Source organism: Girardinichthys multiradiatus, chromosome 2 (assembly GCF_021462225.1).
Source record: "Girardinichthys multiradiatus isolate DD_20200921_A chromosome 2, DD_fGirMul_XY1, whole genome shotgun sequence".
Taxonomy (NCBI): domain Eukaryota; kingdom Metazoa; phylum Chordata; class Actinopteri; order Cyprinodontiformes; family Goodeidae; genus Girardinichthys; species Girardinichthys multiradiatus.
In genome coordinates this window covers 35,656,731-35,724,686 of record NC_061795.1, presented here as the reverse complement: position 1 = coordinate 35,724,686, position 67,956 = coordinate 35,656,731, and the positions used below count along the sequence as shown (strand labels likewise).

Genomic DNA, 67,956 nt, shown 5'->3' with positions numbered 1-67,956 from the left:
CAATGTCCCTTTGCAACAGGATCTGCTTTCAAACTCATTTTTCTTTGTTAGTGTTATTAATATACAACACATTGTCCGGGTGTTGCAGGGTAACACATGTTGCATTTTCCCATTAGACCTTTTAAAGTTCATATTTAGAATTAATTACCCATGGAGGAAATGTGGTGTTTTGGATTCATAATGCGCAGAGTAAACCAATCATTCCCCATATGATGATTGATATGGGTGACTTTGTGTACAGATTGTTTTGAGGTAACAGTAGCAATAGTGAACCTATGAAAAAAAATATATAGACAAACAAGAGAAGTTTAAAAGTCATGTGCAGATATATATTTTAAATTTGAAGCTTTTTTATTTAATCAAATAAAAAGTTGTTAACCAGTGTGCTGCTTGAAAAAAGCCCCAATGCCGTTATCATTTGATAACACCTGAAACATAGTTACGATTTATGTAACCAATTTTTTTAATCCATGCTTTATAGACACAACACTCTATACAGTGATATCTTGTGTCTTTTCCTTCACTACTCCAACAGGCAGTGGGACAAATATCACATCATGGCTTTGTAAGCCTCTAATAGGTTAATTCTTAATGTCTGATTGAATGTAAGCAGACATGTAGTTGGATTTAAATGCAGGTGGGACTGTTACTCTTTTTAAAAGAGATAGAATCATGAGGAAAAATAATTTTCCACAAATATTTAAAAAAACATCTCAAGCAGGATGTTAGAGTTTGGGCGCAAATGGGTTTTCCAAATGGACAATAACCATAGGCCTACTCCCAAATTTGTTACAAAGTGGACTGCTTGCTTGCACACACCTTTTCAGCTCACAAGGAAAATTAGGAGCACAGCTGAAAAGGTATATGGGATCAAAGGGGCCCACAAACCTGACTTATTTATTCCAATTCTGTCTGGAGGAATAGCCCACAGGTTTAGCAAACTAGCAAATTTGCAAAGTGAGTTTCTGGAAACATCACAAAAACATTTTACCCAAGTCATACAATTTAAAGGCATTTCTAGCAAACCCTAAGGAAATGTACGTAAGCTTGTAAATTTAAAGAAAGTTTTAAACATTAAAAATATTTGTCTTTCATTCTTATTTAGAAAATTTAAGTCATTTGTGTCATCCTAACTGACATAAAACAGGAAAAGTTTAGTAAAATGTTTTTTATAGTTTTATTTCACTAGGCTCTTTAGTCATTTCACCCTCAATCTGGTGTAAATAAAACTTAAATTGCTTGTATTTTAATTTCATTCCTGCATGATCTTTTGTAAATAACTGTGTTTAAAACAAACAACACAATTAAGGATTTTATTTTTTTATTTTAACACTATAATTCATGTGACAAGGTAATAATATTTTAGGTTGGGATTTGTTGACCATATTTATGTAGGTAATCATGCAAGCCACTGCCCTTTCAATCACTTTTAATGGAACCCTGAAGCATGTCTCTAGTCTACAATTCCAGGTTTTGACAAGCCTTCGTATAAGGTAAAATATAGTCTATACAAAGTAGAGAAACTCTTCAAATAGAATTAATTCAGCATAATCACTTTCTCAAGACCACAGCACACCGAGAAAGATTAATTGTCTGGAAGAGCTGTGAGGGGGGGGGACATGTGCTTCACCTTCTAGCCCCCCTTGCTCGCCTCCTTTCAGCCCCCATTCCTTCTGAACAGCTGAAAAGTCTGAGATACATTATTGGAGCTAATCAGAGTCGAATGAGGAAAGCGCTGAGGTGAGACAGCAGAAATTACCTCCCTTCTCAGCCTGCCTTCGTGCCCTCTTTCACCGAGCTTCTGTCCACATGTTCTTTGATTGAGGTGGGGGGATAGAGGTGGTGAGAACTGTCAGTGGAGGGGGAGTGCAGCTGATGTGTGGAGCTGTGTGTGTTGCACACTGAAGTCAAGCACAGGAAAAAATGAGTATCTAATACAATGAGGCGAGAATAAAAAAAATATAATAATGCAAAAGGAGGTGATAAATATACAGCGGATTGTAAAAGTACTCATAACCTTAGCAATCACAAACGTCAAGGTGTTTTATTTGGGTTTTGTGTTTATTTGTTTCCTAAATAAAAATCGGAAAAGTTTAACTGGCATTTGTTTTCAGCCTTACTGAGGCAGAGCTCTGTAAAACCACATTTTGTTGCATTTACTGCTGCTAGCCCTTTAAGGTATGTCTGTATCAGTTTTGCACATCCAGAGACTTTTCTCGTTTTTGCAAAATACTTAATGCTCCAGTAGACCAGATGAGTTGTGTCTGTGAACAGATATTTACAAGACTTGTTACAGATTATTGGTTGGTTTTAGGTTATGACTTTGACTAGGACATCCTAACAAAGACATATAAATAAATCAGTATGTCAGCAGATAGATGTGATGGTCCATCTGCTGAAATGATGGATCTGTGTTGTGATGAAACTAAACAAATTGGAGTGCCAGGGATGAGGAGCTTCTCTCTGCAAGCCTCTGCTGTGGTCTGCAGTCAGCTTTAAAGATCCTGGGAGGAATGGTCAGGTGCTCCCAGTCAGGCTAAATGTCACTGCTCAGCAGGACCTGCATAGCTGCAGAAAAAGTATCAAGTAAAACAAACTCTGACCAGAGCAACTTTTTTTACATGCTTGATGTGTCCCCTGCATGGCTCACAACAAGTTGCTAACCATAAACAGGACTTCTTATAGCTTTGTTTGAACAGTGTCTTTCTTCTAGAGACTCCTCTATAATGGCCAGATGTGTGGAGTACACAACTAATAGCTGGTCTGTTGGCCCTGATTTGGAAGTTCTATAGCTTCTTTTTGATGCATATTCTGGGCAGAATCTTTTTCTCGTCTGATGTTCGAGAAATATGAAGGTGCTATGTTGCAGTGGGAGAGACCTATTAAGAATCCATAAGAGTTTAGCGCTTGAGTTCTTGTGAAATGTCCTATTGAGAAGCCTTGAGTAAAAAAAAAGCACATTTCTCAGTTGAATGTTTTGGTTGTTTTGCCATTATGCTATGAATGTTCCATTTTCAGATGATGGATTGGACAATACTCATAAGATGTTAAAGAGCAGGATAATATTTTATAACTGACCTCTGCTTTAAAGTTCTGCACAGGAAGCGAAGTCTGTAGGTAGTTTTTAGCCAAAGAGTCTTTTGAAGCAGTAAATCCAAGAGTCAAGGTTAGGATGTATGTGAAGAATAGCAGGTAGATGAAAGCGAACTGCAGAGGGACTGACTATGGTCTCTATTTCATAGGGTCCGATGAAGCGAGGCGACCGCTTTTGGGACATGGACTTCAGGGGAACATCACGGGCCGACAACCAGACTTTCTGTCCAGGTTGGTACTCAGGTGCAGGTTGGCGTTTCCGGTCTGCGAAACGCTTGTTTTGCTCGGCAGTACGCTGAAGAGCTTGGATGCTTGATGACCAGACAGATTTACAGCGACGGACATGCTGATGGACCGAGGAAACAGTGATGTCCTTCTCGTCGCCTGAAAACAAGAGAGGCTGGTAACCAAGGGCAACCTCAAATGGGGACTGACCCGTAGCAGAAGATACATGCGAGTTGAGTGCATATTCCACCCATGGTAAACGGGAGCACCAATCTGTGGGATTTGTAGATGTGATATATCGTAGTGTGGATTCCAATTGTAGATTTAATCGTTAGGTTTGGCCATTGGACTGAGTTTGGTAACCAGAAGTCAATGAAACCTTTGCTCCAAGAGATGAACAAAACTGTTTCCAAACCTGGGAGATGAACTGTGGACCTCAATTGGACAAAATGTCTTGGGGTGTAACATGTAAACGGAAGACATGCTTGGTGAGTAATTTGGCCATTTGCAGAGCCGATGGGCGTTTCCTGAGTGGGATGAGATGAGAAGACTTAGAAAACCAGTCTACAATCGTAAGAATAGTTGTCATACCTGATGAAACTGGTAGTCCGGTAAGAAAATCCAGTGCAATGTAGGACCAAGGCCCGCTAGGAATATTGAGGGGTTGGAGAAGACCTGCAGGTGGTTGGTTACTAGACTTGTTTCTAGCACATGTGGTACATGCCTGAACAAATTCCCTTACATCCTTATGTAGGGGTGGGCACCAAAACCTCCTCGGAACCAATGCAATGTTTCTGCTTACTCCTGGATGAGCCAAAAACCTGGCTGTATGAAGCCAGTCAATAAGCCTAAAATGGACTTGGGAGGGAACATAAATGCAGTTGGTGGGTCCAGTGCCAGGATCCGGCTCCTGTTGTTGAGCCCTAAGAATGGTGTCCTCCATCTCTCACCTGAGTGCCCCTATTGTCCAGCTGGGCGGCAGGATGGGAGCTGGCTCCTTCACCAAGTCATCAGTAGCAAACTGTCTAGAGAGGGTATCAGGTTTAGCGTTCTTCGATCCGGGTCTGAAAGAAATACATAAATCAAAATGAGAGAAGAATAAGGCCCATCGTGACTGATGTGGATTGAGTATTTTGGCAGATTGAAGGTAAGCCAGGTTCTTATGGTCAGTCCAGACTTGGATAGGATGCTCGGCCCCCTCTAGCCAATGGCGTCACGCCTCGAGAGCTAGTTTTATGCCAAGTAGTTCTCGGTACCCCACATCGTAATTTCTCTCGGCGCTGCTGAATCTGCGGGAAAAGAAAGCGCACGAATGTATTCTCCTATCCTCAGAGTTCTGGGACAGGACAGCACTCACACCGATGTCCAAAGTGTCCAAGATGAACTGTTTTGAGAAGTCTGGATGTAATAAAATGGGGGCTTGAGAGAACCTCTCCTTTAGAGCCTGAAAAGCTGCATCGGCTTCGGTTGTCCAGGAAAAGGTGACCTTGGAAGAAGTTAGTGCAGTGAGTGGAGCGGCAGTCAGGCTATAGTTTTTGATAAATCGTCTATAAAAGTTTGCAAATCCCAAGAAGCACTGTAAAGATTTGCGAGAGTCTGGCACAGGCCACTCCAGGACTCCTTTCATTTTCTTGGGGTCTGAACGTACCCGTCCACCCTCAAGGATGTATCCCAAAAACGTGATGGACAATTGGTGAAATTCGCATTTCTCGGCCTTCACAAACAGGCGGTTTTCCAGAAGGCGTTGAAGCACTTGGCGAACGTGTGTCTGATGCTCCTGTCTATTCCTTAAATAGATCCAAATGTCATCCACATATACAAAGACAAAAATGTTTAAAAAATCTCTGAGAACATCATTGATTAAGGCCTGAAAAACAGCAGGAGCATTACAAAGTCCAAAAGGCATGACCAAGTACTCAAAATGGCCCAACGGTGTCTTGAACGCCATCTTCCACTCATCCCCCTGGCGAATCCTGACAAGGTGATAAGCGTTTCTGAGATCTAACTTTGAAAAGATAGTGGCATTATAAACTGGTTCGAAAGCACATGTAGAGTGGAAGTGGGTATTTATTCTTTACTGTGATCTGATTTAAGCACCTGTAATCAATACAGGGGCGTAATGAACCATCTTTCTTCCCAACAAAGAAAAACCCTGCCCCGAGTGGTGAGGAGGAAGGCCTAATAATACCTGTAGATAATGAGTCACTGATGTAATCAGCCATTGATTTTTGTTCTGGACGGGAGATGTTGTAAAGTCTGCTAGAAGGCAGAGGGGCACCTGGAAGGAGATTGATTGTGCAGTCATAGGGTCTGTGAGGCGGAAGCGAAAGGGCAGTGTTTTTACTGAAAACTCTTCAGATCATGATATTCGGATGGCACATGAGACAAATCAATCTCTTCATCCTCTAAATCAGCCTGCAAGGGAGAGCTCGGAGAGAAGGCTGACTGGAGACAAGATGAATGACACTTAGTGGACCAAGGCTGTACACAACACCTGGACCAATCCAAATGAGGATTATGTTCCTGTAACTTGGAAAAACCTAGCACAATGGCACTTTGAGATACTGGAAACACAAAAAAAAGATATTTCCCTATGATTACCTGACAGCAGAAGATCTAGTGGCTTGGTGCGTTGAGTTATTTTCTGCAGTCCTCTCCCGTCCAAGGCTAAGACGGAACATGGTGAAGTGAGGGACTCTACCTCAGTCCCTGCCTGAGCTACCAGCTCGGAATCTATCAAGTTCTGCTCACATCCAGAATCAATTAAAGCAGATAAGGGCAAAGTATGTTGATCTACTATGATGGTAGCTGGTAAACTGAATCTGGGGGCCTTAATCTGTGAATGGTCCACCAATCCCCCCGTTACAGTTGGTGGACCCTGTCTTTTGACGACCTGGAAAACGTGGGGCAGTTAGCTACATAATGTTCTGGTGAGCCACAATAAAAACACCGTCTGGTTAGTTTATGTCTCTGTTTCTCCTCAAACAAAAGACGGGTTCATCCCAACAACATAGGCTCAGGATCAGAAGTGGATTGCTGAGATTGTGTTTTAACACAGGGTGAAAAATATGTTGTCCCTAAAGGTCTGGATCTCAAAGCTCTAGCTCTTCTTCTTTCTTCTTTCAACTCTAGTTGCCAAGGAAATCACTTCATCTAATGTGGGGGGGTTCATCCATGAAGGCTAATTCATCCTTGAGGGCATCGTCTAAGGCGTGAAAAAAGGTAGTCTTTAATGCATCATTATTTCAACCAGAGGCAACAGCTAGGGTACGAAATTCAATGGAAAACTCATTGAGTGGCCTTTTACGTTGCTTTAAAGCTCTCAACTGCCAATACTTGATTTATCTTCTACTGAAGAAAAAGTCTGTCTAAACTCCTTAACAAAATCCACAAAAGAACAACCAAAATCTCTGCAATCGGAGAAACGGGCTTCACCCCACTGTAAAGCCTTGCCTGATAGTTAACCAATAATGTACAAAACCTTTACGTCATCATGGGGAAAAGAACGGGGAGAACGGTTGAAAACTAGGTAACACTGTAGCAAGAACCCTTTACAATTACCCACCTCACCAGAAAACATCTCTGGGTTAGGGGAGGTGATGTCACGGGAATGCGGAAGTTGTTGAGACTCTGGCGGTGCGGCAGCGCCATCTACCTGTATGGCGGAATGAGGATTTAAAGTCTGTTATAACACGGCGGTCATCTGTTCTAACTGTTGGTTTGTTTGTCATTGTTGCTCTGAAAGGGAACGGAGAGAAGAGTCATAAAATTGGATCTGATTAGCATGTTCAGAAAGTGTTCTGCTGGGTCTGGTTGGCGAGAGTGTTCTGTCATTGTGTTCAAAACAGCTCTGACCCACATACAGAATGACACTCCAGAGAATGAAAATCAGTAAAATGATATTTATTGAGTGACTAACAATCAGGAACAAGAACGGGTAAATCTCCAACTGTATGGAAGGAAAGGGAAGAGAACTGGTGAGACAAGGGACTGAAATAAGATGAAAAAACTAGTGACAAAAACTCTGAGCTGGGATAGTGAACGGCTTGTTTGATGTAGTCAGGTCGCCAGGGGTTGAGGGATTTGGTGTTTAGGTCCATATAAGCAGTGTTTGTTTTGATGTTTTCTCCTGGTGCTGTTCTGAGGTGGAGCAAAAACCGTGAGGTAATCCACGTTGTAATGGCTTACGTAGAAGGGTGGACAGGATACGCTTAATGTCCAGATGCAGAGAAACGAAGGAATCAAGATGGCTGCCAGCCAGAGCGAAATCCAGTCGAAGACAATAATTCAGGAAGTGAAGTCTGTAGGTAGTTTTCAGCCACAGAGTCTTCTCAGGCAGTAAATCCAAGAGTCAGGTTCTCAGCCTGTGAAGGAGCATAAACAAGGTTACAAGGAACACAAAAAACAAAGCTTAGTCTAGAGGTGGCTGAGTTTGTTACCACTGTAGGCAAACACTCTCGCACTGAAGTGCTGGCAGCCTCCTGCTTAAATACTCCTCCAAACAATCAGCAGAACAAGACGCACCTGTCCACCAGTGCACCTGAGAACTCAGCACCATCTGGGAAACTGAACACAATGTTGGAAACACAAAAACACACACACACAAACCAAAACCCTGACAATACTGTTGTAATTGCTGTCAAATATCAACAAACTAGATACATTTGTAGAATTTACTTCAGTTCATTCTTTAATCTTCAGTGCAAGAACGATAAAACAAAACACAAATGACTGCACAGTAGCTTTAATCTTCAGTCAGAGTGCTCCACTTCTATCTTTGCACAGCTGAAAATGAATCACAGGCTTTTCTGGGCTGGGTTTGATGTCAGATACAGATAGTAAGAGGGATGACAGTTGGAAAATAGCTGAGCCTGTAATCAGGAACATGCAACAGGTTTGAGGCAGGCAGCATGAACAACCTCCCACATACTTACAGTAAAACCATTCATAGCTTTCCTTGAAAGAGGCATCATGTCAACATATTTTGGAAAAATCTCAACTTCCTCATTCTCTGCCCTGCTTTGTGTTTCCTCATACCTTTTGTTGCTTTGGGCTTCTTCTTGACACACAGCTTTCATCTGATGCTCAGAGCTTATTAAGTTTGCTCCTGAAGGTCTGAAAGCTAGAAGTGGATAAAGAGTTTTATTTGTAGACTGAAACTGATCACACATAGATTATTTAAGGGATGCTCATTAAGTTTGCAGATGTAATAGTGCTTCTTAACCCAGTGAAGGTTAATGATTTCTAGATGCCGTTTGTCATGCTTTCATTTTCTTAGATGGCTTTCATTTTACAATTTTGGAAGTGTATTAGAACCTACCCAAACACTGAGCCATTCTCACATAAACAAACTGGCTTTATGGTGTTTTACTTGGTCCAGTATACTATCACCTCTTCAGCATCTGTCACCACATAAGATGATCACCAGGTTTTACCAAGTAATGACACCCCCTTTGCTCACTCACGTTGTCACTGCTGGCAGACCATTTTTCCCCCTGTCCTCTTGCATTATCTCTTTGCACACAGAGCTCTTTGCCTAGGGATGGACAAGATGGCTTAAAAGGTTCATTAGGATTTATTTTTGTTCATTTTTATGGTGTGCCTATGCAGTGCACAGCTGGACTGACCCCATGGTTCAAGCGCTCTAACAGCCCATAAACACAGACAAGGCCTGCAGATGACAACCTGTCACTGCCCAGGCCCTGTCATCTCCAGCTCACCAGGGTCTTTAAATGGGTGTCTGGGGTGTCATTGTCTCTGAGGGCTGCCTTATGGGGAGATGCATAATAAAACTAAGACCATAAACCTGAGCGTAAGTGGCACAGCCTCGCCTGTGCCTCGAACTGCAACTTTTGAAGAGCAGCAGGTAGTGAAGTGGGGCGAGTGAGAGAAAGAACGTGAAAGGGAAGGGATTTGGAAGGTTGAGAAAAGGAGTAATGGGTGGCTTGTGTCATTAAGAAATTAAGGCAGTAAGTCAGCATTAATGACACACTGATACATTTTTTTATCCAATTTGTTTTAGCCATGCCAGTATTTTAGCATCACGACTGTCCACCTGTGACAATCTAATATTTTTATATTATAGATTATTGCTGTACTAACATCTACTGTGTGCATTTAAAGGACGTTTAAACACTTTGATTGCAATCCAAGTCAATTAAGTTTTAATAAAAGACTCTTTGAATCCAATTTATTTTTAAAGCTGAAGACCCCAAATTGATTTTGTCTGAGAATTTGCAGTAAGTCTCAAATCACAGAGCTATTTTCTTACTCTGAGGTTTACTTGGTTTGAGGTTGTGTTCCACAGCGGTTCCCACAGTATGGCCAATAAATGATGTTTGCTTTGTTCACAGGTTGGAAGAGAGATCATCTGTCTTATGCCTTAGCTTGGAAAAAACGATTTCCAGCAGCTTAAGTGAATCTAGCAGCAAGAACCAAGGAGAAAGATTGCTCTGAAGCATCTGTCTAAAACCTTGGACAGTTTAAACAGTGGGTGTTCTTTTATGGAAACAGATGTGTCTCAGTAAATTAAAATATGACTGGAAAGGTGATCTAATTTTGTAATTTCATTCAAAAAGTGCAACTCATGTTGTTTAGATCCATCAAACTCAGAGTGATACATTTAAATCATTTATTTCTGTTAATGTTGGTGATTATGGCGAATAAAAAGTAGTAGATTTTTTGTGGGGTTTAGGTTAGGCCAGTTTCCTGGCCAATCAAACACACATACCATGGCAATTAAATTTGGTATGGGTACTTTTGGCAGTATGGGCAGATGCTACTTCATGCTAGAAAAGGAAATCAGCATCTGCCTAAAGCTTCTCAGCATGAATTGCTTTTCCTGGTAGACAGCTGCATTGGCTTTGGACTTGATGAATACAGCAGACCAACATCAGCTAAAGATATGATTTCCCAAAATCATGACGCTGGACTCCAAGCAACATGGATTTTGTGCTTTTCCACTCTTGATCTAGACTCTGGAACTTGGAGTTTCCAAATAAAATGTCAAATTTATTTTCTTCTACTTCCATCTTAAAATACATCTTTGAACCACTGATCAAAACTCCACATCTTTTTTTTTTTGCTTAGAACTAGTAAAACCCTTCCGTCATTGTCTCTAGTTTGGAATGTGACTTTTGTAGCCCATGTCCTGCACATGATGTGGTACCTCTTAAAAGAATGACTCCAGCTGCAGTCAAAATCTAAAAACTTAATTTTGTTTTAAAACTGTCAAATGCTCGAAAAATATCGAAATCTATGTAGTATGAGTTACAAATTTTGAACTGAATTCCTGAAATAAATAAACGTTGATCTCAATTAATTATTCTAATATACTGAGATGCACCTGCATATTATCTGCAATATTTTGATCTTCGCATTTCAGATTAACTGTTTTATTCAGTGAAAACTTAAAGGCTACTGATCATTTATCCAATGATTCATAAATGCAAGCATTGAGACAGTAACACACTGCTGATTGTGAATGTGAAGCAATAGAATGAATGATGCAGTTATTTAACCATATGAATCCCTTTCCATAAGATGTAAAAGTGCTGGCAAGAGGTGAAAGGGTGAAGAATTGGCGCGCTGATGAATGGTGGCTGATACAGCTATCTTTCAGCAGACATATTCCAGTGTGATGTTAAACATCACATGGATGGATTGTATCAATGGCTCTCCCATCATATCTGTGTAATGAGCACCTTCTTGTAAAGAGTCCCCCTGAGAGTCATTATCCCTGATTCAATCAACGATGACTGGGAAAGGGACAGGAGAGGACAGCTACAAGGAAGATGACAGCCACTGGGCTTTCTAATGTCCTCCTGATGCTTTATGGGGGACGTATTCAGCCCCCACTCAGAAAATGAACACAGTGCAAAACTGAAAAAAAGTAATCAAGCCTCTTCAACATCAATCTCTGGGATTATGCTGTTTTTTCTGGGATGCAACTCATTGATGTGCTCCTTGAAGTGCAGCCGACCAGTTGTGTACAAGATAACATCCAGGTCACTGAGGTTTAGAAGGAAGTCTTTTTACACACCGCATGCTCCCTGACATGTGGGTACGATGTTTCTATTGTGAAAGGACTAAAGCTGTTATTTGACTGAAGGGCTGGGTGCAAGGTGCAATGTTTTATTGTAGCTCAGTAAGGATCAGCAGGCTTAGATTTGGTGAGAATAATATCCTTTTCTAATGACTTGAAAAATCAAAAAGAATTGAATAATTGATTTAAAGTAATGCTTTTGTTGTTTTATCTTAAACATGCTTTGTTTATTTAGCTTACATGTAAGGATTTTATACTAATAAATGTGTACATGTTCAATATAAATACACATTTACAAGAAAAAGAGTTGAGGCATCACTCCACACTTGAAAGTACAGGTGACATTGTTCGTGAATAACTCATATTGTTGTGACTGTCTAAAATTGAGAACATTATGTTCAATCCTCTTGTTGTGTCTTTTATTTTAGTTTTACAGCTGGCTGAGTGACTCTGCTGTAGGCAGCATGTTTTCTTGTATCACCTGGGCCAAGGCAAGAGTTGCCTGCTGACTTTGTGCTTTGTCAATGTTGTTCGGTATTTAATGCCATTCTCTATTGCAACGCAGTCTAGCACCCAGTCTATTTAGGGCCACAAAACACATTACGTATTATTTTATGTTTTTTTTTTTGTTGCCTTTAAATTAAATTTTAATGTTTGATTCAGGTGAGTTTTAATATCTGAGAGTCCAACTGATTTCAAAAGGTGTCTATCTATAAAGTCTGGTTGTGCCAAAGTAGAGGGCTTTTGTGGAGTTTTATACATAAAATGTGTCCATTTCATTCCAGTTGCCTCCATTCACTTTAGTTTCAGTCACTTTTCGCTATTCTTTTTTTATTTTAAATGTTGGGGCAAATTCACAAAGCAACTTGTTAAATGTGTTGCTTTTACTTGTAGGTCTGAAACTACAAACAAAGGATAACATGGTTTGCCAAAGAGTGAATGGCATGTCTCTGATGAACTGAAGCAGTCCGTCTGTCTACATCCAAATGAAAGTAGAAAGTGCATCAACCACTAACCTGTGGTAGAAACCAAAGAACCCCTTTTTGAAAATGATCACGGTCAAGGAACCAATTGTTTTTATTCTGACAATACATTATGTACATTTTTATACATGTCGTAATTCTACAATCTGATACATTTTTATATTGAATCAATGATTTTTATCTTTAAATTAATCATAGAAGGGATTAATTGTTTTATCGTTTTTCAATACCTGAAGCAAGGTACTGAAAACACCTGCATCTCTTAGTGATTTATAAATGTAATTCTGAACATGATTAATCTCTGGTGTTTTTCTTAAGGATTGAATCTCCTCAGCATGTACTGTGTTATAGCTGAAGAAAGAAAAACTGCAACCTAGGTACAATTTTCTAGAATCTGCTTCCAACTTGAGAGGTATATTTCCATTTATACCATTTAATGATACCTGCATTGTTAATGCAGTGCAGAAATAAAGCAGACAACGCATCTAAAAGCATTTGCAAAAATGAAGTAGATTGCACTGCTTTGCAAAATTCTCCATCTGTTTTTTTAATGTCTAGCTAGGTTTCTATGTTTACAACCAGTTGAATGAGACAAGGATTCAAAACAAATTGAACAGGTTAGATATTAAAAACATCTTGTGGTTAGGTTCAGAAACACATCTGGGGATGCCTTAAAACATCTATTACATGCAAATATCCCTTTTCTGCCCTACCAAATTCGAGTCTTCCCCCTTAACAAATGAAGCAAAACATGGCTTAGACAAAAAAACCTTGCAAAGAAATGTATTACTCTCAAAGAAGCATTGGTTTAACAAAAAATGCATTTTGTTCCCACCAGGCCTTTGTTTTGTGCCGATTTCACATTTTGCTTCAGGAATGCGTTGTTTAATGCCTTCCTTCAACATCTATTCAGCTTTTGCAGAACTAATTTGTTATTTGTCTCAAGAAAGACTGAATCTGAAGAGCATGTTGCCTGAAAATCTTACTTTCTTCATCTAAAGCTCATGTGCTATTTTCTTTCTCATTCTATCAAGCTACTTCTCAGGGGGCACTAGACTGCTGGCTGTGGCGCAAGCCATAGAGATTTGTGATTACAGTATGCTCATTCAGAAAAAGCTCAATTTCATATGACCACATATTCCAGGAGGAATTTGAATATAAATCACAAAGAATGACCTAAAAGTCCTCCTCCTCAGTCCCCCCACTACTGGATACTGCTTGTTAAATCTGAACTCAGTCCATTATAGACTGTGCAGATGGTGGCTGTTGTATGATTTGGCTATGATTTGAGATTTGAAGATTAAAATATTTTTTGTGCATCATTATTTATATGGGTTTCCCCTGTTACAGTAAAACTTTAACTTAGATTCTGCATCTACAGCCTATCCTAGTGGTATTTATACTGTAGGTGTATCTATTTGTGTAGCCATATTGTAACTTGGAATTTCATAGGTTTCAAGAAGAAATTGTTAAAATATTTTGGGAATCTTTAGAATCATAAAGAAAAAAGACATTACTGTAATTCTTTCTGACAGACCAAGTTAGATCAGCACATAATTTTAAAGAAAGGAAAATAATACAAGTCAAAGTTTTTTTAGAAGTAAATATCTGAAAAGTGCTTCTCCTATTAATGTTCTTCTCCCCAAAACCATCAGTTTAGGTCTGGCGTCAGCAACCATTTCAACGCAAAGAGACAATTTTGCCCCCTCTTCTAGTAAATTAATTTCTCTAGAGCCATCATCCCTTTAGGAAAATGATCACACTAAATATAAAAGTACTATATAAAATGTATGAGCTAAATGGTAAATTTGAAGAATCAGAGTTGTTTTTCTATTTTTCCTAAATTCAACTTTTAAAATAGGCATATCCACCAGACCTCAACAATGCACCTGCCTTAAGCTGTTAATAAGCTGAACTACTGTTAAGAGCTTGCTTTTATTATATTTAAGTTCACTGAAATCCAAGTTTCAAGTGAAACTACACTGTTTTTGTTGTTTAGCATGAAAATCTTAATCATTTGATTTGATTAAAACAAAACAAACACATCCATTGTATTGAATTGAAAATTATGTTTATTGAAAATGAAGAGAAGTGTCTATGGAGATATTGAACCAAACCAAATAGAATTACTGCTATAGTTCTGCTTTTAATAAAATATATATAACAATAAAACCCTGCTTGGTTCTACATAATCGTTGGTCAAAGCAGCCACTGTTGAGGGCGCAAAGAGCCACATGCAACTCTGGACCCACAGGTTGCAGACCCCTGGTTGAGGGGGACAGCTATGATTTCATAGGATTGCCGTTGTGCAATATCTTTTTATTTTCAGATCTTGGACTGAAAAGTGCTCTATGAGATAACTAAATTATTTTTGTTTGAAAATACCTTTTTTCTTTTTTTACCGTATTATGCTATAAAAGTCTTCTCAACTTTCCCCCTGACCTGTTTGTTGATCTCCTTGGTCTTCATGCTATTTGTTCATTAATGTTCTCTTAAATGGAAAATAATTTCAAATTTTCAAGACACTTCAGATTTCAGGTGGTGAAAATTTTTGAAAATCCATGTATACTTTTCCTTAAATGTTAGATTTATACAGTTTTGTGTTGCTCTATCATATACAGGTCCTTCTAAAAAAATTAGCATATTGTGATAAAGTTCATTATTTTCCATAATGTCATGATGAAAATTTAACATTCATATATTTTAGATTCATTGCACACTAACTGAAATATTTCAGGTCTTTTATTGTCTTAATACGGATGATTGTGGCATACAGCTCATGAAAACCCAAAATTCCTATCTCATAAAATTAGCATATCATTAAAAGGGTCTCTAAACGAGCTATGATCCTAATCATCTGAATCAACGAGTTAACTCTAAACACCTGCAAAAGATTCCTGAGGCCTTTAAAACTCCCAGCCTGGTTCATCACTCAAAACCCCAATCATGGGTAAGACTGCCGACCTGACTGCTGTCCAGAAGGCCACTATTGACACCCTCAAGCAAGAGGGTAAGACACAGAAAGAAATTTCTGAACGAATAGGCTGTTCCCAGAGTGCTGTATCAAGGCACCTCAGTGGGAAGTCTGAAGGGAAGGAAAAAGTGTGGCAGAAAACGCTGCACAACGAGAAGAGGTGACCTGACCCTGAGGAAGATTGTGGAGAAGGGCCGATTCTAGACCTTGGGGGACCTGCGGAAGCAGTGGACTGAGTCTGGAGTAGAAACATCCAGAGCCACCGTGCACAGGCGTGTGCAGGAAATGGGCTACAGGTGCCGCATTCCCCAGGTCAAGCCACTTTTGAACCAGAAATAGCGGCAGAAGCGCCTGACCTGGGCTACAGAGAAGCAGCACTGGACTATTGCTCAGTGGTCCAAAGTACTTTTTTTGGATGAAAGCAAATTTTGCATGTCATTCAGAAATCAAGGTGCCAGAGTCTGGAGGAAGACTGGGGAGAAGGAAATGCCAAAATGCCAGAAGTCCAGTGTCAAGTACCCACAGTCAGTGATGGTCTGGGGTGCTGTGTCAGCTGCTGGTGTTGGTCCACTGTGTTTTATCAAGGGCAGAGTCAATGCAGCTAGCTATCAGGAGATTTTGGAGCTCTTCATGTTTCCATCTGCTGAAAAGCTTTATGGAGATGAAGATTTCATTTTTCAGCACAACCTGGCACCTGCTCACAGTGCCACAACCACTGGTAAATGGTTTACTGACCATGGTATCACTGTGCTCAATTGGCCTGCCAACTCTCCTGACCTGAACCCCATAGAGAATCTGTGGGATATTGTGAAGAGAACGTTGAGAGACTCAAGACCCAACACTAGCTAAAGGCCGCTATCGATGCATCCTGGGCCTCCATAAGACCTCAGCAGTGCCACAGGCTGATTGCCTCCATGCCACGCCGCATTGAAGCAGTCATTTCTGCAAAAGGATTCCCGACCAAGTATTGAGTGCATAACTGTACATGATTATTTGAAGGTTGACGTTTTTTGTATTAAAAACACTTTTCTTTTATTGGTCGGATGAAATATGCTAATTTTGTGAGATAGGAATTTTGGGTTTTCATGAGCTGTATGCCAAAATCATCCGTATTAAGACAATAAAATACTTGAAATATTTCAGTTAGTGCGCAATGAATCTAAAATATATGAATGTTAATTTTCATCATTACATTATAGAAAATAATGAACTTTATCACAATATGCTAATTTTTTGAGAAGGACCTGTAAAATCCCATGTATGTTTTTGCAAAGTAACAAAATGTGGAACACTTAAAGTTGAATAAATTTGCTTGCTGTATGCAATGAAGAAAGTGGAATTTAGTAATCATAAAATAAATACTTTAGCCTAAGTGAAGGACTTTACACTGTAAACAAAGTATAACAAAACAATGCTCACACAATGACCTGAAAAGACTAAATTAGATGGCATTCCTTGTGTCATCATTTGCCTAATAGCAAACCATTATCATGGAGACTGTTAATATCTGGAAATCACAATAACATTTGAGTAATGGCAAAACTTTAATAATTAGTATTGTCGAGTTAGTGGCTGGAATTATATTTCTGCAGTCATTGTGGTCTTCATTAGACAGAGTACAAGTTGATGAAGAGAGCCTGAGTTGGGTTTAGCAACACTCATCTTATCTGATTTCCAAGGAGATGCTTTCTGTCAAAGGCACCAATCAGAAAGCTTCAACCTGCAGAAATCAATAAGATATGTGTGCTTGGTAGCATCTCCCCAGATTAGGGAGGCTGAATAACGAAGAAACTATCAAGCAGAGAGAACCGGTATGAGATATAAAGACACCCTGGAGGAACTTTTGCGCAAGCCTTGAAAACTTTCACACATATTTTAAATGAGACGCAATCACAGTCTCTATACATAAACAAAGACATACACATATATTCACAATAGCTGTTAGACGTAATTGAAGTTGGAGGGAGGATAAACAGGATGAAAATAGCTCTTTATAAAATTTAGCATCTGCGGCTTTGTTTGTGACCTTGACGGGGACGCTGCGGTTTCACTTGATTCCCTGCACGCATGCAGGCAAGGAGCACTGTAAAACCTCAATCCATCAAGATATATACCACAGATTTCTTGTACACTATTCCAAGGGTACATTTATTTCAAACATTAAACACCGCACAGCTAACGTTTGATCTCTATTTACCTGTACTTCAGAGTGACCCCAGTTACATTAGGTAAACTGCTGACACCCAATACAGACTGTTAACAGACTATTAGCACCGATGGTTATAACTCCGTTAGAGCCGAGAGACAAACTGCTGAAAGGTTTCTGCATGATTTTTATATGTGACCTTACAGCCCTCTGATGTAACATTGTTAAATCATGGCATCTTTGTATTTCTGTTGCTGTAGCAATGATGATCATTGACAGCTTTAGCAAGAACTCTAGCTTGAATAAACACGATGAGCTGGAAAAGGCATGTTAATGTAAGTAGTCTGAGCTGAATCAACCAGACATGGGATCGATTTTCATCCAGAGGATTTTGAGTCATACACCTTTGCTGGGTGAGTTCTAGCTGTGCTTATAAATGTGATTCTCAATTATTTAGCCAACCATTTCCTTCTTCTATATAACATTTGACAAAAAAACTTCCTTCAATTGTAAAACATTTTAGAACTGAAGAAGTGGTGCACAAACACACATTTAAGAGACCTTTATGTAAAAGGGTCACAAGTCTGGAATGATTTATTACCGTTTCCCACTCTCGTTGTGGCACTCATGACTGTGTGATGGATTGCATTTTATTCTCACTGTGAATTCCATTGTCTTCTAATGTGAATAGTTGTACATGGGTCGTAAGTACAGCAGAGGTTTCCATCTAGCTGTTCCTTCTTTCATTTATTAGGAGTTGCTATACCATATGTATGACATGGAAGCCTTTTGGATAGTTAACACATTCTAATGCTATTGTAAAGGCTCGTACATACTTGGCTACATATGAAACAGTGCTCTGCAAAATGCACCCGCTAAGGAATGTTGAAAACCTGAAAGCCAATCCCTGGGGGTTCAGACATCAATAACAGTTAAAATCCAATGAGACTAAAAGACAAGAAGAACTAATGACATCTAATAATGAAATCAGTCTCACTGGAAGAAAATAAAAATACTTTAAATCCAAAGTTTGATCAATGTTACTAAACTAATATATTAAAGCAACAACAGCTGGAATGGACATCACTACAACATGACACACATGCGTCATTACTATGCATTGAGTCAGGACTACTGCAGAAGCAGAAACAGCATCAGAAGTATACAAAACTGGTTATTTTCAAAGGCAAGGCAAGTTTATTTATATAGCACATTTCAGTAGCAAGACAACTGAAAGTGCTGTACATGAAAAAGACATAATAAGTACATTTTAGGTCAATAAAGTTCTATTAATGGCATAACATATTGTTTTGACAGTTTGACTTGAATCTAAGTGATGTATAATTGACATGAACTGTAATTTGTGAAAAAGTTCAGAAACAATAAATTATGTAAACACATATGCCATGAAAAGTAGTACAGTGTTGAAAATGCTAAAACAAAAACATTTGCCTCTTTAAATAAAGATTAAATAACATAAAATAATACAGGGATTTCAATAGTGGAGTTTAGGGTACACAAAATCTGAAATCCTGGACATTTTAGTAATAAACACGTTTATTTTTCCACATTCTGTTGGTTAACCATATTCTAAAACTTGCAATATCCTTTGTAAAAACTTAACATTTGTTTTATTAAGTTTGTTTTGCACCCTTTCCTCAAACTCAAAGTGGAAATAACCTTCTAATGAAGTTAGTTCTACTAGGGAGGCAATGCTAACATTTTCAGTCTGCACAACTAGCGTTTAAGTCTTACCTGCTCCCATATGAACAAAAATTAATTTACAGCAGCTTGCTGCATCGGCGGGGAGTGCTTTCTTATTTTTTATCCTCTCCATCTTTGCTCCTTTCCTCTTTGGCTGTCTCTGTGTGTGTCTTGGCACTGCTGTGAAAAAGAAAGGAGGGGGTGAGGGTATGTCTGTCTTCAGTCTGGGGGCTTCTGTCAGATACCCGATGAGCTGCACGAATGCCATGGATTGTTTATTTAAAAAAATCAAGTGCAATCCAAACTGAGCATTTGGTCCTGTCCCACTGAGATAGATGAGTGAGCCAGACCAGTGGCAAGGCCCTCAGAAAATGTCCCAGTGCTCCTGATGGCCAATCCAGTCCTGGGCCTAGGTGACAGGAGTCACATGAACCCTCTTTTAATAGCCTATATCAGTTTACACATTTCAGCATCAAGGCCAGAAACCAACAAACTGTTTATGTTTAGGTAGAGTACATATTTCTATCTATCATAACACTGGCAATTTTCTCAGCTTTAATATGAGCCATATTTAATAAAAATCGGCTAGGAACAAAGAGTGGTACGACCGTTTTTATGACAAATGCATGCTCATCCCCAAGGAATTCCATGGTTTTGTTGACCCGGGCACTGGCTACGTGGATGCACTCGGGAGTGCACCTGGGAGCCAATGCGTAGCAGGTGCGCATGTCACCATCTATAGCAGCTAATAAATGATGTCCAATCCAGTAATATATATATAGATGGTTACACCTACAGGAAGCAGATCTTTGCAGGTAAATCAGGGTGTCCTCAGAAACTCATCAAACATACTGACCAGAAATATACATGTAAAATTGTTAATTGATTGTACCAGAGTAATGTGGAGATATCAAACAACAAACACAAAATATCAATTGTCGGAAGCAGCATACAATTTGTCAGCCAATGACGCATATAGTGAGCTCTCTTGTACTAAGAAATTGGATTTTGCAGACGGAAGTAGAACAACAACGTGATTTAATGTCAGAGGTTACCTAACAGCTCCAATATTTCTGCTGCGCATGTGCAGAAAAGTTGCAGCTGTAAACTATTTACAACTCTGACAGTTCATTACACCAGTGGTACACAGCCCTGTTCAACCAGTGTTTGTCAACTTCCTTCTTTCGTATTTGAAGGCATAACATGGAGAGAAATATATTGTTTTTAGCACCACAACAGTTAGCAATTATCACTATTTTTTTATTTTTATAACTTGCAGCTAAAAATCATTTAACCCAAGTGCTGGGTCATTCCAAGATCCAAACTCCAACTTCAGAGACAAATCAAACCCATAATTACACTGTAATGAAGTAAAACAATTTGAGAACAAGGAAGTGAACTTTCTTGAAAAACGTTAGATAAATCATCTTGTTGTACAAACTGGTTTTGCTGGTTTAACATGCTATTTATAATTCCATTAATAAAGGCAGTAATGAAGGTGGCCACAGAAGAAAAATTTAATGATGTGTGAAAAAACATTTACACTTTGTTGAAAGTTACCTCTTTTTATCACTTTATCACTTTTATCACATCTTCTGATGTGAAAAATCCCTACCTGACCACTGCCTTAGTACTCTTACTGCCCCCTTTCTACATTCTGTCTACGTTTCTCTTATTGTGTGTAATTTATGCCTTTGGTCTTCACAGAGTGTTCTCCACCAGCACACAAGGCTGTTTTTGGCACATCTCGGTATGTTATCTTCCACTTCCAAATCACCGATGAAATGCCTGTGTACAGCAAAGAAAAAAAAAAAACCCACCAAGCCTCCCAGCAACCATTAATGGTGACCAGTCAACATCTGCACTTTCAGAAGACTTGCTCCCAGCTCCACAGGGGGTTAGCTGTGTGTGTGTGTGTGTGTGTGGGGGGGGGGGTATGTGTGTGCTGATTTGTCTTTTCCTGTGATACACATGAGAACAAGCACTCACTCTGTGAATAAACACAATACCAAGGGATAGTTAGACATCAATAATCTTTTTTTGCAACATATTTTGCAAAAACCTCAATAAAACAGTCAAAACTGTTCTCACCACTGTTTGGTTCCACATACACATGTGTGAGAGAAAAGAAATTGAGACATATTTGATTTAAACAGTAGCTTTCCTGATTCTGTCCTTGCCCTTCATCTAAGTAGAGAACCGATAAGCAGATCAAATTTATATTTGCGTTTAAGGTAGGACACAAAGCAAATTTCAATTCCTCGTTTAGTCACATACCAAGGATTAAGTCATCCTTTCAACATTTCATCCCTTCCACCTGTATCTTCTTTTTTTTTGGAAGCATTTAGGTGTTTGTCATAGATCATGAAGATAAACGTCCATAGGATACTTAAATCTCACAAAATTTAATTTATTCTGTTATTTCTGAACATTTTATAATTCACCAAAATCTCATTAATTGTGGTTCTGACCATTATTTATACTAACTTTAAACATCCCATCAAGGTTTTTGTGCAAACATTACTTTCATTCTATTCAAGGATGCAAAACGTTTCAGTGAGTTAAAATTTAGACTTTTGAAGACATTTTTAAGACCCTCATGGTTTAAAATTAAGACATGATCAAGAAAAAAATATCATGTAATATCTCATAACATTATGTGTCAGGTTTGGTTGAATGAGTCGATGAGATACTAATGAGGAACAGCTGAGGCAGAGTGAATCCATGGGGCTGAGGGACGGAGACAAATTAACCAGAAAGGAGCTGAAAAGATATACAAAGAGACCCAGGGGAAAGTCTGACAGAGATCTAAGATGAATGATTCTAAATGAGCAAAGAAGATAAGAATAATCTAGAAAACTAAGCACAAAGGAATAAGCAACACTTCTCTAACAATAACAAACACCGAATAACAAAAACAAAAATCAAGGAAATGTTGAAAACACAAACACAAATGAAGACCAAAACGGAGAGTATGAAATAAGGCACTGAGTTCTGGGTACTGGGTAAATCAGCGAACAGAAAATAACAGAACATAACACTAGAATAACCACAAATGCATTCCCAGGCAAATACCAAAAACAAACCTCAAATAGGCCACAATTCTTAATTCAATTCAATTCAATTCAAAAATACTTTATTAATCCCAAAGGGAAATTAAATAAACAAGTGATAAACGCATAGTCTAAGAAATTATGAGGGCCATGATGTATTTTCACACAGCATAAAACAACACTCAAATTCCTCAGCCAAAACTACAACAAATGGAACCAACACCGGTGTATTTCTTAAAACAATATTCAAAAATAAACTAAAAGGTATATAGAACAAGCAATGAATAAAAAAATTTGCAAATTTAAGACATTTAAATGTAACTTAAATCATATTACACAAAATCTGGATTTAAGACTCTTTAAGACCTAGAATTGAGTTTATTAGATTTAAGACTTTTTACAATCCTGCAAAAAATCTCTTTGTGTGTCATATTCATATAACAATGACCAAATGCACTGTTAGATCACAAGTATTTCCAAATCACAGGAGATTCTTACATTTCTTTAAATTTTGATGCCCAGTTTGTGGCCATGTTAGGAACATGTCTTCATAGAGGACTCCAGAACCCACTATTCCTATCTCTAAAATAATCACTATATTAAGACAATATTAAGACACAGATTGAAAGTGGTGTGAAAAGAGATCTTTACCCCCTCAGGTGAGTAGCACTTTGTATGTCCCAGCGCCGGAGTGTGTGAGTTTCCTGATCTTCTCGTGTTTACATAGATGTGACTAAATTATTAATACTTGACAAATGACAGCCATTTTTAAACAGGACCCTCCACACAACATCGATTAGATATAAACAATGCACATGTGTGAGCAAATGTGTTTCTACCACTGCCATTGAAGCTATGAGCCACTTTTAGCTTGGGAGAGGGAGGCAGAAATTGTGGCTGACGGCGGGGGTGAAATTTATAGCGGCAGAAAGATCACTTGGTATGCAGGCCGGGGAACAGGCAAGACTGTTTTCACATAATTGTTCCATCATCATCTTCTCTGAAATATGCTTTAGGGTTTTTTGTTCTTGTGATTCTTCTTCTCCTTCTGGTTTTGTGCATTTCATTGTTAAGGAGAAAGAGCAGGCGCAAGTGTCAAGTTATCTGAAAGTGGAATATAGGGTGCATATGTGCGCACATCTGTGTTGGTTAGAAAAGAACAGAAATGGCACAAGTGGAAAGCGCAAGTAAAATACAATATGCAATGTATGACAGCACTGAGGTATATATGTGTGTCTGTTTTTTTCTGTGTGCTCACCTGTCTCATTCACTTGGGAGGGAGAAAGCTGAGAATGAGATCAAAGGCAAACAACTTTATTGGCCGTCTCCATAATTCAGCAGCTCTACCAGGGTTCATAGTCTTTTCTTTGAGGTTGAGCAGCAAAGATGAATCTTTAATGCACTCCAGCTAGGGAATAATGGATAGCATGGACCAGCTACTACCAGCTCTGCAGCCGGAACATACAGTGGGGGAGAAATGAATTGGGGTAAGAAGAGAGTGGATAGACACCACATGCAGACTGTTGACAAGGAGTGGAGCGATCAAAGCCACAGATGAACAAGAGAAGCCTATCCTTGATGGTTGTATGGTGCACAATTATTCACTGCACATCTTATCTCTATGCTTTGCTGTATACACATATAGAATGAATTTCCCTAGATGAGTGATTTCAGAGCTGTGAACTTTTGAGGTAAAGAGAATGATTGAAGGTAGGGGAATGATTGAGCTGCACCACCCTCTACACTGGGAACCACAGAGCTCATCTACCCATTGTGATCCTCTGACACTCCTGCCGCAATCCACTTGCGGTCCCTGCACCTGGACTGGAATGGTGCACATTCACAATCTCAATCCAACCAAAGGAGGGTAAATCTTTATGACTTCTAATGGGAAAATGCCCAAACAGCAAGCAAAGCAGAAACAGAAGTTATATAGCTCCCTACTGTGGATAATAGTACAATTAAACCACTGGCTTAATACGTTTAATAGTGTCTCAGCAGAGGATCAGAAAAAAATCCTTGAAACTATGCAGCTATTGACCTTATTCAAGCTTCTCCTCTTGATAGTTGCAGATTCAGTTTCTTACTAATCTACGTATATCAGTAATTGCAGCTCACATTAACATAATGCCAATGCTACTAAGTCTGAAACAGAGCTACAACAGCCATCATTGGTTAGAAGGGGAGTGGTGGCCTAGTGGTTTGCATTCCAGAGAGGACACAAGGGGCCAGGTTCGTATCCCACAGATTGCCACTCTGGGTCCATGAGCAAGACTCTTAGCCCCAGAATGCTCCCAGAGCGCCGTACAATGGCAGTCCACTGCTCCCTATAAGGGATGGGTTAAATGCTGAGGACACATTTTGTTGTAATGTACATGTGCAATGATTTTTATGATTATAAAGATGATGATTATCATTGGCAGAATTTGGACAGGTTTACGTTCATGTTGTGTCACCCATATGTTTTCTTTTTCTCCTTAACCATAAACAGTCAATCTGTAATTGTTTTTACATCCCCGACAGCCAAGATGAGCTTTAGTCCTTCTGATGTTTAGAGTGCTGTCAGAGTGGTGTCACGCACTGCACTAAAATACTAACGCACTGCATAGCTGTGCCTGAGGGGACCTAGCAAAAACCATTGCAGGGAAATAGCTGGAGTTTGGATTTTCCTCTCAGTGAACAATTGTAGAGGAATATTGCATTAAAGCATATCCATATAGAGCAGCATACTTAGCAAAAGTGATGTAATAAAAGATGTATGCTGTGTTATTAGAGAGTGAAAGTAACAGAGCTATGAAACTGGGTCGCCCACAGTCGGAATCTAGACCCGGCTCGTCTGAGCCGAAATGAGGTATAAAATACAAACAAATGAGCTTGCGATGCAATAAGCTGAGCATCACATATTGCCACAGCAACATTTCCTCTTTTGCATGCACACAATCATCCAACAAGCACACACTAGACATTTCAGCTTGCACAAGATTACATCTCAGCATCTTAGTCAATCAAAAACTCCCTCTCCCTCCCTCATCTCAATCTCTAAACCAGCACAGAGTAGGCATGGTGGTTAGGGTGGGAAGATGGTGGTGGGGAGAAGAGAAAGCTTTTCTCTGGGTGGTGACGATGATGAAAAGCAAGGAGAATGTGAAAGTGGGAAAGAGCAGTAATCTGTATCACTGGCGAGAGGTTGAGATAGACCCTTACCCCTCTCCTGTAACTATAAAAGCATTCCTCAGTTATTTGGTGTGAAATCAGGAAGCCACATAGCAGCAGAAGGCTCAGAAGAGTGAAAGAGAGTTCATTATGGAATGACATTGACTCAGGCTGATTTTCTGAGACGAATCAGATTGCAAAATGAGACATATGCAGTTTTTTTCCCCCTCCTCTTAATTCCCTTTCCTTGGCATGCAATGAAATATTAACTCACTCTGTACAGCAGCCCCTTAAATTGCATGCACAGTTCGCACAAAGGAATGGAAATGTGCCATTACCTTGTTTTAATCTCAACCATTTTCTCTGCTGCCTGACTGCAGTCGTCTACCCAGAGGACAGATTGTTGATCTGAGGATTCGAAAAGGGGAACAGAAAGACAATCTTATTTGAAGGTCGTAAATTCTACTCCCACCTCAGTTTAAGAACATCAAGCTGCTGTTGGGGCTCCTGTCTTTTATAAAAAATGAAGAGCATAAGCTGTCAATGAGCACAACATAATGATCATAACATAATTATCTTCAATCTTGGGTTACAATCTACATCTGATAACAAGCATGTAGAGGATTAGTATTTATATCATTGCATAGATAACTGAAATAAAACTGCACCACATTTTCCATGTTGTGTATTATTAATGTGTTTTCTATTTTTATTTTTGGGTAATAAATCTATATTTAGTGGGATTCATTAAATAGATAAAGAAGATAGTATATAGTGCCAGAACAATAGGTATGTCATGGTATTACGTATGGCTCTGACCCACATGCAGAATCATGCTCAAGGGAAATGGGTACAAGTTTGAAAAAGGTTTATTTAAGGAGAAGGGATCGGTATGGTGTACAGGAACAACTGTAAGGAAAAAACGACAGGTAAGAAGCATAGTAAACAACACTGGAACTTAAATGTGAAATGTCTCTTAATAGGAGGGAGTAGGCAATCCGCCAGGAGGAGACGGATTCGGACTGGAGAAGAAGTGAATATGGAGACAATAGTAAGTCCGATGATTTCTTAGTTACTTGGGTTAGAGCTTGGAGTGCAGGTGAAGCGTCAGCGGAGATGTGGAGGGTGGACAGGTTAGGTTGAATGATCTCTGGAGAATCCGGGTCCGAAAGCAGCCAGCCGGGGAAGTTCCAGAGTTTGGCGTCAGGTAGGTGTGTGGAAGATCCTTCCTGGGGAGATCCTAGGAGCGAGGCTAGTGTGAAATGAAGCCACTCCAGCCTGGGTAACCTCCAGGTAGTCGCTGGTATAATCTTTGGAAGGTCCTTGAAAACGTAGTTAGTGTTTGAACGAAGCCACCGGGGCCAGCCTGGGTAACCTCCAGGTAGTCACCGATTCAGTTTACTAAGAAGAACAAAGAACAAGTTAAACGTTGTCGAAGGCAAAGTACACATAAACTTAATTAATACGAGGCTGGCTGAGTAGCTACCACAGAGGCTAATACTCGAGCGATGAGATGCTGGCTGCTTCCTGCTTAAGTACTCCAGGACTCAATCACCAATATGGTGTCTCCACCACTGCTGAGCACTAGCGCCTACTAGGAGTCAAAAAACACAGACAAAAACATACAACAGAAACTCTAGCCCCGACATTACCCTCCCGCCCTTCAACGACCGCCACTCGGTGGTCCAGAAACAGAAGGATGGGAAGCAAAGCAAACAGAAATCAAAGTGGGGTCACAAATAAAAGATCGAGGAACCACAGTCCATTACGGGCTTAACCTGAGATACATGGAAGGTAGGGTGTACTCGTAAAGAGGAAAGCAACCTGAGCCGAATGGCAGAGGGACTGACTAAGGACTCAATAATGTAGGGCCCAATAAACCTAGATGACAACTTCTTTGACATGGCCTTGAGAGGGATGTCCCAGGAGGATAACCAAACCCTTTGTCCCGGCTGATAAACAGGAGCTGGCTGTCTCTTGCGGTCAGCGATACGTTTGTTCTGGGCCGCAGTTCGATTGAGCGCCTGAACTATTGGCAAACATGATGGCGAACAGAGGGTACAGCCACGTCGATCTCGTCAGCTGCGAACAGAGGTGGCTGGTACCCTTATGAGGCTTCAAAGGGTGAAACTCCTGAAGCAGACGAGACCTATGAGTTGATAGGATACTCAGCCCAAGGGAGATGCTCGGCCCAGTCTAATGGGGCAGAGAAGGTCACACACCTAAGTGTGGACTCGAGCTGATGGTTGAGTCTCTCTACTTGTCAGTTAGATTGGGGAAAAACTGAGCAAAACTGTTGCCAAACCTGGGAAATAAACTTGGGCCCTCGGTCAGACAGAATATCCTGTGGTATACCGTATAAGCGAAAAAAGTGCTTGACCAAAAATTTGGCAGTTTGCAATGCCGAGGGAAGCTTTTTAAGTGGCACTAAGTGACAAGCCTTGGAGAAACGGTCAACAATAGACAAAATGACTGTCATACCCTTGGACATGGGTAGCTCAGTTACAAAATCTAAACCTAAATGTGACCAGGGAGGGTTAGGGATGCTCAAAGGTTGTAGTTGACCAGCTGGGGTTTGGTTACTACTCTTGTATCTTGAGCAAACTCTACAAGCAAGCACCCATTCCCGGACGTCCTGGTGCAAAGAGGGCCACCAGAAATGTCTGTTAATCAGGGAAATAGTGCGGCTTACCCCTAGATGTGCAGAGAACCTAGCCTTGTGGAACCACTGAATAACCCTAGACCTAACCGCAACAGGGACATACGTACGGTTGGTAGGCCCGTTACCAGGGTCAGGCTCTGTCCTTAGCGCTCAGGAGACCAGTTCCTCAATCTCCCAAGTCACAGATCCGATGGTCCAGGCAGGGGGCACAATAGGTTCAGGTAGCTTCTCAGAGTCATCTGGTGCGAACTGCCAGGAAAGAGCATCAGGCTTGGAGTTCTTACCCCCAGGTCTGAAAGAGATTATTAAACCGAGAAAAATAAAGAGACCAACGGGCTTGTCTTGGGTTAAGTCTTTTAGCAGTCTGTAAATAAGCCAAGTTCTTGTGGTCGGTCCAGACTAAAATAGGGTGAATGGCACCCTCTAACCAGTGTCTCCACTGCTCTAAGGCTAGCTTAATAGCAAGGAGTTCCCTGTCACCCACATCATAATTCCGCTCGGCTTGGCTCAGCTGGTGCGAAAAATACCCACAAGGCTGCAGTTTGTCGTCGTCAGAGGAACCTTGTGAGAGTACTGCTCCCACCCCAGTGTCGGAGGCGTTGACTTCCAAAATGAACTGTCTGGAGGGATCTGGATGTTTTAAGATGGGTGCCTGGGCGAACTTCTCCTGAAGAACACGGAAGGCTTGATCCGCAGCGGAGTTCCAAAGGAAGTGCACTTTAGTGGAAGCTAGTGCAATTAAAAGAGCTGCCGTCTGGCTGTAGTTCCGGATGAAGCAGCGGTAGAAATTGGCACAGCCGAGAAACCTCTGTAATTGTTTCTGTGAGTCCGGAACAGGCCACTCCAGCACAGCCTTAACCTTCTCTGGGTGTGCACGGAGCTCTCCACCCTCTAGAATAAAACCTAAGAAGGTTACAGAGGTCTGGTGAAATTCACATTTCTCCGCTTTCACGTACAGTGTGTTCTCTAAAAGTCTTTCTAACACCAGATGAATGTGATGCTGGTGAGTCTTCAGGTCCTTAGAATAAATCAAAATATCGTCTAGGTAGACAAACACAAAAATGTTCAACAAATCCCTGAGGATGTCATTAACAAGTCCTTGGAAGACAGCAGGGGCATTGCAGAGGCCGAAGGGCATGACTAAGTATTCAAAATGTCCAAGTGGGGTCTTAAAAGCTGTCTTCCACTCATCCCCCTGGCGGATCCTAACTAGGTGAGAGGCATTCCCAAGGTCAAGTTTAGTGTGAAACTGTGGCCTCGCGGACAGGTTCAAAAGCTGAAGAAAGTAAAGGAAGAGGATACTTGTTCTTAACCGTAATGTTATTAAGCCCCCTATAATCAATAAAGGGCCGAAAAGAACCATCCTTCTTGTTGACGAAAAAGAAACCTGCGCCTAGTGGTGATGAAGAAGGGCAGATAAGGCCGGTAGCCAGGGACTCAATGATATATTTCTCCATAGTCTGCTGCTCGTGTGTAGAAATGGGATACAACCTGCTGGTGGGCAGGGAAACTCCTGGAAGTAAGTCAATGGCGCAATCATAAGGTCGGTGTGGAGGTAATGAAAGCGCCTTAGCTTGATCATTGTATATCAAAGGTACCCGGGTAAGATCCGGAAAATCACTCTCCTCAACAACTGAGTCAGGGGGAACGGGAGCGACTGCAGACTGAAGGCAGGTAGTGTGGCAACTGGTGGACCAGGACTCAACTCTGCCCTTAACCCAATCAAGGTGAGGATTGTGTTTACTAAGCCAAGGGAAACCCAGCACCATAGCATGCGTAGCTACAGGAAAAATGTAGAAGGAAATTAATTCTCGATGATTGCCAGATAACAAGAGGGTTTATTTATTATAGGTTTAGTTTGGTGAGTAATATGAGACAATTCCTGACCATTGAGGGTTGTCACAAGACGTGGTGCTGTTAAAGCCACAGTCTCGATCCCAGCTGCTTTAACTAGATCCAAGTCTATAAGATTCTGTTCACTTTCTGAATCAACCAGTGCAGAGAGATTGTGGACCTGTTGGTTAAGTAGTAACGTGGCTGGCAAACAAAATCTGAGGGATTCAGGTGAAACAGTCTCGTCCGCCGGTATGTCCCTATCTACTGACGAACCTGATCTTTTGGCCGAGGAGGACAAGTAGGACAGTTGGCTACAAGATGTTCTACGGAGCCACAATAAAAACATTGCCTAGCCTGCCAGCGCCTCTGCCTTTCCTCGCTAGTGAGGCGCGCCCTACCCACCTGCATGGATTCAGTTTTTCCTACCAGTTCTTGGGAAGGAGGCTTGGGGTTAACATTAGGCAAAAACGTTGGCTGGGTCCTAACATAACTGCGTTCATTTCTGGGATTCCTCCTCTCCCTTAACTGGCTATCTATTCTAATGGCTTTAGCAATGAAATCCTCCAATAACTCTGGCTCATCCACTAAAACAAGCTCATCCTTTAAAGTCTCATCTAGGGCATGAAAAAATACAGATTTAAGGGCCCGGGTGTTCCAGCCAGATTCTGCTGCAAGGATATGAAAATGGTAAATGGACTGAACTTATATTGCGCTTTTCCAGTCATACAGACCACTCAAAGCGCTTTACACTAGAGCCACATTCACCAAATTGCACTCACTAACAGTCACACATTCATACACCAATTCACAGATCGGTAGGCAACTTGAGGTTAAGTGCCTTGCCCAGGGGCACATCGACATATGGCAGGAGGAAGCTGGAATTGAACCCACAACCTTCTGATTGCAAGACAACTACGCTTCCTACTGAGCCACAGTCGCAATCTATAGCAAATTCTGTTAGTGGTCTACCCCGCTGCTTAATAGTCCATAACGTTCGACCTGAAGCGACATAATCAATACAGAAAGAAAAATGTATCCTAAACTGTATGATCGGAAAGAACTCCCTTGAGTGCCTCTGCTGGGTCGGGTTGGCTCAAGTATTCTGTCATGGTGTTACGTATGGCTCTGACCCACATGCAAAATCATGCTCAAGTGAAACGGGTACAAGTTTGAAAAATATTTATTTAAGGAGAATGGATCGGTATGGTGTGCAGGAACAACTGTAAGGAAAAAACGACAGGTAAGTGGCACAGTAAACGAAACCGGAACTTAAATGTGAAATGTCTCTTACTAGGAGGGAGTAGGCAATCCGCCAGGAGGAGAGCGATTTAGACTGGAAAAGAAGTGAATGTGGAGACAATGGTAAGTCCGATGATTTCTTAGTTACTAGTGTTGGGACCACAGCCAAGGATTTCAACATCAAAACTCCGGTACAAACTTTTCTGGAACTTTCAAAATAAATTGCATTTAACCAACTTCCAGCACAACTTCAGAAGGAGGAAACGGGATAACTGCGGACTTCCTCGGACGTCCCTGCCCAAATAAAAGCACCACTCTTGCTACATCCTGCCTCTTCCATGCCAGTGATCATCGGGATAGGAGGGGAAAACAGCGCGCTAATGTCTCTTGCTGGCAAAAAGACATAAACTCTTCAAACTGGATCCAAGGGTGTCATAAGATCACGCGATTATATGCAAAGTTAAGTACGAGTGAATCACTGTTTGTGTACCCGGTGATTTCATTCATAAAGAGAGGAAATTAAGGGATAAGCATTGCTTTACTTTGTTTCTGAGGCCTGCAGAAGCAAACTGTGTCCCAGAGGATTCCCCGTAGAAACGCTGTCTCTACTAAGCCGAGTGGAGCGGTTTTCCCGGTCTGAGAGGACGACAACAGGAGCCGCATCCCGTGGTAACGTGCAGTGTGGTCAGCGGACAGAACGAGCCATCTTCCAGCCACTGCTCCGGAGGTTAGCTGAAAGCTAACCATTTGTTGACTGTGGACGTTTCTTCAAACTTCGTCGTCGCCCGGACAACTCCTCAACACGTTCATACGAGGTTTGGTGTTTGGGCAGAATAATAGAGAAGAATTTAGATTTAAATGATCTAAATGTTTTTCATTTTGTGAAGTTTGGTTTTGTTTGGGTTGAACTCAGCTATCTTGGTATTAGCAGACTTACCTGCAGCACACATGTTCAGTTTGTGTTTGTGTTCTTCGTTTGTGTGTTTTTAAAGTTAAGACAAACTTTACTCGAAGGGTGATTTTAAACACAGAAGATTGATCATAACGCGCCATCCGTGCTTATGCATTTTAACCCTTTACTCACGGTATTTTTAAAGGTGTGTGTTTGATTCTGGTGCTAAGCTATCAGCCTCCTTTGTTACCTTCAACTGCTAACAGGTAAGGACACATGCCTGGTGCCAAAGAATATTTACCCAGAAAGGTTGTTAGTTTTCAAGCTAGTAAATAATAGTCCCTAAACATTATTTTACTAAATATGATAACTAAGTAAACACCATTAAGCCCCATTTCTCCAGAAAAATTTGGCTCTTTTTCAAAATATTCCCTAAATAATATTTCTTTAAATATTATTTTAATAAATAAAGGCAGCTAATGAGACCCCGTTGAGAATTAGTCATCCAGAAGGTTGGTTTTATTCAGCAGATCATTCTTAAAACATTATTTTATTAAAATAATATTTTATCTGATCTTGCATTGTGAATGGTTGTCCAAGTTAGTTCCAAGACTAACTTCACGTCACTTCCAGATTCTTCAACATAATCCTTGGTTCTCAAACATAAATAACATTGCATGGTAATATTGCATCAATCTTTCAATCATGATTTCCAATCATCTTTAATCAACTTGTTTATAATGTACATAGCCCATTAGTCTTCCCTATTCTTTAATTCTGCTTAGTAGTTAGTTGGATTGCTTTAGCATGGTGAAGAGTTTGTTGATTGAAATATGTTTGACTTTGAGTTGACTTATTTTTGTTAATAAATTCTTGTATTTTAAGAAATTGTGTAAATTCATTCCATGTGTGTGTAGAGCTTTGCTGTTCAATGATGTCAGAGCTCGTCTCACACCTTTCTACACTGCTCAAAAAAATAAAGGGAACATTCAAATAATGCATCCTAGATCTGAATGAATGAAATATTCTCATTGAATACTTTGTTCTGTACGAAGTTGTGCTGACAACAAAATCACACAAAAATCATCAATGGAAATTAAATTTATTAACCAATGGAGGCCTGGCTTTGGAGTCACACACAAAATTAAAGTGGAAAAACACACTAGAGGCTGATCCAACATTGATGTAATATCCTTAAAACAAGTGAAAATGAGGCTCAGTATTGTGTGTGGCTTCCACGTGGCTGTATGACCTCCCTATAACGCCTGGGCATGCTCCTGATGAGATGGCAGATGGTCTCCTGAGGGATCTCCTCCCAGACCTGGACTAAAGCATCCGCTAACTCCTGGACAGTCTGTGGTGCAACGTGACGCTGGTGGATGGAGCGAGACATGATGTCCCAGATGTGCTCAATCGGATTCAGGTCTGGGGAATGGACGGGCCAGTCCATAGCTTCAATGTCTTCATCTTTCAGGAACTGCTGACACACTCCAGCCACATGAGGTCTTGCATTGTCCTGAATTAGGAGGAACCCAGGGCCAACCGCAGCAGCACATGGTCTCACAAGGGGTCTGAAGATCTCATCTCGTTACCTAATGGCAGTCAGGCTACCTCTGGCGAGCACAAAGAAATGCCACCCCACACCATTACTGACCCACTGCCAAACCGGTCATGCTGAAGGATGTTGCAGGCAACAGATCGCTCTCCACGTCTCCAGACTCTGTCACGTCTGTTACATGTGCTCAGTGTGAACCTGCTTTCATCTGTGAAGAGCACAGGGTGCCAGTGGCGAATTTGCCAATCCTGGTGTTCTCTGGCAAATGCCAAGTGTCCTGCACAGTTTTGGGCTGTGAGCACAACCCCCATTTGTGGACGTCGGGTCCTCATACCATCCTCATGGAGTTGGTTTCTAACCGTTTGTGCAGACACATGCACATTTGTGGCCTGCTGGAGGTCATTTTGTAGGGCTCTGGCAGTGCTCCTCCTGTTCCTCCTTGCACAAAGCGGTCAGGACACTACGCTGACAGACACAATAAACCTTCTTGCAACACCTCGCATTGATGTGCCATCCTGGATGAGCTGCACCACCTGAGCCACTTGTGTGGGTTGTAGAGTCCGTCTCATGCTACCACGAGTGTGAAAGCACCACCAACATTCAAAAGTGACCAAAACATCAGCCAGAAAGCATAGAAACCGGTATAATCCTTGGAAGGTCCTTGAAAACGTAGTTAGTGTTTGAACGAAGCCACCGGGGCCAGCCTGGGTAACCTCCAGGTAGTCGCCGGTTCAGTTCACTAAGAAGAACAAAGAACAAGTTAAACGTTGTCGAAGGCAAAGTACACATAAACTTAATTAATACGAGGCTGGCTGAGTAGCTACCACAGAGGCTAATACTCGAGCGACGAGATGCTGGCTGCTTCCTGCTTCAGTACTCCAGTACTCAATCACCGAGATGGAAAGCACCTGTCTCCACCACTGCTGAGCACTAGCGCCTACTAGGAGTCAAAAAACACAGACAAAAACATACAACAGAAACTCCAGCCCGACAAGGTACTGAAGAGGGGAATGAGGAAGGCTGATCTTCAGAGTAGATTTGATTCCCTCATGTTCCGTTAGCATCAGATGCAGTAATGTTTTTAGGTAGTTGGGGATCAAACGAATGCAACTCCTGGACTACATGCATTGCAATAATAATGATGTCCCTTAAACTATTTCACATTTTGTCATGTTTCAATGACAAACTTTAAAATTCTTTATTTGGATTTTATGTGATAGGCCAACACAAAATAGTGTATAACTGTGAAGGGGAAGAAAAAGGATTTATAGTTTTTCATTTTAAAAATTGAAGTAGTGTGAAGTCATTTGCTTTCGAACCAGTTTACTCTGGTGTCCCTAATGTAATCCACTTCAATCCATTGGCCTTTTAGACAAGAGGGTCATGGAAACTCTGGAGGAGCTACAGAGATCCCCTGCTCAGATTGGAGAATCTATTGGCAGGACAGTTAATATTTTTCCACTCCACAAATCTGGTGTTTGTGAAAGGGTGGAATGAAGAAAGCAATTGCTGAAAAAAAGCAAAAATATGTTCCATTTAGAGTTTGCCAAATGGGCAAATGTAGAGGATACAATGTAGAGGATACAACGAATATGTGTGCTCTTCTTAAATGACAAAAGGTCAACTTTTTACATGCAATGTGTGTTGGAAAACTACACATCATCCAGAATATACCAACCCCATGGTGAAATATAGAGGTGGAGGCATCCTGAAAAAAAAAAAAAAACAGCAAAAGATCTGAGACTGGGCTGGAGGTTCACATCCCAGCAGGACAAAGATCCCAAATATACAGACAGAGTTGCAATCGAAATGTTAAAATAAAAGCTTAATTATGTGTTAGATTTGCCCAATAAAATTTTTTTTTGATGTGAATCCAATGTATGACAAGAATCAGAAATTGATGTTCACAGACGGTCTTCATCCAGTCAGACTCAGCTTAAGTTATTTTGCAAAGAAGAATGAGTAACAAATTTGAACCTCTAAATGTCCAACGTTAGTAGAGCATTAACCCCAAAGATTTGCAGATGCAATTACACTAAACATTTTGACTCTGGTGGACCTAATGTAGATGCGTGACAGGCACTGCTGATTTTGATTACAAGGGAAACTTATTTTCATTACAGGATTATGCACTACTTTGTTTTTTGTGTATTTACCTGGATAGGGCCCACTGGAGTATGATATTTCTTCTTCCAATGAGTCCTGGAGCAGACAGTGTCAGAGATACCAAAGGAAAAGCAAATTAATATAAATATTCTGTTAAGAAAGACTTGGACTAATTCGCAAATTTAAAAACAACCCTTTTACAACCAGTTAAAACTAGTAAAACAGCAACAGGTTCCCTTCAGTGCATCTCCTAAAAGACCCTTAAAATATGAATAGATGGAATAGTCTGAAGGCTGATGGTATTTTCAAGCTAATTCCAAGCCTAACGAGCACCATAGTTACTATGGTGCTGTTCCGCACACCTCTGGTTCCCCTTCTAATGCTTCTCTCAGGGATTTTGCCAGGGCCTAATTAGCCATGTTGATGGATTGTATAGACCATGTGCTATGCTCTTTACGCAGGGTGGTGGGCTGAGAGAGTCTCTAGAGTATATGTTAAGGCACTATTTCCTTTTTTGGAGTGTGCTAGCCATTAGCAGGCCTTTCACCCAGCCAGCACAAGGGATTATGGGAATATACGAATGAGACTGTGTGACCTTGGCCTCACAAAGCCACTCCAGCATCAATGCATCACATTGGGTTGTGTGCTTATTTTCAGTTCTGTCTGTTGTGAGTGTCTTGCTGTGAGATGTGTATGCGAGTGTACCACAGGTGCATTTGTTTTGTCTGAAGTGCATGAGCCTTCCTCTGAACTGTGGGGAAAAAATAGAGAGGGAAAGGTTCACACATAAACACTTTCCTGAAGGGCAACCCTGGCGGTGCAGACCACCTATTCTCTGAGACCTTCGTCCTCTCTTTGGCAACAAGTCAAACAGGAGAACAACTGAGATCTAAAGTTTTTTTAGCAAAAAGCTTGTCTCACTGCACACTGAGGCTCTGACATTCTCTCCAGGATAAGATAAAATTCCCAGGGAAACAATGCTGAATGGGGAATTGTCTCTCAGTGTACTCAGCATGAAGTTGCTTTCTGTTGTTTTAGCTGTCTCATTCAACCTATCAATTAAGATGAGAACATTTCCATTGATTCTGACAGTACCAGCAGGATTCTTATGGCAAACCTTTGACGCCCCATTGTATGTAATGTTACTTTAAGACAAAAAAAAATTAAAAGGGGTTATGTGATAAAAGATAGCAAAGAAGACTAAAATATATATTCTTCTTCTCTTCACACATCTTCCTCGCTGCTGGATATTTTGTAATATCACTGAAGAGGATTTCTGTCACAACTAATTTGTTGTGTAGAGCCCTTATGCTTTGCTGCCAACAGCTCTATCTTAGCTAAATGTCACACATCCATCACCTGCTGACGAACAGCTGCTGAGTACAACATTTTGAAACCAATTGCTAGTTTTTCTCACTGCTTGTCTATGTTTGTTTCTCATTTTTTCTAGAGTTGCTTAGTTTTTGCTGTATTACCACATAAATCCATCAACTGTAACCCTTTTCATCCTTTCTATCCTTACCAGCACCTAGTGCGTGCTGAAAGGTGCACACAGATTTAAATTATCTTGCCATCTGATGCATATGGTGATCACAACAATCACCAGTAGAGGGAAACATTGTGCTGTCATTTCCCTCAGAGTATTCATTGTCAAGGTGGCCCCCATCTGCCACTGTTATGCATGCAACAACCATACCCTTAGATGTGCCTCACCATCCTCCGCCCGCATGTTTTTTTTATTAAAATTTTAAGCAGAATGACTTACTACTAAGACACAATGTCTTTGTATTAGCAGATCATCGGCCATGAAAATGCCCCACGCTGCGATAAAAATCTGTTATCAGGTTAGCCAGACAATAAATAACAAAAGATCTAAGTCACTGTGGCTTTATTATGCTGCTCAGGAGTTTAAATCTACAGATTATGTAGAGGGGAGAAACTTCACATCATTCACTCCGACCCAGCAAGTACTGCAGAGCTTTAGGTGATCATTTTCCAGTCCGAAAGCTTATTCTACAATGAATTTAAAATGAATGAAGACCAAAATGTGTGAGATTGAGAGACCTATTCATAAAAGTTATCTGTACAGTACTAGAAAAAAGATTTTTCCTTCACCCTTATCATTTTACTCTACAGTTTTTTTCTTTTTGTCAGTCAGTTAATTCAAAATGGAACTTTGCGTATTTGAGTGCCTCAACCTGTGCCCTTGTGGTTTGGGCAACGAATGAAGAACATAATAAAAAATGAATGACAGGGAAGCTTGTTTAATTCTCATCATGACAGATTTTATTTGAATAGTGCACATCAATGAATACATTATTCATACAATCAACTTGCTAATCATCTTTTATGTAACATCATCTAGGGAATGGCTTTTTTACTTAGCTCATTTTAATGGTGCACTTGCATTCACTTCATGCAGAGTAAAGTGTGATAACAATAACAATGAAGTGGAAGAACAGCCAGTAATAGCTGGTAGCAACCTGACTGTATAGAAACAGAATATTAATGCAAAAGTTAATAATTTTATCAGTTTTCTCATAGAAAGTCCCTCAAAATAAAATAAGCTCAATAATATTTAACAATACAAAGAATTTAAAAGGATAAAAAAAGACATTGCAACACCATGTAATTGTTAGTCTGAATGAAACTGTATGAGCAAAGAATATAAGGTTGCAAGGGATTTTTTTCTATTTCAAGGTATACCATGATTGTAATAATTTACAATTTGAAAAGCACAAGTTCCCCCTCACCCCATGTGTTGCTGAGAGCTGTCAGTCAGCTGTGTATGAATTTTTTACAAATTTGATTTTGAAACATTTGCTGGGGGGACCTTTACCAATCATTAAATTGCTCTTCACTTTTTGGACTAATACCATTTTGAAACAAGTAATTGCATACATGTGCTAATATTTATTTAGTAAAATAATAAGCCACTACTAAGGTTTAGAACTTGGTTTATTAGACACCATTAGCTTGACAGGCTGCCTTCATTGCTTCACAAAGCAGAGCATAAGGGAAATATTTTATATTCCACAAAATTATATGTAAACTTTAGAACTACTACTAAATTAAACTTGTGATGGCTTCAGGTCTTACAGTGTACATCTGTTTTAAAGAAAATCTTTAGAATAGGTTGTTCTCTGACACTGGCATTCAACTTCAGTTTAATAACAAAGACTAAGTTAAGGTTTCACTGTTGGTTTTCAAAACATCTATAGCTACTGGTAAAACCAGTGTCATGATAGTGAGAACTGGCAAGAATAAGTGAAGTATTTTTCTGTCCATATGACCTGAGGCTCACAGAAAAAGAAAGCTTAAACAAGCCTTTGTTCTACTTTAGAGCGTGTCAGTGCAGAAGTCTAAAAGTCAACACAAAGACAGCTATACAGAATGGCAACGTCAAACAAAAAATAATCAGTATGCAGAAAAGAAATAAAAAAAAATTCATTTCAAAATTCAGTTTAATTCATTTAAATAAATGTTCCTTTTTTGTTTACATCCAACTTATTAAGCTGTGTCTTGGAGAATTGTTGGTTGTTGGTAATGAGGTTGTTGGGGGTTATGATTATTGATTGATTAATCTTGATCAATAATTATAATTACAAATCATAATTTGACAAAATCAATTTCTTAACCAAAATCCTCATTTATGAATTGAGACCAGAGATGTTTCTGGTGTTGTAATTGCCACTCCGACTGTACTCAGTGATGTTCTGCTCATAAAACTTCCCCCCGACTCTTGAGCAGACAAAAGGGTTATAAAGCTTTTGGCGGCAAGCTAGCAAGACGTGAGGTTGAAGACAAAAGGGAAATGGAGAATTTTACCATGAGGTTATTTTAGCAGTCCAGTCTTATAACACACCTGCGTTGACTCCCAGATAGTAAAACACAAACAGAGCTAGGAACGCGGCGGCTCCAGATATCAAAATAACACATCAAAGTTTCAATAAGCAAGGTTACATACACATATCATTCAGAACACATGAGATCCTAACCAGCGATTCTGATCGCTCTACACCTCTGACCCTGCCCAGGCCTTCTAATAAAGAAATAAAAGATTAAATAAAAGATGGGTTTTACTTGTTGAAGCTTCCTTCTGGGGCAGCGAGTGAGAGGAAAAAAAGGGGGGGGGGGTTGAAGCGTTGTGCGCGTCCGCAGTTACACTCCAAGAGAGCTGTCAGTCCCGTCCTTTGGTCTTCTTGACGAAAAGGAAAAAATAGGATCTGACCATCAGCAGTCGACTAGGGATTAAACTTGATGGCGGTTCGTTTCCTCGAACTCCGTGTTTTTGGTTACGTGTTAAACTCACGTCTTCGATCGGCAAAGTGAAATTTCTGGCCTTCCTAGTCCAGAAACCTCAGTTATGAATTGTTCGTTGGCCAACGAGAGAGAGAAATAAATGAAGACTCCACGTGGGATCTCTTCTTCTCCAGAGGATGCTCCAGTTGCGTGGTAACTGTGTCAAGATTTCCAGCTGAAAGCGAGTTTTCAAAATGTCCGCCTTCCTATATAGCGTCTCGTGACGTCAGACTTGGGACGCCCCGTCATATCAGTCGTGATGCTTGACGGGATATGGAGGAGCGGACTGTCCTGAATACAAAATGGCCGAAAGCATCAGGAGGCCTGGTGTCTGTGCAAGTAGTCCAATATTCAGCAACAAGTAGTCCAACAAGGTAAAAGACTGTTATAAAGTTCTTCGTTCAAACAAGGGTTTTCAACACATTTGTATTTACGGTATACGTTGGGGTACAAAACCAATAATCAAAAAGTGAGCAATGAGCAACAGTGGTTGGAGGATCTCCAGTTGGTTAGCAAATACCAAAAGGAAATCATAATAAATCACTGAAGAAAAGAATGGTCCTGTATTTGTTTTTGACCTGTCCTCTTAGGAGAATCCTTGAAATACTTAAATTTTTTAAAATAACATTTTAAAAAATTAAAAGAAATCTTCCTAAATACTTTATTGTTTGACTTATGATAGTACTACTGCTTCTAGAAAAAGCAATAATACTATCATAATCTTGGCCTTTCTGTGTGGATTTTTCATTTGTATGCATAGATTTTCCCCAGGTACTCCTTACATGCATGTTAGGTTACTAAATTGACCTTATGTGTAAATGTAAAATTTCATAGTAAAAAGAAATGGCCTTACCTAGTAATTCCAAAAACATTTTGGGTAGAAATAGTCTGGACTTTACCAGGTTCTAAAATTATTTAGAGCCAAGAACAATTGTAAAAGAACATACAGGGTAGATTTCTCAATTGCATTGTTTATTACACAAAGAATCTAATACCTAGAATCTGAGATCTTCTTGCTTTTAACAATAATTGGATGTTCTATGAAGCCCAAAAATATTCATATCCCTGTTAGATAATTAAATTGAAGTAATCTTTTAATTGAACTAAAATGCTTCTGACTAATATTAAGGTTTGGAGTGACCAAGCCAGAGTTGTGAATTGAACCCAACAGATAATCTGATCTACACATTAGGGTGATGGCAAGGAGGCCTTCCAACCTAAAAGAGTCGAAGTGCTCATTGCATTATATTTGTGGTCAAAAATACCATAAATATTAAAAAATTGCAAAACAGTTTCTAGGTGTATCCCTACAAATTACCATACAGTACTGTGCAAATGTTTTAGGCAGGTGTAAAAAAATGCTGTAAAATAAGAATGCTTTCAAAAATGGAAGTGTTAATCATATATAATAACTGGAAAGAACCTCCCACGTGCATGGTAAAACCATGCAAACAGAAAGACCCTGGCATGGTGAGGCAAGAACAACAACAATACTACCTTGAAGCCTCATTATTAATACCAACCCTAACTCTACCGAAACTGTGTGTCAACTGTATAGGTGTGCGTGTGCTTGAATGGATGAATGTGACTCTTAGTGTAAACACCACTTGGAGTGGTCAGGAACACTAGAAAAGTGCTACAGAAGTGCAAACCATTTACCATTCAGTCTATTTTTACATCACAATATTACAAGGAAATCAAACACACTGAACAGGAGGGAGCCTTAAATATACAGAAGAAAAAAGATAAAAATGTTAATAAAAAGCAGATTACTGAAAGGTTTCAGAAACAAATGCCTTTGCAGGGGCTGTTTCTTCGATTTTGTCAAACATGTGTATGTGCAACACTTTACCCTTTGACGTTTATTCAGCCTGGCACTGGGGCACGAGGAGCTGAATGTCTAATACCACCTAGACCAAAATTCCAGGTAAAGTCACATTATTTGCACCTAAATCCACAGATAGCAAAGCAAAATTTTCATCAGGTAGACTTACATGTTATGACAGGTGCCTATGTCCATTATATCAATGCGTTGATATATATGTTGTTTTGAGCCAGCATGTCAGGCCCAGGCTTTCATAGCAGCCCATCTATTACACATCAGTGACAGATTCAGGAAAAAGTTTGATTTGGCAAGACTGGTGTTTTGTGAAAGGTTAAATAACAGCCGGGATGTCTAATTGGTGCTATGTTTATCCCAGATACTTAATACACATGTTTTATAATGTTTACAAGTTGAAGAATATGAAGCTCAAAAATCCTGATAAAAAAAAAACTTCTGCACAAAACCAGAAGAAAGAAAAGCACCAGAATAAATCCCACCAAAGAGAGAAAATATAAGCATCACACTTTTCCTCATTGTATACTTGTGTGATGTTTCAGTGTTTGCAAAAAACATCACTGTTTTTATTTTTCAATGTCTGATTTCTTTATTCTGTATTTTGTTTTAGAGGATTTCAGAATCATATGTATGCTTAAAACAGGCTCTGTGTGGGACAGATAGCAAAAGGAATTAACAGCCATTTCACGCCACCACCTCAGTAGCTGAGCAGGGCGCAGGGAGAAGGAGGCAGCCGGGGCACAAACGACCCCCGAGACACTCTGTAATTGTGCCGCTCTGAAGAGCAGGTAGGTGTGCAAATTACTAAATGTGCCATGTAAGCCCATTTCAGCCAACTCAATCACTGTCAAGCATTTTTATAGTTTTGTGCAACTTTATTTTAAATTCAATCTTTCAATCTTAGTTCATGAATGGAGCCATTAATATATTTTTATTAAGTCATTGTGAAAGAATTGCTTTTTTAGTTGCTGGCGGATTGTAAATTTCTATTTAAATAGCTAAATAACGTCTTTTTGACAGGAGCAATTTATATTCAACTGGAAAATCAGGCAATGCCTAAAAGGCGTTGACCTTTGGAATCCCTAAAGAGACATTGCTCATTTACACATATGAGAAACATTGATGCCTTGGAAGCAAATGCAAAGAAAAAGAGAGTGATTCCATACTCTTCTGCACTATAGGTGGTAAACATACCTTGTATTTTTTTTTTGTCCACTTAGACTCTACTAAACAAAACTGTCTCTTTATTTGTCATTGAAAATAAATATATTTCTATTTCCTCCTCAAAACTCCATTGTGTATTTTGCTTTGGTGCTCTGTCCAACTTTTTTGATGCTTTGAAACTCTTTCCCCTTGATGCATTGCCTTTATATAAAAAATGTCAAAGCTGCCGGAATATGAAGGATTGCACCACGACCTCGGAGTGCCTTAGGGTGGGAAAAAAAAACACAGTTTATGTCATCCAGGCTTCATCTAACTTAGCTACAGTCTCAGTAGGTAGGTTGGGATGGAAGACAATGTGAGACACATGACAGCAGGGCATATATGACATACTACCGGTGTGGTTCTCTCTGGCCTCCCCAAACATTTGATATCACCCATAATCCATATGTATATGGACATGCCAGGACGTCCAGGGCACACATCCTACAAGGTAAAAAGGAGGTAGTGCTAAAGTTTGGTGTGTCCAACAGATCTGAAGCAATGCGACGTGACACCCCCCCCCCCCCCCATTCAATAATAGTTCAATGAGTATGAGTTTCTGTAATCAGCACTTTCAAATGTTTCATATCTCTACTAAAACTCACAAATTCTGTGGATCCAATACATTTGATTTGAATATTTATTGTCATTTAAATGTTTTGAAAGGTTGTAAATATTGCTGCTCTACTATTTTGTGATCAACAAAGCTTGATTAGATGCAGTCATAACCAAAAATGTAGCTTTCTGGTTGTGGATTAGGTGAATAAACTTATGTCCTCCCTGTGATGAATGATAAAGCTATACCCAGTCACCTGGCATAAACATTGCAAAGAAAAAGAAACACACTTTTCAATAAAAGTATTGGTTATATAAGTATTTGTACCTCTACTATCACTAGTTTGTGCAACCTCCGTTTTCCAATTGTTCTCAAGTTGGCGTATACAAGGAAACAGATCTTTGACCATTTTTTCTAGAACATCCAGAGGTTTGGGTCAGTTTGTAAGTTCTCCTCACATTAGCTCATTCCAAAGGCTTTCTGAGGGCTGAGATGACCATAAAGGATAGTTGATTTTATGTGATTTGGCCATATGTTTCGGATCACTATCCAGTTGAAAGGTGTGTCATTTCCCAACACCAGCATAAACAGAACTTTCAGTAAACCTGCTTTGTAAGACCTTTCAGGTTTAGGGAAGTCCGGACCCGTTGGATGGAGAGCTGGATTGAGCAATCCCCACAGAAACAGGGAAGTAGGAGTTATCTCATCGGGCAACGAAAGGTGGCGGCCGAACAAGACCCTGTTCAGCAGGTTTACTGAAAGCTCTGTTTAAGCTGGTGTCGGGAAATGACAGGCCTGACCTCTTAACAGCCTGCATCCAGAAGTCTCGCCCTTCTTCAGCTGGTGGTCTGGACGACTAAGTAGCCCACAGCAGTCATCCACTCCTCGATAGTCACTTCTGTTAACGGCTGCTCATTCCCTAATATTACAACTACTACAATACTACACCAAAACCACCTGGAGTGTTTGTTCCCAAATCACACAGACCCAGCTAAAGTCACATTAATGATCCCCTTATGTTTATGTGTGTGATGGTACCGCAACATACCAGTCTTTGTTGTGTTGTTAGGGGTAACAATAACACTGAAACCAGCGAGTTTTTCAAAATATTTATCCTAATGTGGGATTCTTTTTCTTCCTCATAAAAGAAATGTACTCAAATTGAGAGTTGAATAAAAAACATCAGAGAAATTATGCTGTTGTAGTTAAAGATGAACATGGTGTTAAACAGTTTTTCACCATGCATGCCAATAAATTTGTCTGGTTCCATAGATATTACTTGACTGGGACATTCCCAAGCAACCTATACAATTCCATGTAGTTTTTTCCCCCACATAGAGTATTTTAGATGAAAAAAAAAAACTAAAACTAATAAGACACTGATGGAAACTAGCTTATCTGTATTTCCAAAGATTTTAAGATGTGCCTGAGATGCTTAATTCTTTGTTTATACCCATATTGTTTTCTGGTTACAATGGTTCCTTCCTGGTTTGGTTCCTGCTTCTCTTTCTAGAACACAACTAAAGCATACCATCTAACGCCTTATTAGTTTATTTTTGCATGATATATATTATATACAGTATATATTATATATATATTCAGATGCATGATCTTTACATTAAATGCTTAAGTTCCTTTTTCTGGCCATACTTTGTAATACTCTGTCCCTATATATGTAGGGACGTTTTTTAAATCATTAAAAAAATTACTTCAATTTACTTGTAACCATAGAAACATGAAACTGGTAACAGTCTGTGCAGGGATTGTGAAAGTGCTTAATAATATATGCATGTTTTGCTGGGTAGTGCATGAGTGACATTTAAAATTCTAAATAATACTGAATAAAACAGGTACAGTCCGACATTTTAACTAATCTAATTCATTATGAATCAAATTATTTCATCCTGAATTCATATTCACGACAGGTTTAATATTATGTGCAATAATTGGGTGATAAAAGGGTCAAGATTGAAATTAATAAAATGTACAGCATCTTTTTGTGAACATCACCACCTCCTTATGCCCAATTGGAGTGACATCTCTTAGTTCATCCTTCACTTTTGCTTTTGTTTTTAGAATTTTCCAAATTACTAATTTTTATTTTCTTTTTCTCCTTTTTAATGCCACAATATGATACGTATAGTACTGTTAAGAGGTTTAGTAACAGTCATAATGGGTATAAATATTATTAATTTAGAGCTCATAAAGACACACTTGAACCCCAGTTTTTATGCAGGGTGGAAAGAGAATCCTGAAAACTAGAATTGCTGGGCAAGTTTGAAATAAAAACATTCAAACCTTTACTTTAGGTTACTTTTAGGGTTTTAGGGTTATACAACTTCAATGAATTTGAAAAACCAAAAACTTAATACACAAGTTGAGTTTTTCTGTGAATTTTCTCTTGTCTATGCTGCTTCTAATTTTATATACAGGCTCTAAAATATAGATACAGCCCCAATAACTTTTGGAAATGTGTCTTTTAAGAAGTTATGAAGAAGCTACTCACTTTTCTAATCAAATTCTGGTTGGATTTTTGAGCACTCTTTTTATTAATTGGTAGAGCTACTTTAACTTAGTTCATAATTAGTTTTCTGGTATGGGCCTGGCTAACAAGTATGGTCCATTAATTCTCATTAGGGCTGAGGTCAGTGCCATTCTAGAAGCTTAATGTAAACCTGCTGAATCTGTTCTGGAAAGCCAGTTGGACGTGTGATCATTGTGCTCCTGGACACCCAACTGGATCCAGGTTTAAAATGTCAAGTTGCTGATGTCTGACAAAGTGGAAGAATTCAGGAGTAGTTTTTCATCTACCACTGTGGCTGAGAGTTGGTACCTTGTTCTTTGGTTAGAAAGTCTCACCTTAAAACATATTTGTCATCATTATGACCGAATAATAAACTCACTTCACTGTTGACAGTGACTCTGGTGTTCAGGCATCCTTCAATTTATGATAGGCTAATGGCTTGGGGGTCTCTGATTATTTTAACCAATTTTCTTTTATTTGGGGGCTGACACAAATGGGTATTCCAACTGGACATTGGTCCCAAACATACATTTAAGCTGGTTTTGTAAAGGATAAAGCAGGCTTAAAATAAGCTTCTGGAATGACCCCAACCTCATTACTATTGAATATCCGCTCCACAAGTTCTGATAATACAGGTGGTCAAATATGCCGCCAGAATTAGGACCTTGCTTATGGTAACAAAAAGTGTGTGGTTTCTCTGCAACCTGATGAAAGACATTTATCCAAAAATGAGTGTACGCCTAGGGATAGTTTACACTAAGTTTACACTAAAATCCCACTAAAATTACAGTAAAATCCCCAAATTAATATGTTACTCATGCACGCTCATGCATGATGTGACTATGTAAACTTATCACAGGAGGTATAAATAGCTTCACTGGTAATTACAATGAGCAAATGAAACTCTAAAGGAATTTTGAAGGCAAAATTTATATTATTATGCTCATATTATTATTTTTAGAAAGAATTATTATTATTATTATTATTATTATTATTATTATTATTATTGTTGTGTTATTCAACTTTCCTTGGAATTAATCCTTTTCTTACTGTTGGGATTGGACTTTCCTCATTTTCCTTCTACTACTTTTTAAAGGTTTGAAACTGCCACTCTAAGACAAAATAGTAAAATTGCCGTGTCACTCCATGTATCGTTGATGGCTGAATAAATGTCCCATACCAAAACGAGGGAAAAAAGCCCATACAGTCCATTTCCCAAATTTGTCCACATTCTATTACATCAAGTGCCACTGAAATAACGCTGCATTTAGGGCACTGCAGCAGGCCCTACCATCAATGGCGATAAAGGCTTCTCAGCTGTAAAATAGAGCAGACATGCTGATCCTTGCGCTTCCACATTGGCCTTGGCTCCTCAGTATTCAGCCACTCAACTCGGCCAGAAGCAACACCGTCTCCCACTCTCATCTCACAGTCGAGAGCCTCTCTGCACATTTCACTCAAGTGCTCATGGTCCACAGTGCAGCGATAAGACAACCTGTTGATGTGCGGCACCTAACTCTATGTGTCATGGTCTAAAGTGTTTTTCATTCTGGACTTGTCACTGTAGTGGGTGGCCAGTTGCCACAGTTGATTGATTCTGTGAGCAGACAAAAGTACTTCTGGAGTGTTGTCAAAAGGAAAAATAAAAAGTTGTTGAGATTCACCAGCAATGTTCTACGTAACAAAGTGACTGTACTGAAAAGGCTATTCAAGTTCTTTTTGGTCTCATACCTTAACACAAAAGTTATGTGTTTGAGTGTGTGAACGCCTGTAAAGGGGGTATTTGGCAAACCAGAAAATAACAGTTTTGAATTTCTAGTGGAGTCAGCTATGAAATACCGGTTGTGGACACTTTTTCTCGCTTTAACAACTCTTGATGAAGCCTATCTAAAAGTTCAGTGCCTTACTTTATTTCCCCTTTACTGATAGTTCTGTTTTTGATTCTGTGCAAGGCTTTTAGGCTTTGTCAAGTGTTTCAGATCACCAAACTAATTTCAATATCATACAAAGATAACCTATGTAAATAGAAATTATTGTTTTTATAAAATTCAGCCCCATTGGTGTAGGGTCAAATTACAATATCTCAAGCAAAGCTAAATCTGGGCTTTGGTTAGGCTACTGTAAAAAAACAATTTTTGTAGCAATTCAAAGGTGCAATGCTAGTGTGCTTTGGATCATTTTCCTGTTACATGAACCAAGTGTGCTTAAACATACAGTCACAAACTGATGGCTGGACATTCTACTTTAGAAATTTCAGTAAGAAAGCAGAATTTTAGGTTTCAAATTAAAGTTCCTAAAGCAGCAAAGCAACACCACACCATCATACTAGGCAAGTTTGAAGTTAATTGTTGGTATTGTGCCTTTATACAGAGGGTAATTCGGAGTGAATTACAGGAAAACAAATGAACAGAGATAAACAAAAAAAAAATCATCTGACATTAAAAACTGGCAGTCTGATGTCCTCTTTTTAAAATGTTGTGATACTGTTTAGTCAGATGTAATGGGATACACACCATATTCCTTTTACTTGTCACAGTGGTTTTGTCCACAGAACATTTTTTTTAACTCTTTGGGATCAGCAAGATGTCTCAGTAAATGTAAAATTGGCCTTTGTGTTCTTTCTGGTTGGTGGTGATTTTAGTCATAGAATTCTCTCATGGACATTTTCGTCCAGTCTCTATCTTATTGTTGAATCATAAAAAACACTGACCTTATCTGAGGTGTGCAGTCCTTTTAGATGTTTTTCTGGGTTATTTTGTGAACGCCGGGATGAGTCAGCAACATGCTCTTGGAGTAATTTTGCTAGACCGGCCACTGGAAAGGTGCAGCACTGTTACATGTTTTCTTCATTTGTGGACAATTGCTCTCACTGTGGTTTCTGGCATTTATAAGTCCTTCAGGCTTAGAAATGGGCGAGCGTTATAGAGTGTTGTCTAAAAAACCTTTAGCTTATTTCAATTTGTCAATTAAATTATATTTAGTTGATTTCCTGATCTACAGGTCTGAAGTAATAAGGCAAGGCTGTGGCTGGTGAAATTTAACACATTTTTCCGTAGAATGTAGTCAATCAGTTAATTCACAATTTGAAAGGGGGGGGGTTATTTTTTTCAACTCGGGCCATGTTGGGTTTTCTTAGTAAATGCAATAATTATTTGAAAGCAGCATTAAGCATTCAAGTTGAGGATTTATGCAGATGTCCTTGCCTGATTTAAAAAGTAATCTGACGATTATCCACATTTAAGTTTAGCAAAAAAGAAATATATCTTCAAATTTGTATTATTAAAATTGAAATTGAAACCGTCTATCTCTTTTCTTCTACTTCACAATTATGTACTGGTTTGTGTCGGTGCAGCAGAAAAAATATAACTGTAACATTAAAAATGTGAAGACATTTTGTGGGTTTTACAACTTCGTTCGTTTTTCATAGAGGGAGTGGAATCAATCAAACCCTTCTCTAAACATTGACATTTAAATCTGAGTATCTCAAAAACAGTAATTTTAAACATTTCTTAATAGTCAAGCCCATGGATCAAAATAAGCATGCTTGCTGGCTACAGAAACAGAGGAAAATGGATCGGCTTGATAAATAATGTATCCAGAAGGGAAGATGATATGACAGTAGGAAATTAAACACACTAATATAAGGAACGGAGGACAAGGCAATCAGGCCTTAATTAAAGACTTTGAGGAGTCAAGGCCATGATTTAGGTCCAGACATGTACTACTTTCCTGCTGACATAAACGATGAGCTAAGGATTATGAGGCCATAGCAGCTGGGTGTGTTTTCACAGACCTTCTGCCCTCTTAAGGCTCTTGTAATGAGTTCCTATTTTTGCTGAGGGATAATTACTGCTCTCTACATGTTAACATGATATGAGTGTCTGTAAAGTAGTCAGTTATCTAATACTACATGTGTTGCCAATGAGCTTTATCTCACATCAGTGTAAATTCTGCTGGTAAAACAGAAACACAAAAAAACGAGCTGAACATAGAAAAAGTCTTTCAGAGGCAAATATTTATTTGTGTTTAAATTAGGTATCAGTCTCTGCTCCTAGCTTAATATTCTTCTTTTTGTACTCTAGATATTTAATAGAGATACAAACAATTGAGGGATGCTTTGGCAAACCAGACAATCACTCAGAGAAACTAAAGGTACAATTCATCAAACAAGAGAAATGAAGGAAAGTGAAATAAAAACTCTCCTAGTCTGCCACAGCTTTTAACAGCGGCATCATACATCTCTCTGGAGGGGTGCCTGAAAAGGAGACTCAAGCCGCTATTCATCTTTTGTGACATGTTTATTTTTATTTATGCCTTATATTCAGCTTTTCTAGCTATAATATTATTTGCAACCACACATGTTGCAAGAGCGTAGACACAATAAATCATGATATTTTCATTGTTTGACCTCAGCAGAGCGCTGATATTGGTAAGCGTCAGAATATTCATAACTGTTTTGTGAGGCTACCATTTATGTTGGATAAAATCATCAAAATCTGAAAGGGGAATATCATCAACTCGTACTGTGAAGGCTTAAAGCTCAGATCCCAATGTTCTGCACTTCTGTTCAATATTGGATTTGTGTAAGAAAAACAATTAGGCTGATACAAACACATAAAAATGAAACCTTAAAAGTAGTAGCTTCAAAGATGCAGGCTCAGAAGCAAACTGCACAATGGCACCTCATAATCAAGACAGAGGAATCAAGTGGGAATGGTTCTTCTAGTAGTAGGAAATCAGATTAGTGATAAGTCAAACATTAGTAAAGGTATTAGTGCACAGGATGGGGTGCAGCCATACATGAATGAGCCAGGAACAGAAGATAAACCACCTGCTGAACTGCTGATAGATGCAGAGGGACCGATTTGTTACAATTTTAGGGACTTATTGTAAGATGGCATGATATTTTCGTACCCCAGGTTTACAAAGTGTCTGTCTCTACTCTGCCCTTCGCCGCCATTATATGTTGGCTTTCAGCTTTGAGAAATATCGTTCATGGCTTTCATCTTTTTTTTTCTGTGCGTATTATTTTTTTTATTTTATTTATTGATTTAGTTTTGAATATGTAATAGTCATGTACAGAAGAAACAAAAGAACAAGAAAAGAAAAGGGTGGCATGTTGCAAAAAAGTAACAAATGGTGTACATATTCAAGGGTGGGGAGAAGTATGAACTTATTGTGACCCACCCCTTTACCAAACACACTTTGACAATGAACTGTTCCGGTTTACTTAAAGAAAATGGATTTTATATATTTTCTTTCAATATTACCTACATATTTAAAAATATTATATTATACATTATACTTACAGGTGTTGGACAATGAAACTGAAACACCTGGTTTTAGACCACAATAATTTATAAGTATGGTGTAGGGCCTCCTTTTGTGGCCAATACAGCATCAATTCGTCTTGGGAATGACATATACAAGTCCTGCACAGTGGTCAGAGGGATCTTAAGCCATTCTTCTTGCAGGATAGTGGCCAGGTCACTACGTGATACTGGTGGAGGAAAACGTTTCCTGACTCGCTCCTCCAAAACACCCCAAAGTAGCTCAATAATATTTAGATCTGGTGACTGTGCAGGCCATGGGAGATGTTCAACTTCACTTTCATGTTCATCAAACCAATCTTTCACCAGTCTTGCTGTGTGTATTAGTGCATTGTCATCCTGATACACGGCACCGCCTTCAGGATACAATGTTTGAACCATTGGATGCACATGGTCCTCAAGAATGGTTCGGTAGTCCTTGGCAGTGACGCGCCCATCTAGCACAAGTATTGGGCCAAGGGAATGCCATGATATGGCAGCCCAAACCATCACTGATCCAACCCCATGCTTCACTCAACAGTTTGGGTGGTACGCTTCTTTGGGGCTTCTCCACACCGTAACTCTCCCGGATGTGGGGAAAACAGTAAAGGTGGACTCATCAGAGAACAATACATGTTTCACATTGTCCACAGCAAGATTTGCAGTCCTTGCACCATTGAAACCGACTTTTGCCATTGGCATGAGTGACCAAAGATTTGGCTATAGCAGCCTGGCCGTGTATATTGACCCGGTGGAGCTCCCGACGGACAGTTCTGGTGGAAACAGGAGAGTTGAGGTGCACATTTTATTCTGCCGTGATTTGGGCACCAGTGGTTTTATGTTTTTTGGATACAATCCGGGTTTGCACCCGAACATCCCTTTCAGACAGCTTCCTCTTGCGTCCACAGTTAATCCTGTTGGATGTGGTTCGTCCTTCTTGGTGGTATGCTGACATTACCCTGGATACCGTGGCTCTTGATACATCACAAAGACTTACTGTCTTGGTCACAGATGCGCCAGCAAGACGTGCACCAACAATTTGTCCTCTTTTGAACTCTGGTATGTCACCCATAATGTTGTGTGCATTTCAATATTTTGAGCAAAACTGTGCTCTTACCCTGCTAATTGAACATTCACACTCTGCTCTTACTGGTGCAATGTGCAATCAATGAAGACTGGTCCAATTTAGCCATGAAACCTCCCACACTAAAATGACAGGTGTTTCAGTTTCATTGTCCAACCCCTGTCCATATAAGCAACAATATCACAACGCAAAAAAGCAACAACAGCAATAATAATAGTAATAATAGTAATTATGTTTTAAGCATGATATGCAGCTATGATATTTATGATTCTTTTTTTATTCTGGGATATAAACTGTTTGGTCCAGAATCAAACTGTTTCCGAAGTTTCACCCCATACACAGAAATGCAGAAAGTTTTCCTTGTTTTTCGATTGATGGGTGTTATATTAATGTTGATTTAAAGCTCTCTTTTCTGTTTTGATGTTTTTTTCAGGCTTTCTGGTAGCTGGTTATTTTGGGCTATGAACATAATTAGTGCTATTTGTAGTTCAACTATGTCCGATAATTAATTATTTATTTTTGTATAAATAGTGGATTTTTGTGTTCTAGAAATGCCCAGTTTTACATACTGCTGTCTGCGAGTACGACGAGTACGAGTACTAACATACCAACAGCAATTTTCTTTTGGTCAACAGCAGGTGGGTATTTCTTTAGTAGCTTCAAGTATGGCTAATGTTGTTGATAGTTTTCATTTGAAACCATATTGACTTTCACTGACAAATTTGTGTTTCTCTAAAAATGTTTCCATTATTTAACAGTTTTTCTAATACATTTAAGAAATGGGGTAGCATCTGTTGATGCCTATCTCCATTTTTGGACAAATTTGATCCAATATTTATGAAAAAACCTTTTAAAACTGTGAGCTATTTCATCCATGTTATAATTTTCACTATCTTTATAAATAAAAATGTTAGGGTATTTCAATTTATTAGTGCTATTTGTTTATAATTCTATTAACATCTGGATCAATGTTCCCTCTCCTCATTCATTGACAGCTTCATTTATCAACCTTATATCCTCCAATTGTTTTAAGACACAGCTGGCTTGATGCTTCAGTTGTATAAATACATGTGTGTGAAACTTTTCTGACTGTCTCCTCCTTTCAGCTAAACCACGCTGAAAGGAATGTACTCAGAGGACTGTTTAATTTCATTGGTACTTCATGGTGTACTAGATTTCACACGGTATTAAAAAAGTGCTCCAGCAGCATGACTGTAGTATCATTTTATTTGAATGAAATAGCAATTGCCATAACTGTTTGTTAGGTTTGATGGCCTGTTCATGTGGCACTTGTTTGAAATAACTTATTAAGTCCTCATAAAAAAAAATTTACTCAAGTGCTAACATAATGTCACTTTGAAACAGAAATAGGTAGCAAACGATCATCCAACGAAACAAGATAAACTATATTTATCTTTGTTTTTTGAACTTTACACCAGATCCATCCCCAACTTGTGGCTTTCTTCCTCTACGCCACTCCTTATGTTCCCTCTCCCCGTCCATAGACAGGAAATAAGGTTGATAAATGGAGCTAATTGTTTTATGACACAGCTGGCTTGATGCTCGCAGGGCAATAAGACTGAATGAGGAGGCCTTGGGGAGGCCATTACCCTTCCCATTGTTATAAAAAAAGGAGGACAAGGCTAGGCCAGTATCCTATGAAAGTCCTGGGTCAGGAAGGCAGACCCTTTGCACACATTTGTAAGCCTGTGAAAAGCACTTGCACATATACACATAAGTGGATGTCACCCCTGTATTTAAATACAGGTTTGTGAAGTTTAGTTCACCAGTAGTATTTTTGAAGTGACTTTATCAGTTTGTTCTATGTTACTTTTTTGAAGCAAGCATCAGCTTGCTAGAAAGCATTGTGCAAAAGTCGTAACCCACCACTAATTTGTTAATATTTTGCTTCCGGTAAAGGGCAAAAAAATCTCAATTGTACAAAAATAATACTTCTTTAAGCTTTCTGAAAATATCACTTTTTTTTTAGATATTAGCATCATACTTTATCTACCCTTTTACTGTTCAGTTCAGTACCCAACCAGCTTTGTATCTATTATTAGTCTGGCCCATAAATTACTTAAGCAGTAAATGTTCAAAAGTTGCCTAAACAAAAACTTGAACCTGTATTGTTTTCCATATAAAATAAAACTTCCTAAATAATCAATTTCTAATTTTAATTTTATTTATTTGCCCCAACAAGGTAATGACTAAATAGTTTGAATCTTTCCTAATGTATGTTTGCATCAGGTCAAGTGTTTCTTTAAAAAATAGAAAACTGGACAACCAAAAGAGAAAGGAAGAGTTTGTAGGCTTCATAATGCCATCAGCTATACAGTAGAGGAAGACAGTGTAAAATTGTCTTATCCTCTGAGCTGCAGCTAGCTGTTGGTTTGGGTATGTGTCTCTCTCTCTCTCCTGCAAGGCGTGGCCGACAGGTGCTACTCCACAGCTGCAGGATATCAGCGGGCAAGCAGGAGGAGCATGAAGGGTTGCAGTGTTCTCGAGGCTGATGTCAGATTGTTTTTGCTCACCAGCCTGGTTATCCGACCTACCCTCTCTAGTACTTGTCTCAAGGCTATTTTCTAGTCTCTCTCCGCCAGACATCGCCTCTCGTCCTGACCCAAGTGCCTACACTAATCTCCTCGCACTTCCTTCTCTGGACTCCAGAAGTCACTCCCTGGGATGTGCCTCAGTATACCGACTTGCTGCTTCTCTAGTTGCTCACCAGTTGCCTGCTGCTGGAACTAGTACGGATGTCACTCACTCATATGCCTGTCTGCCCTCCCATGCTACTCGCTAAACACGATACACCACCCAATACCAAACCTCAACCCCTCAGCCTCCGACAACCTTCTCCAGCTTTTTTCTTCTCGCCAGAAACAGTAAAACAACATCCAAAACCTCATTCCTCCACAGCCTTCCCCAGCCGCTGGTGTTAACTCCATTTCACCCTCCTCAGTGCTCCCCCTGGAGCCCCGTGTGGGATCCACCTTGAAACTCTTTGTTTGACTGTATAATAATCCTGATTCAACTATCTCCATTGACCGTACTTGCTGCTTCCAACAGAGTCACTAACAAACACAATTTGACAGAAATTAGTATATAAATTAGTATTACAGCACTTGACAGATGGGTCATGTTTTATTTGATCTATATGCTCTGTGTTTTGTTTTTTGTTTTTTTGCATGGGGTTCATATGAATTGAAGAAGGAAATTATGTTTTATTTTGGTCAAAAGTTATTGTTTTATAGATGGTTGTTTTATAGATGAAACTAAAGACATGAAGCCAAGTGTGCACTGTACACCTGCCGATATGAACTTTTCTACACATTTCTGTTATGTTTCTGGCACGTGTGCTCTACCCTGTCTCCCTGGCTGCAATCAGCAGATTAGATGCACCTGGTGGCTGCTGCAGTGTTGTGCAATCTGTGGAATGCCAAGCACCTGTGTCTTCCCTGATATATACTGATTCTGACAAGCAGACGGTGCCAGATTTTTGAAAGCCATTGTGTGAGTAGATATCCAGCGTTCCCTCCTGTCTGATCATTGTTCTTGACCTTCCCTTGCCTTTTGGATTTATGCCTCTGCCTGCTCCCTGTTGGACTATTTGGATTTTGGTTGTCGACCTTGTTTCCTGCATGTGGTTTATGCCTCTGCCTGCCCCTTGCCTGACGCCTCTCGTTCCGATAGTTGACCCTGTTTCTGTCCTTGGATTATTGAACCAGCCTAGCTTCGGATTATTGTGTGACGTTTTCCTGTGACTGAATAAACCTTTTAAACTTTCAGTACAGTGTCTGGCTGAATCTTGGGTCTGCCTTTTTCTGATTCATAGCAGAAAAATCTGGCCAAAAATGGACCCATCGCCAGCACAACAGTGGCGTACCCACGTTGATGAGACCCTTTCCTGGTTGGGTTCCGGTATGGATGAAATAATTTCCATATTACGTTCTGGCAATCTTGTCTCCGAGCCACCACCGTCACAAAGAAACCACGCCCAAGTAACACGGACAACAGCAGAGGTAAGGGAGCCACGCCTCTCTCCGCCTGAAATGTTCAGGGGAGACTCAGACCAATGTCGAGTTTATCTAACTCAATGTGAAATTCATTTTGAGATTCAGCCGTCATCCTTTCCCACTGAACGTTCCAAGGTGCCGTTTGTTATATCTCTGCTGGCAGGAAAGGCAAAACAGTGGGGAACTGCTGAATGGCATAACAGGTCTGCATCTTGTGATCTTTATGAAATTTTTTCCAAGGAACTCATTCGAGTTTTTGACCCGGTCATTCCATGTCGTGAGGCCGCAAGAGGATTATTGTCCCTCAAACAGGGTGATCAACCTGTCTCGACCTATATAATTGACTTTCATTTGTTGGCTGCAGAGAGCCGTTGGAATGAGGCAGCACAAATGGATGCATTCATGAAAGGATTAAACGAAGACATCATGGATCAGCTAGCGACCTGTGACTGTCCTTCTTCCCTGAAGCAACTCGAGGATTTGGCTGCTCACATTGATATTCGGCTGGCAGAGAGAAGGAAGGAGAAGCGCCATGAGAAGGGTCGCTCATCATTAACTCAGGTTTCTGCACACCGATATGAGAGAAGGAGTCGGTCACCTCTCACTCAGGAAAATGATAATTGTGAGCCCATGCAATTGGGCAGAACCAAGATTACCCCTGAGGAGAAAGATTGTCAGAGAAGATTCAAGCTCTGTTTTTATTGTGGAGAGAAGGGACATTTAGCATTCAGGGGTCCACTAAAAGGACAAGCTCAGCAGAGGAAGAGAGGTCTCTACTGAGCTGAAGTCAACTATCTGCCTCCTCCTTCTTGTTTCCTGCCCATTTTCAAACCTCTTCTTTGTTTCTCCAGGGGGCCGTGTTTATTGATTCAGGAGCAGATACTGAATTCATGGACGAAACATTTGCAAATAAGAACGCCATAAAACTTATTCCGTCAGCTGACACAAGAAACGTGCTAGCTTTGGATGGTCACAGCATGAACAATTCACATCTCAGGACGGAGGAGATTATCTTAACAGTTGGAGGCAATCATAAAGAAAAAGTAACTTTCATGATCATTAATTCACCTGAACTTCCTGTAGTCCTAGGGGCCTCCTGGTTTCAGAAATGCAACCCTCACATCAACTGGAAGAAAAAACAAGTTTTGGGTTGGTCTGAGTCATGTTCCGCTGAATGTCTTTTGTCTGCTACTACAGAGCTCAGTGTGGAGAATGAGGTTGAGAAGACCTATCCGGATTTATCCAAGGTACCGCAAGAATACCATGATTTAAAGGAGGTTTTTAATAAAATCAAGGCCACAGCTCTGCCACCCCATAGACCTTATGATTGTGCTATTGATTTGCTTCCAAGCACATCACCCCCTAAAGGCAGAACCTATTCATTGTCTGGTCCAGAGCACAGGGCCATGAAGAGTTATGTTGATGAGGCAAGGGCACATTCAACCCTCTTCCTCTCCTGCAGGTGCTGGTTTCTTTTTTGTTGGGAAGAAGGATGGTTCGTTGAGACCATGCATTGATTATAGAGGCCTTAATGAGATAACAGTTAAAAATAGATATCCCTTACCACTCATGAACACAGCTTTTGATCAGATCCAGGGAGCCAAGATATTTTCTAAGCTGGATCTAAGGAATGCATATCATCTGGTACGAATCAGAGAAGGAGATGATTAGAAAACGGCTTTCAACACGCCTACGGGCCATTATTAATACAAGGTCATGTCATTTGGACTTACTAACGCTCCTGCAGTTTTTCAGTCAATGGTCAATGACGTTCTAAGAGACATGGTGGGTCAATTCGTATTTGTTTATCTTGATGACATACTGATTTATTCTCAAGATCTGGAAACCCACAGAAAACATGTCAGAGCTGTTCTCCTGCGTCTTCTCCAAAACCAGTTGTTCGTCAAGGCAGAGAAATGTGAGTTCCACATAACTACCACTTCCTTTTTGGGCTTCATCATTTCCCCAGATCAAGTGCTTGTCGACCCCTCCAAGGTTAAGGCCGTATTGGAATGGCCTGTTCCAACTGATCGCAAACAGCTTCAAAGACTTCTGGGCTTCGCTAACTTTTATAGGAGGTTTATTAGAAATTACAGCCTGGTTGCTACTCCCCTAAACACTCTTACCTCTTCCAAGGGGAAATTTGTGTGGAATAAGGATGCAGAGGAGGCCTTCAATAGGTTAAAGGAACTCTTCACGTCAGCACCAGTGTTACGGTCTCCTGACTCAGAGAGACAGTTTATCGTGGAGGTGGATGCCTCGAGCACTGGGGTCGGAGCTGTATTAAGCCAAAGAGGTGAGGATGATCGTGTTCACCCATGTGCCTTCTTTTCAAGGACTCTGTCACAGACTGAGCGGAATTACGACGTGGGAGACAGAGAGTTATTGGCTGTCAAGTTGGCATTGACAGAGTGGAGACATTGGCTGGAGGGGACTAAGGAGCCGTTTATGGTGTGGACTGACCATAAGAACTTGGGGTACCTGAAATCAGCAAAACGGCTAAACCCCAGACAGGCTAGGTGGGCTTTGTTTTTTGGTCGTTTTAATTTCTCCCTATCTTACAGGCCAGGGAGTAAAAAATGGCAAATCTGATGCCCTATCCCAGATTCAAGAGCCTGAAGAATCTCAGTCTGTGGGTGAAGAGGAGTTTATCCTTCCTGAAACCGTCAGGTTGTCTGTGTCCCGAGTGGAGGTGGAAAGGGAGGTCCAGGAAGCCATTAGACATCTGCCTATCCCACCATCTTGTCCACCCGACTGCTGTTTTGTCCCTGAACGCCTTGTACCTAAGGTACTGGAGTCTTGTCATTGCTCTCGTTTAGTTTGTCATCCAGGTATCAGCAGAACCATTCAGACAGTTCGAACTCAGTTTTTGTGGCCATTGCTGGTCAAGGATGTCAAAGACTTTGTTGCTGAATGCACTCAATGTTGTCGAGCCAAGCCTTCTCGTCGCCCCCCTGCGGGGTTGTTGCACCCTTTTCCAATTCCTCCTCGCCCATGGTCACATATTGCAATGGATTTTGTGGTCTACCGGTTTCTAATGGTCACTCTGTACTACTAACCATAATTGACAGATTTTCAAAAATGGTTCGTCTGGTGCCCTTGGAGAAGCTTCCATCTGCTAAGGAGATGGGTGAGATATTGACCCGAGAAGTTTTCAGGCTCCATGGAATTCCAAATGACATTGTTTCCGATAGAGGACCCCAATTTGTGTCACTTTTCTTGAAGGAGTTTTGTTCGTTGTTGGGAATTTCTGTTAGTCTTTCCTCAGGGTTTCATCCTCAGTCTGATGGCCAAACCGAGAGAGCCAACCAAGAAGCTGAAACCAACCTTTGTATATTATGTGAGTCTGATCCGACCAAGTGGTCACAACATTTTCCCTAGGTTGAATACGTATGCAATCAAGTGCCACTGGTTTGTCTCCTTTTCATGTTGTGTTTGGTTTCCAGCCACCCATGTTTTCAGTTCAGGAGAGAGAAGCTAATGTTCCGTCCGCCCAAGCGGCTGCCCTAAGGTGCCAAAGAATATGGAGAAAGGCCAGGAGGTCGATGATCAGAATGTCACTGGTTCAGTCAAGAACGGCCAACCGGAGACGGATCCCTGCCCCTAAGTACCAGGTAGGGCAGAAAGTTTGGCTCTCCACCAAGGACCTCCCATTAAGGGTAGAATCCTGGAAATTAGCACCCCGAATTGTTGGACCTTTCCTAATCTCCAAGATCATCAACCCTGTCGCTGTACGACTGAGATTACCCAACTCCATGAGGATTCACCCCACGTTCCACGTTTCTCAGGTCAAGCCCTTCGTGGAGCCCCGACTTGGGTGAGTAGATATCCAGCGTTCCTTCCTGTCTGATCATTGTTCTTGACCTTGCCTTGCCTTTTGGATTTATGCCTCTGCCTGCTCCTTGTCGGATTATTTGGATTTTGGTTGTCGACCTTGTTTCCTGCATCTGGTTTATGCCTCTGCCTGCCCCTTGGCTGACGCCTATTGTTCCGATCGTGGACCGTTTCTGTCCTTGGATTATTGAGCCAGCCTAGCCCTCGGATTATTCAGCCTGGAGTCACTTTTTACCTGTGCTCTGGAGATCACTGCCTGCCGCCCACTGGGGTTTCCCCTCTGGGTTTCAAGTTCCACTCAAGACAAAAGCAGGTTAGTGGCTTTTCTGATCCCTGCAAAATCTGGAGAGACTACTAGTCACTAATCCCTCTTTCTGCCTCAGTGATTCCTGGAAGCTGTGAGGAGTGTTACCTGTGTCACGTTTTCCTGTGACTGAATAAACCTTTTAAACTTTCAGTACTGTGTCTGGCTTAATCTTGGGCCCGCCGTTTTCTGATTCATAGCAATTTCAGTGTCACACTGCCTTCCACTTCAACCCAGGAAGAGGAGGAGTCAGAGCTGAACAAATACATTGTGCGCAAATGTGTCATTGCTGGCAAGCAGACATGTCTCTTCAACTTGGATCCAAAATTGACTAAGATCATGCCAATCATATGCAACAAGGTTAAGTAATGATTTGCTGTTTGTGTATGACCACTCATTCATAAAAAGGGTGTAATAAGACAAGCGTGGATTGACTTTTCTTCCAGATGACTCAGCCTCCAGACACAGCCCTAATTGAAGCTGATTTTCTCCCTACGGCGTAGAAAAGAAGGCCATAGACTGCAGCCTTGTATGCCTTCCTCTGTCACATCCAGGTAGCGAGAGCTACTCCACTGACGGAGCTGAACGTGCCTTTGTTGTACAGCTCGGCCAAGCCGGCTAGCCAGCTGACTACTTACAGTTACTGAGATTAGCTGCAACGCTAGTCCCTTTAATGCCCACACGTGGATTACCGGAACAGCTGTGCTTCCCTCAACTCATCGCCCAGGAAACCCTGTCTTCAGGACAGTTCACGTAAGAGGTAGTGTTTGGGCAGAAAAGGTTACTTTAGAATTAAATAATGTAAATAATATTCGTTTAATGATGTTTGTTTTTCTTTGTGTATGTGTTTGTGCTTGTGAGAAAACTCAGCCAAGTGCTAGCAGATTAGCTGCTCAGCTAATGATGTGTTTTTAAAGGTAAGGCCAACTTTATTTAAAGGGTGGTTTTCAAACACAGATCGGCCATAACGAGCCGTCAATGCTTATGCATTTTGATAATTTTATTGATGGTAAAGGTACATGTTCGACTTTAAAGAGCTAGGCTTTCTTTTCTTAGCTTCAACCACTAATGGCTAAGGTAACATGTGACCAACTTGTCATCACCAAGTTAAGAATCATTTATCCAGAAAGGTTTGGTTCTTATTCAAAACCATATTCAATATTGTTTTAATATCTCCTCAAATACTATGGTCTTAAATAAAGGCAGGTAATTAAACACCATTGAAATGAGTCATCCAGAAGGTTGGTTTTATTCAGCAAATCATTCTTTAAAATATTTTTCTTATTTTATTCAAGTAATGTTTTATCTGATCTTGCATTGCGAATGGTTGTTTCACGGTATACCAGTTATTGTCTAAATTAGTTCCAAGACTAACTTCACTTCATTTCCAGATTCCTCAAGATAATCATTGGTTCTCAAACATAAATAACATTGAATGGTAATGTTGCATCACTTTATTCGCCATAGTTTTTAAGCAACTTTAATCACTTGTTCATATTGTGTATAGTTGGTCATCCTTATTCTTTCATTTTGCTTTGTAGTTTAGTTGTATTGTTCTAGTAAAGTAAAGAGTTTGCTGATTGAAATATGTTTGACTTTTAGTTGACTTATTTTTGTTCATAAATTCATGTATTTTAAGAAATTATGTGAATTTATTCCCTGTAAGTGTGGAGTTTTACTGTACAATAATGTCAGAGCTTGGCTCACCCCTTTTACTATTGTCCTAATACAAATGCCTAATTGGGCTGGTATTCACCGGACAACACTTAACAGACTGAATTATTATTTTATAAAATATTGAAACATTAATATTAAATAATATATTAATAATAATAATCACAACACAAGTTTTGTCTTTCTTACATGGTGCCTAAAGAAACAGTAGGTTAACATACAGCTAAGTAAAGAAAGTTGGTTTTTACTTAGCTGTATGTTATACAGACAAATAACTATTTGTGCTGTATGTTTGAAGGTGTGTTTGTGTTTAAATTACCCAAATATCACAACTGTTTTTAGTAAAACAAACAAACAAACAAAAAATCAAATTCAAGAATGTACATGAAAATAAATTAAAAAATATTAAATCAAATAAAAGATGTTGAAAGACCTTTACAATATCAAAAGAGCTAATGCACCAGACTTTAAAAAGTAGAAGAAACCTTTGCTCTCATGAAGCAATCTCTGAGGGGGGCTTTTTGCAGCATGGAATCTGTGGTGGAACACAGACCACAGCTCAAACAAGAAAAAAATAGTGAATTGATAATTCATCAGGTAACCAGAAACAACTGCCTTCCAAAGCAGATGTATTTTAATGGGAAGACAATTGTAGTAATGACAGAATGTGTCCTGCCAGGCTTAAAGCCACATGTTTGTGTCCAAGGGAACTGTGACAGATCAATCAGCTCTCTATTCTGGGTGCAATGTGGGCTTTAGGTGGCATAACAGCCACCACTGTTAATGCTAGACAACATTTGTGGCCACTGGATTCCAGTTTTCTTTCATGACTTCCTATATTGTTTGGAGTAACAATCTGATAAATCAGTTAATACAGACAGAGATCAGAATTAATGTTAACTCTGAATGTGAAAGTAATTAGGTTAATGATAATGGAATTATTTGCAAACAAAAAAGGTCATATTTACCTAACATGTGTCATGTATCACAATATTCTTTCTCAGCCTTAATTTCATGTATTTTGTATATTATCAGGGTAATGGGTGAGAAGATCATTGTGAAACTTTGCATTGCAGCCCTCTTGCACCCTCTACACTTATTGGTAATTCTGTTAAACATGTGGGAAAAGACTTAAAATAAGTCTTTCCAAATTTATTGGCACCAGTACATCTTGCAACCCCCTTTTGCCAACAAGACATGATGTAGTCTTTTACTCTGACATTTCACAAACTTGGAGTATACAGAGAGAATAATCATTGACCATTAATTTTTGCATATGTCAAGATTGCCCACACTCTGTAGTGAATTACTGTCTTCAGTTCAAGTTTTAAATAGGTTTTGGGTCTGGGAATTGTGGTAACCATGGGAGAAGGTGTTTGTGCCTGGTGAACTGTTTATGTGTTAATTTGGTTATGTGTTATCCTGCAGAAAGACGCAATGATGACTTATTTTTTATTTTCTACCAAAGGCTACCAGATTTGTGTTCAAAGTGTCTTGGCATGTAAAAGGGGTTATGATACAATCCTTTTCTCATTTTATTTTAAACAGTCACACAGCATCATAGATCCTCCACCAGTGGGTATGATGTGCTTTTCTACGATGCCAAACCCACCTTAAATATTTGTTCCCGAAAGCCTTAATATGGTTCAGTCTTAGTCTCATAAAAAACACACAGTTCCAGTTAATGTCATGGTAGAGTTTACCCAACTTTTTCCCCCTCACAGATCCTCTTGAAGTAACTATGGGCATGAGGTGCTTAACCACAAAATAATTTTTTGTTTTTGATGCCAGGCACTGCTGTAGTTCCCATAACTCTTAGTCTTATACCCCTATAACACTATTGCAGATCAGCCTTTTGTTTAATAACATTGGAATATATAATGACATTAGAAAATAATGCTGCCCTGCCTGCTGATGAGTTTAACACTGTAGCATACATAGTTTAATCATCACATATACCAGTCTGAAAAATTCTGCCAATAATTATCTGAAATTTCTGTCCCAGATAGTTAATTGGTTGTTAAATATATGTGAAAAAAAAAAAAAAAAGGATAATTGAATTGGGATTGTGAAGACATGGAAAAAAAATTTAACCTGTATTGAATCAGCAGAACACTGAATTCCACCCAGTTAGGCTATGCTGAGCAGTAGAGTAGAGTAGAGTAGAGTAGAGTAGAGTAGAGTAGAGTAGAGTAGAGTAGAGTAGAGTAGAGTAGAGTAGAGTAGAGTAGAGTAGAGTAGAGTAGAGTAGAGTAGAGTAGAGTAGAGTAGAGTAAGCAGTATTTATACTCCAATAACGTCCTTTAATGTTCCATAACATCCGCTACATTTAGACCTACATGTGTTGGACCATTGTCTGCTACTACATCTCCCAGTATCGTCTGCTACTACAACTCTCAGCATGGATTGCAGTTAAAAGGAAGTAGGCGTCGCAGCTCTGATGTCACAGTGAACTATATAAGAACACGGGAGATGCACCACCACCACAGACCACCATTGCTTTTTTTCCCGCTGTAAACCGAGACGTGGTTACCACACAACGGAGGTGCCCATCATTCTGGAGAAGAAACTGACACGTTGGTTTCCATTTATTCTCCTCACTGGCCAAACTCATGAGAAGCTCAACAAGCTAAAAGCTTACTGGGATAAGAACACCAGAAGGTTTACCTTTCCAATCGAAGGTGTGGACCTGACACGCAACTCAAGAAAAACCCATGGAGGTTTTCCAAGGAGATGAGATTTTCCTCTTTGTTTTTGCTCCAAGCGACTGCTGACGGTCCGTTACGGTGGCCGGGAGGTGCAAACCAACATTACAAAATCTAAAACACTTTTACAAACCTAAAGACAAATTTACATTTCAGAAAACAATTTAACAAGATGCAAAAAAATGTACATGTCAGTAAACAAATTTACATTTCAGAAAACTAATTTACATTTCAGAAAACAAATTTAGATTTCGGAAAACAAATTTACATTTCCGAAAACAATTTAACAAGATGTGAAACAAATTTACATTTCAGAAAACAATTTAACAAGATGCAAAACACTTTTACAAGTACTGAAACAAATTTACATTTGACAAAATCAACCGGAAAGGGAATGTACCAACGCCGAGGCTGACCCGGAAGTCAGCCTCAGGGGCTGCATCTTTCGAAGGACCCGGTTGGGTCCTTCGACGACCGCTAAAACCAGCGCCATAGAAAGAGAAAGGGTCCTTCTATGGCGCTGGCTAAAACCACGGAGGCTGGAAGTGAGCAGCTGCGGATTGGGACGTTCTGGCCTTTACCAGCTGTTCCTGCCCTCACCTCAGCGTAACAGCTGTCGCCTAGCAACCGTAGCTGTGAGGAGAACAAAGCAGTTAAAGCAGAATGGAGCCGAACTTCTGGTAGTTTTATTTTAAATTTTTGAGGAACTTCAGCAGTTTTATCGTTGTCGCAGACATCTTCTTTATTTTATCTCCGGCTGAGAGACAATCATGTTCAGGTAAAAAAGATGATTTATTTAACTTAAAGCTTCTAGCCAATAAACAAATAGATAGCAACTTTATGGCTCATGTATGTCGACATATATAAACAACAACTTTCAATTTTAAGATAAATGGGAATTATAAAGTATTTGATCCCCTCTGGCTGTTCTTAGATAATTATATAATAATGCAGTGTTTTTGGTGTATTAGTATCTACTTGCTTTGATCACTTAAAATATCCAGAAGCATGCCTTAAAAATAATGTGTTTTTCCATCTCCATTCTTCCCTTTTCTAGACCAGACCCCTTTACTGCAGGATCAACCTGAGTGTCCCAGTCCTGAAATGCTTCTTCAACCAGGAGGACACCAGGCCTGATTTTCGGCTGAGCAGGGAGTCTCTGGCAGTGCTGCTTAATCTTTTGCACCAGGATAGGCAACATGGATGGGGTGCTACTATTGAGACCTTGGTTTTTCTTTTCTGGCTGGCAAGTGGTACATCCTACAGAGTGGTCTGCAGAGTGTTTGGGATGCCTTGCTCTACCGTCCATCGCATCGTCCACAGAGTTACAGAGGAGATCATGGCTATTCGTCACCGGTCATCTACCTTCCAAAGACCCCTGAGGACTTAAGGCATTGTCCCGTGAGTTTGCAGGGCTGGCACGCCACATAGCTTTTCTTAAAGCTGTGGGTGCAATTGACGGCTGCCATATCCGCATCAGGTGTCCAAGCAGCCCTGATGGTCAGTGCTACAGGAACAGGAAACTCTTCCCTTCCATAATCCTGCAAGCAGTTTCTGAGAGCCATTTTATTGACACGTATGTGGGCTGGCCTGGGTCAGTGCATGACTCTACGGTGCTCCGCCACAGCCCACTGTACAGTTTATCCTCCTCCAGGGCCTGTTATCCTTGCTGATGGAGGGTACCCATGCCTCCAATATCCACTCCCCCTCATCACTCCCTACAAGAGGACAATTTAAGGTGTGGGAGCCCAGCGCTTTAACAGCCATCATTCCAAAAACACGCTCTATAATAGAGCGTGTTTTTGGAATGATGCGCAAGCCATGGAAAATAATGGGTTTCAGAGCACAGCGGTACGCATGCCAAGACCTGTTTGAAAGGCCAATAATCTCATCCAGTGTTTTGTCAGTTCAGTCTTAACAAGAAGTAGTTGAACTGAGTTCAGCCAGGTCAAAATTAAATTATCCAAAACAACTGTTTTCATTTTGATAATTTAATAGTTTCATCAACAGGCAAGAAAATGTTGACTGAAAACCCTCTGTTTATACTAAGTTTGTAACTGCGGTCACTTCCAACCCTCTTGTCAGCACCGGAGTGTTTTCCCAGAATATTTGTTTCCCCTTTTAACTGTTAATGCATGGTCAAAAGCCACAGTAATAGTGAGATACTGAAAGTTGAATTTTCTCTGGACAGAAGTATTCACTTCTTGCAGATTTTTTGGGATAATTCTGCAGCTATGAAATCAAAATAAATTCTATATATTCTAAATCTATATATTGTATATTTGTTATAAGGGAGTCAACCCATCAAAATGTTCCTCTTGATTCTGTTTAAAAACATTAGCTGATTGAATATTCAATCAGGTAAATACATCTCTGTTGTTCTTTTAGTTACTTACCGCAGGATAGTCGATGAAAGGAATTCAAAGCCACAGCTACTCTGCGTGTCTTTGCTCTGTCTACAGCGCATAAAATAAACAAAATTAAATTTAAAAATAAGGCAGCATAAACCCCTCAGAGTTATCTGATAATTTTAAAGGTTGAGACTTCAGCCTTCGTTATCCTTACACATACAGCGAGGCCAGAGGCAGCATAGTCAAGTTGAAATGCCTTAGTTACTGATAAAGGTCCTCACAAGTTGATAGGCTTCTCCGCTTGCCGCACATATACAGAGTCAATAATGAACTTTGTTCTCTTCATGTTCCTCACTTCACAAACAACAATGTTCAGTTCAAAATTATCAAAAATGTGAGTTCCACTCATGTACGTGTTTGTGCACACCACTGGTCTCATCTGACCAAAGAACACAATTCCTTTTACTTTTACATTTGTGATAGTATTTGACAGAACTTTTGCCTCCTAAACAACTAGTTGGCTTGTCAATTGAAACCTCCAAAAGAAGTAAACAGAAATTAATCACTTACTTATTAACATTTCCTTCAG

The 67,956-nt window shown here is 39.9% G+C and overlaps 1 long non-coding RNA gene across 1 annotated transcript; it reads right to left on the bottom strand.

Moving 5' to 3' along the window:
- Positions 1 to 18,693: 18,693 nt before the first annotated feature.
- On the bottom strand, positions 18,694 to 67,458 carry LOC124859418. The gene is made up of 4 exons (XR_007036087.1): positions 67,413 to 67,458; positions 35,716 to 35,761; positions 25,714 to 25,783; positions 18,694 to 19,349 (listed from the first exon to the last, which is right to left on the bottom strand). It is a non-coding gene; the product is annotated as an uncharacterized LOC124859418 (long non-coding RNA).
- Between the last annotated feature and the right edge of the window lie 498 nt (positions 67,459 to 67,956).